Here is a 72089-nt window from a genome sequence, read left to right on the forward strand (position 1 = left end):
ACAAGAAGTGGACATTTGGACAGATGACTAGGGAGGAGTAGAAAAATATTGCTAGAGCATGCAAGGTGAAATCAGGAAAGCCAAGGCACAATTGGAGTTGCAGCTAGTAAGGGATGTGAGGGGTAACAAGAAGGGTTTCTACTGGTATGTTAGCAACAAGGAGGAGGTCAGGGAAAGTGTGGGACCCTTACTGAATGGGGATGGCAACATGGTGATAGATGTGGAAAAAGTTGAAGTACTCAATGCCTTTTTTTTTTTTTTGTGCCTCGGTCTTCACAGACAAGGTCAGCTCCCAGACTGCTGCACTGGGAAACACAGTATGGGGAGGAGGTGAGCAGCCCTCAGTAGTGAAAGAACAGGTTGACTATTTAGAAAAGCTGGACTTACAGATCTAATGCATCTAAGGGTGCTGAGGAAGTTGGCTGATGTGATTGCAGAGCCATCAGCCATTATCTTTGAAAACTTGTGTCGATCGGGGGAGGTCCCGGACGATTGGAAAAAGGCAGATATAGTGCCCATATTTAAAAAAGGAAAGAAAGGGAACCCTGGGAACTCACAGACCAGTGAGCCTCACTTCAGTCCCAGCAAAATCACGGAGCAGGTACTCAGGGAATCCATTTTGAAACACAGGGAGGAGAGGAAGGTGATCAGGAACAGTCAATATGGATTCACCAAGGGCAAGTCATGCCTGACAAACCTGATTGCCTTCTATGATGAGAACTGGCTCTGTGGATATGTGGAAAGCAGTGGATATGATATATTTTGACTTTAGCAAGACCTTTTGATATGGTCTCCTACAGTATTCTTGGTATAACTATAAAATGCATGTATAACTTTCACAGATGCCAATGCATGTTGAACATAAAAGAGCAAAATTTCCCCCAAAGCATGGACAGGAGTGTTAGATGTGTGTGGTTTGGTTTTTTTTAACAGAGAACCAAATTTAAGTAGGGGGAAAAGACAGATGACTGTTGCAAATTATAATACTAAAATGCTATGATGAGTGAATTGAATGAGAGACATTAACAAACATAATGAAGGCTAAAGGTGAAATTCTAATCAACAGATAAAATAGTGAGGAGAAAACACAAACTCCATAACAGAATGGATGGAGTTACAGATATAAATGAGAACATGCTGAAATATACCTTGACTAGAGTGATTATTTATAACTCCCTTTTTAATGAAATGCCAGGTAATTCTCTACTAAAAATGTCATCTATTTAACTAGTGCAACCTTTTTATATTCCTGCAGTAATTCCCCTGAATTTATCAGATATTGATGTTAAATTTTAAAAATTAGAATCAAATGCCTTATGATAGAAGGCTTAGAAAATAAACTAAATTATCGCCAACAAAAATTCTTGCCTTGTGAACATGAAATACAATGAATATGACTATCCATATTCAAATGTAGGGTAGCTTAATGAAATAAGCCTATATTGTATTCTTTCTGTAGGGAAAGTTACTAAAGCACTTATATTGATATTCTAGATACATTGCAATTCTTTATGGTGATCCAACATGGCTGTTATGTCACTGTCATATAATGAACTATATTTTCCACACCTGCTTTGTTTGTATGCTTAATGTTCATACAAACAATGCTGTGTTGCCTAATAAAATTAACTTACTCATTTAGTAGGAGTCTATTGATCTGCCTATTTAGAAAATGCAGTGGAGTTCTACCATCAATCACATGGTGAGAAATCATAGTTCTGAGCTCCGACTGCATAAAGCCCTTAATCTCAATAGACGCTAAGTAAAATAACGTGGTGCATTATTCACAGTAAATGTTCCACAATCCTTCACCATATTGATCTACTCTTACAAAATACTTAGGCCCAAATTTGTAAAGGTATTTTCGGCGTTGCTGTGCTCAGTGTTGCAGTGCCTAACTGATTGAGGAGCCTAAATCTAATTTTCAGAAGAGATTTAGCCCATTGATCTTGGAACAGAGCCTCACCTCATATAAATTGGTGTCACTCCATTGACTTCAGTGGAGTAATGCCAGTTTACACCCGGTAAGAATCTCAACCCACTAAAACTTGTTTTGATCTATTTGTGGTAACATCAAACATAGAAGAAAAGTCCAACATTACTAATCCTGGAAGAAACTGAATTAATGAAACCTCTAGAAACTTTCTAGGACTTCAGATGTTTTTCCAAGGTAGTTTAATGTATCCATATATTTTTATTTGAATTTAAAATTTAATTGATAACTGTTCTTAGGAAACATGGCGTAAATATGTCAAAACAGAGAAGTACATTTTTAAATAAGTTGAAGCCTGTGCTAAAATGATCTGCTACATTTCTGGATATCTGGCACCTAGACAAACCTGCATTGTATTAACGGCCTCAGCAACCTATGAAGACAATTAGTGTTATGAAACCTCGTGTAAGGAAAGTCTTCATCCTCTCCACCCCACCCCCATGTAATGTGTGCGTGAGGCCAATTTCATGGCAGAAAATGGCATTATCAAAAGAAACTAAATCAAAAGGGAAATCCCAGAGATAATTTAATATTCAAATTGAGTAGTAAACAAAGTGCTCCAGGCCCTTCAATAAATGGCATCAACAGTGAAGAAGCATGTGGATGCCTATTTTGCCTGATGTGAAATGCACCAGAAGTATATAATTTGGCATAAATGAGTCCAGGGACAGCTTTTCCTGTGGGGATGACCCTAAGTTTTTATGGTTAAATGTATTTAGTCAATACGTGCAAATGATTGTAATGCAGTATTTGTAACAATCCAGATTTATGGAACAATCCCTTCAATTGAGGTCTTTTATTTGTTAAATTCTTATTAGTTGCAAACTACCATGTAAGGTTAGTAACAGGATCCCAAAGATGCTAGAGCTGGCTTACTAACACTGCTGGTGGTAGAGCTAAATTAATCCTTGCCAGGAAGATCCCAGAAGGCGACTCTTTACAAGCATTATTATGGTGTGTGAAGTGTAATTTATTCAAACATCTCAAATGATCTTAAACATCAAGCGAAGTGCAAGGTGATGTTTCAGTAGGAGTTGACTTTTGTCAAATCACTAGTGAAAAAGAATTTTGAATCCTGTTTATCATTTAATTTACATTTGAAATGCCTGAATACGTTGCACTTTATGTACATCATTTCAGTGTGCAAACTCCCTTCTTCTGGGAATCTGACATGAACAAACCTAGACCAGGGTTTATGAAGTCTCTTAATTTCAGGTACATTGTTTTTTGAAATTAGATTGCCTAAGAAGGAAAAAATCCTTTTCAGTATAAAATACTTTAATTTCATTCTTGTTCATGATTTTTGGTTTTAGTTGCCTTTTTTTTTTAAAGTTGTGACATGAGTGCACTAGATAAAGAAAGACATAGTTCCTTTTCCAAAGAGTTTACAATCTAAGAATTAAGAACCAATTTTTCCTCCTCTCTTCTCATAAACTGATGTCGTCACCTATTGTTCACAGCTGCACAATTAAGAAATACTAGTGCATTTACAGGGAGACTCTTCTTATGCTTAAATATTTTTAATTTAGTGATTTGAATTTTTTTATTCTTAAGACAAAAGTCCATATGTGATGCTTTGGGGATTCACTCAGACCAGTAAGGGGTTTGGTAACCACCTGCTGCTGCCTAGTAACCCTGGATGCCTCAGTTCTGTGTAGCTTTGGCTCAGAGCTCTGACACTAGCAGTATGCTCACAGCACAGTGGTCTCACCCTGGCTTCCACCAGCCCAATTACTCCTTGCAGATGACCCCAACAACCCTTTTCATCCCAAGGCTCCCCAAACCCATCTCCCCGCAGGGTCCTGTCTTTCTGGACACAGAAGTCACACCAAGTTTGCTGCCTCCAAACAGCCAATACACATAACAGCTTGTTAGCAAAGCTGGGGTTATATGCTTCAATACACAGCACTGAGAACTGTTGCAGTAATACCAAGAATAAGTTTATTAACAAAGAAGAGAGGTAAGTGGCAATAGGTAAGAATGAAAGATACAGGTATGGTTACAAGTAAAACAAAGCAAATCTCCCTTTCTAGGGACTAAAACTAAATTTCAGCAAGTTACAAGCTTTGTCTAAGCAGGTTTCTCACCTATAGTCAATCTCCAGTTACTCTTGCCTCCGTGGCCCAGAGGGTCCACTTTTCATGAACTCAAAGGCTGCTGCTCCCCTTGGTCCCCTAAGTGATGGATGACTCAGATATCTCTTTGCCCTCTTTATATTACCCCAAAGTTCACTGTTTCTGTTTCAAGAGCCAGGAAGGCTTCCTGCTGACTCCATCCCCTGTCATGATCGTTAAATAGTAATCTCCCCCATGTGCTAGTTTGATGGCTTTGTTTACTTTATATAAATGCACACTTTTTTCATTGTCCTCTGCAGTCCAGCCAGTCAGACAATAAACATTCCTGTGTACGGCAGGATGGGCTTGATGCGCTGCTGACTAAAGACATTTAAGAACCTAAGAATGGACATACTAAGTCAGAGCAATGGTCTATCTAGTCCATTTCCTGTCTTCCAATAGTGACCAGTGCCAGACGCATCAGTGAGCAGTGAACAGAGGGCAATTTAATGAGTGATCCATCCCCTGACGTCCAGTCCCAGCTTCTAGTAGTCTGAGGTTTAGGGACACCCAGAGAATGGGTTACATTTTGACTAAGAGCCAATAGCCTCCATGAACTTACCTTTGGGTCAAGTTCATAGCTGATATGTAAAATGTTCATAGCTGATATGTAAAAACCTTACAGTATCTTATGCTCAAGACTCATTTTGTCCTACTTACACTTCTGAGATGTATGGGAGTCAAAGTTGGTGTAATGTTGTGTGCAGCTGAACTAGAAGGTTTAAATTGGGGTGCCCTCACCTTACTTTAACTTGCATTTTGCTAACTAAACCAGTTTAGACTCCCTTGAATGTGTGCATATGCACACATTGGTAAATGCGAGTAAGAAAGTCTATGGGAGCCTGAGAGTATAAAAGAGCCTATATTTATAAAAGGAATTCAGACTTGCATCTCCTTACACATCTCTTATGAATTTACACCATTTATTTCCAATCACTCAATGGGAATGAGTAATTTTCCAACAGGGTTGGGGGAAAAAACGCTCAACACTAGAGGAACTGTTGTTTCAAAGTACAATCACATTTATGCTGTTTTATCTATAATCTACATACTATAGTATCTTGTCGTTCCTCTACCTCTCTGGATATCAGATATGTGCACTTATATCAAGGAATATAGAAAATAGGTCTTTTAAAAACCTTTTGGGAATAACATGCAATTAACTTTTTTTATTTAAATAACCAAAAATTCTTATGGTTCAAACAACTGGGATCAAAGTAAATGTAACAATTCCAAAGCAAGGTATAAAAACAATTTGTCTACAGAAGGTATCAGTATATCTTTTGTAGTAAAAAGCCAGAGTTTATTATAATTTAATAACAAAATCTCTACTGATCAAAACAAAATAATCATTAATAGCTTAGTTTTGTATTGGTGCCCTATTGCCTTGTGGCTGTATCTTATAGTAATAAAGTTGTGGCTGAAAATGAAATAGTAATTCACATTTCATCCAAAAATATTTAAAACTTGACATCTTGATGTAACATTTTAAAACTTTCTTTCTAGAGAAACTAATAATGATCCCCTAAAATCTTGGTTTAGGACTTGAAACACCCTCTTCCTGGCTTCATCGAGCCCTATAGTTTAAAAAAAAGTCAATTACATTTTATGGTTTCTTAGCAGCCAGAATTGCTTCAAGAAATGATCAACTGCAACACCAAAATGACAGTTGTATTTTCAGAAGGGTAGGTCTGCTAAATGTCTTTTTGGCTTCTTTTTCTATTTGCATGTCTAATGTACAGATTTCTGACATGTGCCTTTCCATGGTATCTGTACTCAACTTTACTTAGAACAAAGTTTTAAAGTATGATAACAATGCAAAATGTACTCTTGACTTTAATAGAGGCTAGATTCTGATCTCAGTTACAAAAGTGTAAATCTGGAGAAACACTGTTAAAGCCAACTGCATTGATTTGTGGCTTATGTGAACTAAGTTGGTGGTCTTGGCCCATCTACAAATGGGAAAGAATACATACCATTAAAATCATCATTACTGGCACCATTCTAGTCTGTCTCCACAAAGAAACTAAACATTGACTGGGTATTCCCCTCCTAGTATAATCTCCTTTTAAGGACTCAATCCAACACTGATAGAAGTCAATGGAAAGATCACACTGACTTCAATAGATATTGGATTGGGTCCTAAATCAGTAGTAACCCTTTTAACTAACCACACAATCTGATGGAAAGAATCAAAGTCCTTATGTGAAACACAAACCCTATCTGAGTCACAAAGCTGCCAGAAAATTTCAAACTTCTCTTTTATACAGCAGCTACTGAAGCTGCTGAACCCATCTGGCGCAGTTCATGTGATTGCTTCACCCTCATCTCCTTCATATGTATTTTGAGGTGAATTGAGGTTTCACCATCAGAAAGAAAGAAAGGAAAAGAGGAGGGATTAATGAATTCTGAAAGGCCTGCTTAGTCTGCTTTTTTCTTAGAAATGTTATTTTGGATTTATGCAGGGTCGTCCCTAGCTATTTTGGTGCCCTATGCAGCCCCAGGTCTACGTGGGGGCGTGTGGGGGGCCCCGCCCCAGGCCTCCGGGGGGGAAGGGGGCTGGCCACTTCCTGCGGGAAGTGGAGTGACCTGGCCCCAGCCTGCTCTGCTCCCCTGGCTCCCAGGCTTGGGGGGAGGAGGGAACCGCCCCCCAGCACTCACCGGTGGCGCAGCTGGGAGCCAAGGGAGCGGAGCAGGCTGGGGCCTGACCACTTCTGGAGTCCTCAGGGGAGTGGGGGCGGGGCAGGGCTGGGGTGGGGAAGGGGTGGAGCCAGGGCGGGGGCCCTGCAGAAGAGCCGGAGCAGGGGCTGGAGCAGCATGCAACTGTGTTGGGCACCAAATTTCCTGGTGCCCAAGGCAGCTGGGTACTTAGCGAATGGCTAAGGACGGCCCAGGATTTATGTATCTGTGACTTGACTAGTCACATAGGTGAGGGACTGTGCACACAGAACATAGGTAAAACACTACAATTATACAGGGATATATGTGTGTGGTTTTTGTCAGACACTATCAAAAGACACTTGCCAGCTTTGACAGAGTAATTAGCGTGGCTATTTTAATACTTTTGAAATAGAAAGGAATGCTAATTTATATGAAAAATATAAAGCAGACCAAATACTTCTCTGAAGTGTTAAAATATGCTTCTAAAAGTTTTGTGGACGTCATGTGTCAAAGTGCTGTAACATGGTAAAAAAGTGACCCACTTTAAATTTTGCCCTTGCAAAGCTTGAATAACTCAAAGAAAATGTCTTAAAGTATAAAATTTGCTATGTTTATCATTGCATGGGACTTTTGTTCAACTCTGTGTATTCATCTTGCTTTGTCAAACATATTTTTTTTCTTAATAGAATAAACTCTGTTGCCTTAGCAATCCACTCTCTATACAGTGAAAGTCTCTCAACTTCCATTGAATTTCTGCAGAGTCAGCCAAAACATCCTTTCTCCCTCCTGCCACTGAGTCTACTCAGTTTATATAAACACATGCATCATGCACATTCTTATTTATCAGGTCTCAATTATTGTGATAAATATTTACATATAAGAAAAAAGCCTATTTTGCTGTTTTCCTGGGGAAGGGCACATCAATTTTGTGACTTAAAAAAAAGGTAGAAATATGGACAGGAAATAAAATGAAAGGCACTATAAGAAATGCAAACTAAACTTCTGGAGAAAATTAATCCAAAATGCAGATGCTCAACAGAGGAAGGTGGTGGGAAGGCTGTTATACTCAAAAGGTTCTGGGAAAGGAGCACCTAATAAACAGCAGATTAGATATGAACTTGCAATGTGTTATGTTGGCAAAATATGTGGTTGGTTTTCTCTTTTGGGGCAGGGCTTATGCAGAGGCAAAGCATCACAGGCCAAGGAGGCAAATAGTCCTCCTTCACTGGTGAGATTACTGGTGAACCCTGCACACCGTTCTGGGTACCCAGTATCAGAAAGGTGTCAAATTATATAGAGAACTCAGAAAATGTAACAGGGCAGATTTCTGCATTGGCAGGGAATGAATAGACTGGTATCTCCTCACTCTACTTCTTATGGGGTTTGATTTCTTGTTTGTTACTGTCATACAATAATTTGTGAAGGGCCACATTCTCCAGGCTTGCTGAGCTATGGGGCGAGGGTGGGAGAGACACAGTCCAAAGATGTCTTTTAGCTGGACCAGTCCACAGAAGAGATCCATTTCCTGGACACTACAGTGCAAATAAGTGATGGTCACATAACTACCACCCTATACCAGAAACTTACTAACCGCTATACTCACCTACATACCTCCAGCTTCCACCCAGGACACATCACACGATCCATTGTCTACAGCCAAGTGCTAAGATACAACTGAATTTGCTCCAGTCCCTCAGACAGAGACAATCACCTACAAGATATTTATCAAGCATTCTTAAAACTACAATACCCACCTGGGGAAGTGAGAAAACAGATTGACAGAGCAAGACGGGTACCCAGAAGTCACCTACTACAGAACAGGCCCAACAAGGAAAATAACAGAACAACACTGGCTATCACGTACAGCCCCCAGCTAAAACCTCTCCAGCACATCATCAATTATCTACAACCTATCCTGGAAAATGATCTTTTGGAGGCAGGCCAGTCCCCGCTTACAGACAGCCCCCCACCCTGAAGCAAATACTCACCAGCAACTACACACCACACCACAGAAACACTAACCCAGGAACCAATCCCTGTAACAAACCTCATTGCTATTCTGTCTCCATATCTACTCTAGCGACACCATCAGAGGACCCAACAACATTAGCCACACCATCAGGGACTCATTCACCTGCACACCTACTAATGTGATATATGCCATCATGTGCCAGCAATGCCCCTCTGCCATGTACATTGGCCAAACCAGACAGTCTCTATGTAAAAGAATAAATGGACACAAATCAGACATCAGGAATGGTAATATCCAACTATCCAACAAATTCTTGGACTGCATTGGAGACAACTTTTTATTTCAGAAGGTTGAAAAAGCTACTAGGGGGGAAGCTATTCTAGACTTGATTTTAACAAATAGGGAGGAACTCGTTGAGAATGTGAAAGTAGAAGGCAGCCTGGGTGAAAGTGATCATGAAATCATAGAGTTTGCAATTCTAAGGAAGGGTAGAAGGGAGAACAGCAAAATAGAGACAATGGATTTCAGGAAGGCAGATTTTGGTAAGCTCAGAGAGCTGATAGGTAAGGTCCCATGGGAATCAAGACTGAGGGGAAAAACAACTGAGGAGAGTTGGCAGTTTTTCAAAGGGACACTATTAAGGGCCCAAAAGCAAGCTATTCCGCTGGTTAGGAAAGATAGAAAATGTGGCAAAAGACCACCTTGTCTTAACCACGAGATCTTGCACGATCTAAAAAATAAAAAGGAGTCATATAAAAAATGGAAACTAGGACAGATTACAAAGGATGAATATAGGCAAACAACACAGGAATGCAGGGGCAAGATTAGAAAGGCAAAGGCACAAAATGAGCTCAAACTAGCTACGGGAATAAAAGGAAACAAGAAGACTTTTTATCAATACATTAGAAGCAAGAGGAAGACCAAAGACAGGGTAGGCCCACTGCTTAGTGAAGAGGGAGAAACAGTAACAGGAAACTTGGAAATGGCAGAGATGCTTAATGACTTCTTTGTTTCGGTCTTCACCGAGAAGTCTGAAGGAATGCCTAACATAGTGAATACTAATGGGAAGGGGGTAGGTTTAGCGGATAAAATAAAAAAAGAACAAGTTAAAAATCACTTAGAAAAGTTAGATGCCTGCAAGTCACCCGGGCCTGATGAAATGCATCCTAGAATACTCAAGGAGCTAATAGAGGAGGTATCTGAGCCTCTAGCTATTATCTTTGGAAAGTCATGGGAGACGGGAGAGATTCCAGAAGACTGGAAAAGGGCAAATATAGTGCCCATCTATAAAAAGGGAAATAAAAACAACCCAGGTAACTACAGACCAGTTAGTTTAACTTCGGTGCCAGGGAAGATAATGGAGCAAGTAATTAAGGAAATCATCTGCCAACACTTGGAAGGTGGTAAGGTGATAGGGAATAGCCAGCATGGATTTGTGAAGAACAAATCATGTCAAACCAATCTGATAGCTTTCTTTGATAGGATAACGAGCCTTGTGGATAAGGGTGAAGCGGTGGATGTGGTATACCTAGACTTTAGTAAGGCATTTGATACGGTCTCGCATGATATTCTTATCGATAAACTAGGCAAATACAAATTAGATGGGGCTACTATAAGGTGGGTGCATAACTGGCTGGATAACCGTACTCAGAGAGTTGTTATTAATGGTTCCCAATCCTGCTGGAAAGGCGTAACGAGTGGGGTACCGCAGGGGTCTGTTTTGGGACCGGCTCTGTTCAATATCTTCATCAACGACTTAGATATTGACATAGAAAGTACGCTTATTAAGTTTGCGGATGATACCAAACTGGGAGGGATTCCAACTACTTTGGAGGACAGGGTCATAATTCAAAATGATCTGGACAAATTGGAGAAATGGTCTGAGTTAAACAGGATGAAGTTTAACAAAGACAAATGCAAAGTGCACCACTTAGGAAGGAAAAATCAATTTCACACATACAGAATGGGAAAAGACTGTCTAGGAAGGAGTACGGCAGAAAGGGATCTAGGGGTTATAGTGGACCACAAGCTAAATATGAGTCAACAGTGTGATGCTGTTGCAAAAAAAGCAAACATGATTCTGGGATGCATTAACAGGTGTGTTGTGAGCAAGACACGAGAAGTCATTCTTCCGCTCTACTCTGCTCTGGTTAGGCCTCAGCTGGAGTATTGTGTCCAGTTCTGGGCGTCGCATTTTAAAAAAGATGTGGAGAAATTGGAAAGGGTCCAAAGAAGAGCAACAAGAATGATTAAAGGTCTTGAGAACATGACCTATGAAGGAAGGCTGAAAGAACTGGGTTTGTTTAGTTTGGAAAAGAGAAGACTGAGAGGGGACATGATAGCAGTTTTCAGGTATCTAAAAGGGTGTCATAAGGAGGAGGGAGAGAACTTGTTCACCTTAGCCTCTAAGGATAGAACCAGAAACAATGGGTTTAAACTGCAGCAAGGGAGGTCTAGGTTGGACATTAGGAAAAAGTTCCTAACTGTCAGGGTGGTTAAACACTGGAACAAATTGCCTAGGGAGGTTGTGGAATCTCCGTCTCTGGAGATATTTAAGAGTAGGTTAGATAAATGTCTATTAGGGATGGTCTAGGCAGTATTTGGTCCTGCCATGCGGGCAGGGGACTGGACTCGATGACCTCTCGAGGTCCCTTCCAGTCCTATAATCTATGAATCTATGAATCTATGAATATACAAAAGCCAGTAGGAGAACACTTCAGTCTCCCTGGACATTCAATAACAAATTTAAAAGTAGACATCCTTCAACAAAAAAACTTCAAAAACAGACTTCAAAGAGAAACTGCAAAGCTACAATTTATTTGCAAACTTAACACCATTAATTTGTTCTTGAATTGGGACTGGGAGTGGCTGTCTCACTGCAAAAGCAATTTTTCCTCTCTTGGGATTGACACCTCCTCATCAATTATTGGGAGTGGACCACATCCATCCTGAATGAATTGACCTTGTCAACACTGGTTCTCCACTTGTAAGGTAACTCCCTTTTCTTCATGTGCCAATACATATTTATGCCTGTATCTGTAATTTTCACTCCGTGCATCTGAAGAAGTGGGTTTTTTACCCATGAAAGCTTATGTCCAAATAAATCTGTTAGCCTTTAAGGTGCCACCAGATTCCTCACTGTTTGTTTTTAACAACTGTTGCACTCCCCAGTATGGTACCCAGCACAAATTAAAAGGCTGTTTTGCATAGGCTGCCAATTGCTCCGGGGGCCATTCCATCAGCCAGATCAGATGGACATAGAGTTGGCCTGGGCTCCCCTCCTTTACCCCATCATACATTCTCTTCTGGGAGCTGTAGGTGGCCAGAGTTTCCTGTTGGAGCATTGGACTGGGACTGGATTGGGACTCAGGCATTGGACTGGGACTCAGGAGACGTGGGTTCTGTTTCTGGCTCTGCCACACGCACACCCAAGCAGCACAAGTTACAGTGACCTAAGCGCTGTCCACACCGGTGCTATGTCGGTGGGAGATGCTCTCCCACCAACGTAGCTTCCGCCTCTGATAGAGTGGAGTAATTATGCCGATGGGAGAGCTCTCTCCCATCAGCACAGAGTGTCTTCATCAGACGTGCTACAGCGGGCATAGCTGAATCGCTGCATCTGTGCCAATGTGGTGCTTCTAGTGTAGACAAGCCCTTTGTTAACAGACCCAAAACCTCTCTCACTTTTCCAGGATCACACTGTGCTCACCAGCTACTGCTTGGCTTTCTTGCCTTTGCCTCAATCTCTTGTTCTTCTGTTCTCTGAATGCTCTGCGTGTGCTCACGCACACAGCAAAATCCTCCCCCCCACCCCACCCCAGTACAAACTCCTGGATGGGGTCGTGACCGTCATTTGTCTCAGGTGAGGGCTTCTGATTAACTCATCCTGACAGTTGTTAGTTGACACTCAATCTCCAAGAGGTCTGTGATTCATGCAATCACCAGCCAGCATACCAATAACAATATCAAGAAGTGTGAGAGAATAATCAGCTCTTTATCACTTTTGGTTGTCCCTCCAGTAAGCTCTCCAATTCCCATTTTTACAATGGAATTTGCTTCACCTGCATAAAGTTTGAAAATCAGCCTCAGCCCTTCTGTGCCATTTTCTTAAGGTGTTAAGGACACTGCATCTGCAATACAAAGATCTGATTGCAGATCCCATGGCCCATCTTCTGGCCCACCAGACAGCTGCCCTCTGCAGCTACCCCTCTGTACAACCTTCGCAGCAGTTCGTCTGGTGCAGTCTAACAGCAGGATTTAAAAAGTGCAGTGTGCCCTATCCAACAGGGTGAGTTAGATCCTTCAGTTTTCTTACGGATTCCTACATTCTTCTTGAAGAAGTAATCATGCAGAGTATGAATATTGTAATCACTGAGCAAAATCCCTTTGTTTTGGTAGCCATACATCTCAAGCTATTTGCATAATTTAAAAATTTAGTTGATGCCCTATTGACACCACACCAGGGCCATATTGCATAATTAAATTACACTGGAACTTCAAAGTCATGTTCTAAAAGTGTACTGCAGTGTTGATGTAGTTTCCCTTTAAATCATTGTATCAAAACTGCAGTTAAAGGGTTTTGTTTTTTAATTTCTGCTCAGTGAAAAAAGACCAGTCCATATTCATAACTTTTATCTCTGGACAGCAGCTGAAACCTGCAGACTTAATTTCGTAATGATTTAATTTTTTTTTCATCCAGATAAAATGTTTCTGATGTGTTTGGATTAAACCACAGAGGCTATTCCTCTCACACCTTCCCAGAGGAAACACTGCACTCTTTCTTGTTGAAATCATTAGATATAGCTGTGATATAATATTATTTCTGAATATTTTATTTGGAACATTTTATTAAATCTTTGTATATTCAGAAATTATTCAATATTAGGCTCTATATGCTGGATGAGTAACAAATACCATTTGTCAATTTTTTTTGAAAATTATCACAAAATTTGTCCTATACTTATTCGATGGAGATTACTCAGCTAGATAAGGTTATGCTATAAAGCCCTAGAATCCCTCACTGAATTTATTTCTGTGTAAATCACTCTCACCGGTGGAGGGTGGATGATATTCGAAAGCCCATTTTTGATACTAGAGTGTTTCCCTATACATAAACACGGGGGGGCTGGAGGAGTTCCAGGGCACAGTACTGAAGCTTGATTGAATTTAACCACCCAAGAATTACAAATGTTTCCTAAAATGACACTCAGATATTATTACTACTATGAAATAGAAAATATAGCTGAAATGAGGATGAAAGTTGCATTTAATGGGTACTATTGGTACGAGTCTTATATTGACAATTGAAGTCATTAGTAGCCAGAACTCTGAAAATGTATATAATGTTTAGTATGTACAAACACATACAAGAATATTCCAAATGTGAACACGCATTGAAAAATATACGTTTCTACATACTTTTTCTCCACTTAATAGAAGAATACCCCTATACTATTTTTGCTATGCTGTCCTTAGTTTTCAACATTTCTGTGCTTTATTTAAAAGAAAAACCACAATAAAATTTTGGCCTTTTTTGTGTGTGTTGCAACAATGACATTTACTGTATTGGATTACTCCCCTTGCACAGTGTAATTAATTGCCTCAGCACTGCTGTCAAAGATACTCTTCCACAGCTGAGTCTGGCTTTGTGCCAAGCTCCGTAGACAGTTGTGTTAGTGGCTTTTGTAGATCCTTGTTTTATGGTTAAGCTTAAAACAGACAATTTAGGCTGCTTTGTCCTCTTCAATCTAATTTTCTTTGAACTTACCACTGAAACGGTGGAATTTGTTTATGTATTATTGGAGAAGTACCAGTACTTCAGCACCTGCCAGTCTAAATTACTTAGCGACTCTGGGAGTATTCGTGCTATCACAAGTATTTCTAACAACTAATTGCCTGTGAAAATTCACTGTTATTTGCAATTTGAAATGACAGCAAGCGTAACACCAGTAGTAGTAGGAAGCTATTCCCTCCCCACCCACCTCCAATTTCTAGCTTTACTGTTTTGAGGGTTAGAGTATAATACTGTGTGTCAAGGTACAAAAGTGTTAAGATGTATAGTGGGGAAAAATTTACCTAATATATTAATAAAGTGGTGGGCTAGATCCTCAGACTGGTTAAGTTGTCATAGCCTTATTTGATGTAACTATGCTGATTTACATCATTTGAGGATCTGGCCCTATGTTTTATTTCTTTATTTCTTTTGCACCAACCTTAAATTGAATGTGACCTCAGTAAATCTCTGCTAAGCCATCTCTTTTGCTTTAGAGGGTCATGTGACCTCTGAACCTATAACTGAGCTCTAGAGGGTTGGGCTCTATTTAAGCTGCCATCTTGGATCAATGTTAGTGAAAAATGTCCTATGTATTTATATTTTCTTTCCTCACGTTAAGTTTTACACCTTTATTTTCATTTAGAACATTATTCTACAGCTATAGTGGACAATTAACCCTCTTGTTGGGTCTCCTTCCCTGAATGCCTATATGCACCATGTTATGGGATGTCCAGCTCTAAGGAACCCTGCATGTAGGTGCAGAGCTATTTTGCTGACTCAACCTGGCAGCAAGAACAGGTGGATATTATTAATTGCTGCTCAGAAATATGCAAGAGTTTATATCTCTCTGAGGTAGTAATAGAGGAGAAATAGGCTTAAAAAACTTAGGCTATGCTGCACTGTATAAATAGTTGAGAACATAAAAATATTGAGGCTGCTATTGCAGAGCAGAGCCCGAAAAATAGGTTATTTGCAGCAAACCTTTTTTCAGCACAGCAATTGAAAGAAACGCCATTTTGATTTGAGTAGGAGCCACATTTACATCTGTCTTCTCTGTTTGCTGAGCTAAGCTTGTTTACAGGGTTTATAAATTAATGTTGCTTAGTTTTGCACATCTGTAGCTTTTATAGGTCTGTGAAGTTCTTAGTTTGAAAATTCTCCGAGATATTTAGCCCACACTAGTCAAAGACAAGTTGTCTGCATTCCCATTCATGTTTCCCCAGAATTGCAGTTGTGAATCGTGAATGAAATCAGGGATTTTAAATCTTACTCCATATACACTGTGCTATAAATATTAGCTTTATTTTTTGTATCTTGTACCCTCCGCATATTTTTTTAGTTGAGTAGCATATTGATTGCATGCATTTTATAGTGTAATTACACTGGCACTATTCATACCATTATGTTTAAGAGTCAGCTAGCATTTTCATGTTAAATCTGTATTTTCAGGGTGTTAGTTTAGCCATAAAAAATCAGGCCCTGCTCAAAACAGAGACAGAAGGTCTAAGGCAATGTATTTATTTTATAGTTTTAAATTCTGGCCTTTTAAAAAGTGACAATTTTAAAAAATACAAATAACTATTTTATAGTGTCCAGATGAATGATGACTTTTTTTTCCCTACAAATGGAAATTCAGTAGGTAATTTCACCAGAATAAGGACTAATTTCTTTCACTCCTTTTAACAAAACAGTTTTTGTTGTTGTTGTTGTTTAAACATAGCTTTTCCTCTCAGTAATTTTGATTTAGCGCTGGTTGTAGAAAAATTGCAAATGCTCAATGTATTAATGGAACAAAAAGCTTCCTTACGGCTTATAGATTCTGCATAGTGGCCTGATCCTGCAAACACTTAACACCAGGTGTAATACTTACTACTGTGATGTCAATGTGTTACTCATGGTATTAAGCACTATGGACTTGATTCACAAAAGTATCCCTATTCTGGAGGCACGTGCTTAACTTTAAGCACATGTATAAGTGCCTTTGAAGTCAGTGGGACTTGAGCATATGATTAAGTGTTTTCCTCCAAATATGGGGTAAAATTTTCAAAACACCTAAGTGGCGTAGAAGCCGAAGCCCCATTTTCAAAAGTGACTTAGGCTATGTCTACACAGCAACTAGACCCCCGTGGCTGGCCTGCGGGGCTGTTTCATTGCGGTGTAGACTTCTGGGCTTGGGCTGGAGCCTGGGCTCTAGGACCCTGTGAGATGGGAGGATCCACCTCTAGGCCTGCAAGCAGCAGTAGCTAAAGCATCATTGGAATTCATTGGGGCTGGGCTCAGACATGTAAGGATTTGCACACATGGAACAACTTGCAGGATCAGGAGGACCTAAGACAGGAACAGACTGCCCTCAGGCACAAATCAGGGCCTTACACTGTAATATACACAATCAATACAACTACAAGTCTGATGGGTTTAAAAACAAAAAATGGAACTTACTGAACTCCAGAATTGCAGAAAGCTGTTTTCTTTATTGCCTTTCGGCTCAGTTGGGAAATTTTTAAAATTCATTTTTGTTCACCCACTGGCTTGTGGTGGAAAGTCTGCATGGAAGCTCCTGAGAAACAGCACAAAGTCACTGCTGACCTCTGAAACAAAGACCATTTCTGGTCTCATTTTCCATGTGGTTTTGTTGTATTAAAGGAAGTAGGGAGAGAATTGTGGGTTCAGAAAGGTTTAAAATGAAATTTCACAAATTCCTGTGTGTGTGTTCATTTTGAAAACAACAATCATTCTGAGACTTCCCCCCCTCTCCCCCTTAGAGCACTTGTGTTCAAACTCTACTATTAGGATTATATACATAACTTAGGTCTGGTCTATACTACCCGCCTGAATCGGCGGGTAGAAATCGACCTCTCGGGGATCGATTTATCGCGTCCCGTTGGGACGCGACAATCGATCCCCGAATCGACGCTCTAACTCCACCAGCGGAGGTGGTAGTAAGCGCCGCCGACAAAAAGCGGCAAAAGTCGATTTTGCCGCCGTCCTCACAACGGGGTAAGTCGGCTGCAATACATCGAATTCAGCTACGCTATTCACGTAGCTGAATTTGCGTATCTTAAATCGACTCCCCGCTGTAGTGTAGATGTACCCTTATATATGTGTGTCCAGTTAAGTTATATGCAGTGCAGTTGTAGCCGTGTTGGTCCCGTGACCAGTAGATGGGTGAGGTAATACCTTTTATTGGACAAACTTCTGTTTGGTGACAGAGACAAGCTTTCAAGCCACACAGAGTTCTTCTTCAGGTCTGGGAAAGGTATTTCCAGCATCACAGCAAAATGCAAGGTGGAACAGATTGTTTAGCATAAGTTTAGCATATTGTAAGGGACATTTCAAGGTAGAATTGCCCATTAACACCTCTCCCCTCAGGGACTCACCAGAGACTTGGGATTTATGGTTTATTACAACAATCTGTAACTCACTAACCCCCTCTTTTTGTCCTATGACTGCAGAGGTGTTAACAGGCCACAGTCTCTTACAATATGTGCCAACTACTAAAGGAATATTAAGGCCTTGGCTACACTCGCAGCACTGTATGTACTCCACCTCTCCAAGGGGAATAGCTTGCAGCGCTGTGAGCGAGTGTGCAGCGCTGCAGGCTCTGATTACACTGGTGCTCAGGAGGGGGGTGTTTTCACACCCCTGAGCGCAGCAAGTTGCAGCGCTGTACAGAGCCAGTTAGCCAAGGCCAAAGTCATGTTTTTTTCATAATAATAGGTGACTTCTGTCATGTGCCTCATTGTACTTGAAATATACCATCCAATATTGCAGCTTGCCAAAGGAAGGACAGACTTGTAATTAAAGGATGGGATGAAGATCTGGGGTTTTCATTTATGACTGTCTGCACTGAGGTTCATGGTTATCCTGATTTCTTCTGGGCATGACTTCCCATTTTGCAGGCCAGTCTCTGAGAAAGCTGTCTCCTGCACGTGAAACTAAGGCTATGTCTACACTACAGACCTTACAGCGGGACTGCTGCAGCTGTGCCGCTGTAAAGTCTCCCTTGTAGCTGCTCTATGCTGGCGGGAGAGATGGCATAATTAAACCACCCCAACAAGTGGCAGTAGCTATGTTGGCAGGAGAGAACTGTCCACACCGGCACTTTTGTCAGTGAAACTTATGTCTGTCATGGGGGTATGTTTTTTTTCACACCCTTGACTGACATAAGTTTTACTGACAAAATTGCTAGTGTAATCATGGCCTTACTCTTGAGATTGACAGTAGAACATAGCTGTTCTGGTCCTGCTCCTGTCTTCTGCTCTGTCACACAGATTGAGTTTGACAGACTAGAAGACAGGAGCAGGAGTTAGCCCAGTCATGCCTATTAAACTTCCCAGTGCAATTTGTTTACATTTTATCTTCCCACTTACTAATCCATACACCATAATTATTTACAGTTTTAGTTTCTCCTCCTCAGTTTTATGCCAACAGAAGGGAAGAGGTCTTTCTGCCCTGAGATCCTTTCTGATTGTAGCCACCCTGTCTGTCTCTGTGTGTCTCTCTTTCCTTCATATGTTCTTATACCTATTTGCTCATTACTCCTCCCTCTGCCTGTTCTAATTCACTAATTAGGTCCTTTCAGGTCCACTCTGAGGGGAATTAATTGGTGTTCAAGTGACTAGAGTACCCACTCAGCTGTGGGTTCCTAGTACTCTGTCCAGGGGAGGAGGGAGTGTGTCAGGTAACTTGGGCCAGACATAGGTAAGACTTGGAAGATGAGCACTGAAAACTTGAGTTTGACCTAGTTTTCTATGAGGAGCTGGTGAAGAGAGCAGAGCGATGATGTGCTCTTCGTGTCCTATGTTGCTGAACTACTGGATTCTGAACCAGTTCTAGCTTTGTTAAGGTCAGCAATTTCATTCCTAGCTGCAATAATCAAGCCTGGAAAGTAAGAATGTGTGGATCACCATGGCTGAGTTCAAATCCAAGAACAAAGGGCACTCTTCTTCCCAGCCATAGACAGAAAAGTGCATTATTCATGGCCTTATCAGCCTAAGTATCCAGGAGTAGTGAGGAGGCCTGCTAAACATTTAAGTGTACATTTATCAAAAGCAGCTGAGCAATTTATGAACACAAGTCCTATTGATTTTTCCAGGCGTCCTGTGAAAAAAAATAGTACGTGATAATGTAAGTAAAGACTGGATCATAATGGATATGCAAAAAGGGACCAAATTAAAGTTGCACTGGCAGCCTTAATTTTGGCATTTGCTAACTTAGTATTTGACCCTTTTAACATAGTATTTCTAATATACTTTAAATAAGTTCAACCTAGCCCCTCTGCTTGGGCACTTCTCTCCCATTTTTAAAGAAAAGTTGAGCTTTTTTCTGGCTTCTTTTTCCTTTTTGTTATAGGGAACATGTATTTATTTTGAGAGATTTTCAATTTAATAATATTCCCTTATCTTTCTTTTTCTCTTTACCATCTACAGCTCTTTTTGTACAATAACTAAAAACGTTTTCTTTTGATGTTTTTCAGCGTTCAAAGGTCTAATGTTATCATCTGAATAATGTTACTGGATTTTATTATTGATCTGCTATCTTCTTTGTCCTTCTTCCATGTTTAAACTGTAAGAAATTTCTGCCTTTCTTTTACTGGCACAGCCAACAATGAGAGAATTAATCTCCAAAATAGGCACAATTGCTTCCCCTTTTTTGCTGGTGATTGCTTATTTGATCCGTCAGTCATGTCACCAATTTCAAACACAGCTAGAAACAAAAGTAGGACTAAAGGAAACATATTAAAGATGCTCACATTTTACCACTATAAAATCCAGGACAAGCCTATCAATATAAATTAGACTTCTATTTGTCACCTTTATCACAAAAAATATATACTTTTCATTTTGGAAGATTGCATTAAACACGGATGGAAATATCTTTATACATAATTTAACAACTGAAGGAAGCTAAATTGGGAATAGACAAAGTCAAGTGTGAATTCAGAAAAGCAGATATCAGTAAATGGGAGATGCCTACATTTATTTTAGATGGACAGTAGTGCTCAAAGTTTTAGGAGGGCAAGTTTCATACTTTTCTTAAAACAGAGTGGTTTAGCTTGGTTAGGCCCTGCTCCTGCAAAGATTTACACATGTGCCTAATTTTATGCATATGAATAGTGCCTCTGAAGTTAATGGGAATACTAACACACTTAAATATAAGTATGTGAATGAGCCTTATAGGATTAGGGCTAAAATTAGTCTTTTTTTTTTTTGGTATATTTATAGGCAATTTTTGTAACCAATAAGCAATTTTCAAAGATAAGATGTTACTTATGCTAAAAGTGCTCTAGTCCCTATGCTCTTGAGTTCTGGGTGCATACACATTTTTGAGCTCCCTACTTTCATTATTTTCTAACATTTTAATCTGTGGACACATTTAACCACTTTTGTGATCATTACATATATATGATTTGGAGGAGTTTTACTCCTGAGCCCCCTTTAATAGTCTTCTGCTTGATCCCTCTCGAAACCTTGTAGTGAGCCTAATCCAAAGTCCATAGAAGTCAATGGAAGGAATCCTATTAGCGTCAGTGGATTTTGGATTGGCTCAGTATCACATCCCTCCTGATGGAGAGCATTCTCTTGATTAATCTTGGTTCTGTACCAAGGCTAATCTTGGTGTGAATGATGTGTAAAGATACTACTGGTAACTATCAGAATTTCAGAGGGGTGCCATTGTGGTCTCACAAATAAATCTTGCTGCATCCAATGAGATTCCACTTTTACCTAGCAATCGGCATAATATATTAGTCATAATTTGACTTATTATGAATAAATAATTATTATGTACATAATTGTGGGATCACCAGCAGAAAGGAAATCTACAAAATAATTAAAACCAGCAGATGTCTTACCACCTGCTCAATTTAGGGCACCCCGCCTATACCCTAGCAAGGCCTCAAGGCATGACCCAATCAATTTAGGCAACCCCACCCTTTCCCTTCCGCGGGCTCAGGGTGTAAGACACCTATCCTTACCCACAGTGCTCAGGAAGAAATTTAAGTACCCACCCTTTCCCTCTGGACTCAGGGCTTTACGGGTCTGCAGAATCTTTTCACAGTGACAGAGCCTTGCACAGTTGGGCTCTAAACATCTATTTATTAGCAATACACACAGAATACGTATACCAAGCAAATCTCTTATGCTCACGACTCCCAATATACAGACAAATTTCACCCAATGGCCAGTTAGGATTCATTTATCTGAGGATTCCCGGCGGCGATACCTCTGCATGTCTCATTCGTTCAGAGGAGTCAGAGTTCCAGCAGCTTGATCTTGCACTGCAGTCCAGAAATGGTTCCCAAAGAGCATTGTTTTTCATTTACATTATATAGGTAAAACTAGTTACCTCCTTTAAATTTACTAAACCTATCACATTATCCCACACTCCTAAATAACAATTTTAACCAATTACATACTGGCACCTATGTGTCCTTCTTTCTGCCCAAGTTTTTTACCTTTTATCTTTCATGCCCAAATTGTAACTTAGTTGTGACCTCTGTTTATGCAGATGATCAGCATAAAAACACTGGTTAGAGCTTATTTTACCATTTATTGAGTCTCTCTCTCTGTATCCTCCCTAATTTCCCAGAGCCTAGGTGTCTCTACTTTACAACCTTGGTGGTTATAACTCTTGTTAGGGACATTCCTGGGGTGGAGGTGCTTTATCAGCAGCAGAAAATTCTTTTTTTCAATTTTAGTGGTGAACTCCCTGAGTTTCACCCAAGGCTGGTTTAATATGAGGCGGGGGGGAGCTTGATCAGGTCTCACAATTTCCTGCCGTGATGACACTTTCTGGGAAGTCTGGTGATAGTTGTGATGTCTAAACATGGTGCATCCTATGGTGATGGGGAATCTTAGTACAGAAAGAGGTATAGTTGGCTGAAATGAAGCAAAAAGTTTAGTTGTTTGCTGAAAGACCCATTTACCCTTGCTAGCCATTGCATCCAGCAGCCCAAAATACATGTAGTGCCATTTAAAAGGCAACTATTTGATAATAAAAAGGAAAATGAATGTGTCTGTTTCGTTCCAGATTTCAGACACAACCAAAACTTGGGTATGTTCCAATTAGTCAGGTTTGGCCCATCATAGAGAGAGATGCTAATAATCAAGTTTGGACCTGAGTCTAAATTTTTAAACTCTCCCTTCATCTACCTCAAAGTTCAGCTCTGTTCAGACTCAGATCCCAGTATGGATTTATCTCTGTTTTATGGGGGGTTTCATGGGAAAGACAATAATAAACTTTAACTAAATATTGTGCATATAGGCATATTATAGGGTATCAAATAATCATCTGAAAACTCCAGTAAATTCTGCTATTAATTTTCAATATGCAAGTCACACCATATGCCATGATGGCTTTTCACTATATCTGCATACGAACAGTGGTACAACCCAAATATTCTGAATGTAAAGTTGGCTGTTTGTGTACTATTTCAAGTATGTATTTAGAGCACATATCCTGCGATCACTCCAGCAGTTCTGAAATAAAATACAATATGCTGTTAATTCATTTTAACTTTCAGACACATTTGTGGGTTATGGCTCTATGAGTTTTTCTGAAATATAGATCTATCACATGAAATATGCAATAAAAATCTTTATGAAAAATAGTTACTACGCACAAAGTAGCTCTTCTTATACTTCAATATTTCAACTATTTACATTTTTCCTAAATACCAAAGCTGCCAAATCCACATTATAGATTACTAGTTTGTACCTTTTAATTTTACAACACAAAACTGTTTGAAGTGACATGACTGCTAGGAACTTAGACTTGGATGTTAAAATAAAACTTTACAATGTATATTTTAAACACATTTCTGAAAACATCTACTCTTTTGCTGAACCATTGTATGCCAAGTTTCATCCTGGAAAAAATGTTTAGAGCTGAGTTACAAATGCCTGAAATTACCTTTCTGTAATGGGAACTCTGATGGCCCCATTACGGTAGCATCAAATGCTGGTGGCACTATATTGACATCTTTATAGAAAATATAGGCTAAAGTTGTAAAAATAAGCTCTGGATCCAGACATTAAATACTCCAAAGATTTTTGGTGGTGTTTTGCTGCTGAAGTTTTAGTTCTCCTCAAGATAGAGGTTATTTTCAACACTGGGATCCCAACATGGGTTCAGATTTTGAACAGATCCAGGATTTTGATTTGGCTTCATCTCTATCTGCGGTCACAATGGTTTCAGTGTGCTGATGATACCCAGCTTCATATACTCCTCTCCCATGAGAGGTAGTGGAGAAGCAACTTCTCCAATGTCCAGTCATCAGAGCTAGCTGCTTGAGAATCAACCCAGACAAAACTGAGATCCTACTTATTGGATGGGGAAAGTAGCCAGAAGAAATAGTGGAAGATACATCCGCTTGTCTGATTGATGTCTGATTTTGTTTCTAATAGTCATGTCGGATCCCCAGCTATGGCTGGGTATCCAGTAAGGTGTGCTACTTATCTTCTGTATTTTGCAAGAAGGTGGTGTCCTTCTCTTTCAGAGACAGATCTCACTATAGTCATTCATAGTTTTGCCACCTCTAGATTAGACTATTATAATGTGCTGTATATGAAACTACATACTAACACTATTCAGAAATTGCAGAATGCAGCAGCCTGTTTAAGTGGCCTTTCCTACCAGGAGCATATATTACCTTTCTTCTATAAACAACAGGATGTAGCAATTAATTTCCTGGTGAAATTCCAGATGTTGGTTTGTCCTATAAATCCCCAAATAGTTTGGAGCCTGTATATCTGAGACTGTCTCAGATGATACCATGGCAGTTGTGATCATCTGAGGAGGATGAGTAACTGTCTGCTGTAACAAGGAGATGGATGGTGGCAGGGCATTTTCAGTGAGAAGTTAGCAGCTCTGGATTGATGTTTTGCGTACTCTGCAAAACTCATTTGTTTTGCAGACTTTTCCTGGGGAAAGGGTTTTAAGAAGTTGGTTGAGGTTGATGATGGTTGAGACTGGGAAGGTTTTCTTTCACTTTGTATGAAGGCTTATTTATAGATCTGTAAAATATTGTGCCATTTTAAATCCGCGTAATGCATCTAGAGTTCGAGAGAAATACAATAAAAGTCTAAATAAATAAATCTTCATTCTGTAAGAACACAAAACCAGGGAACTCATTAACTGAATATCCATCTTTCATAGTTTAAGACCTTGCTTAGTGGCGTGTTGAACTGAAGTACAACCGTAGTGGCATGGACCATGCCTAAGCCGTTGTCTAAAGCATCGATCTAAAATCCCTCTTCAAAAATTTCATCTAAAAATGTCAGTTTTAATATAAGTACACGTAAAGCATCTCAACTGCTGGCAATTGCTGGAAATCCTTTTTTGGAGATATCCTACCTCTGGGGAAGGGGATAATTGTCTCTTAAAAATAGCTAGCAAAAGCAGACTATAGGAATTACCCCAAGATGATACCATCCTTGTTGGGTGGCAAAGAAGTCAATCTCATTTACAGTGGGCTCCTTTAAATTGTCCCACTGGCTTGAAAGATTCTACCAGGTCTAATAAAATTCTGTATTTTTAAGACAGGTAATATACCTGCAACTTGCAGGCTCTTTCAAATCAGTCGTACTTTTTTAAGGATGTCCACTAGATGTCCAGTGAAATCACTGTGACCTGTTCCTACTGCTAGACTATATTTTTATGTTCCGTTTAAAGGTGATTTCTAATGCTGGTTCCCTATAAATGTAGCCATTTATATATCTAACTTACAAATTCTGTGGGCAAGATGCAAAGGTAGACAGATTGCTATGACTAGAGGTGTACGAAATTCAGCCATTTCTCTTGGCAGAGGTGCAAAACTTTTCCTTGGTTTTGGTTCATATGGGATGGGTTCATAAGCTCAAAGTTTCACTTTGAATTTTGAGTTCAACAGACCTCAAAATATTAAGATTCACATCATAATCATGTGAAAGCAATACAAAATTTTGAATTGGCCCATGTTCCCTTAAGAGGAATATAAATACAATATATATTTTTTTAAAAACTTCAGCAAACTTTGGTCTCATTTTGTAACACATCTGCAACCCAAGCAATCTTTCCTACCTCAGCATCTATTACAAATCTTGCAGACATCTTGTTTTTGTTTGTCTGTTTTGTGCTCCCGTAGATGTGGCTGCAGTTAAAGTTCTGTTACTAGCGTTAGAATTCACAACTGTTTAAAAGAGATAATTACATGATTTTGAAGATGACCCTTTCTTGACATGTATGTGTCTATTTTGTAAGTAGAGATTTTATATTGTATGCAGTAAATTTATTTGCATACAGTATATACTTGATACTAATTGTTAGTTAGTTTGCTTTACAATTTGAATGTTTTGACAATTATTTTGAATCTGAAGTTATGTACTCAATGTCTTTAAAGATTTCATTTATGCATTGCAGCCATATGTTAGCCTTTCCCAGTAGTATTCTTTAGGAAGTATGTTCTGAAGTCAAACTAGTGACTTCATACTTAAACATACAATTCAGTTTCCATTTTGAGACCATTTTGATAATATCGTTCCCCCCCTCACTCCCCCACAACCAAACAGTCACGCACAATCTCTTTTCAGCCTAAAATATTATATGTCTAGTCTTATGCTGGAGAATAATTTTGGGGGGAGAGTACTGAGTTTAATTGGAGAGAAAATCTGCTTTTGTCAACTCGTAATTTTAAAACACTCTATCACCATTATTTTTAAGATAATTATTACAAAAAAACCACAATTACTGTATTATTAAAACACTTTGGCCTGTAACATACATCTGTATCTGAATGAAAACAAGTGCAGTAAGCTTATTGTTTCTTTTCAAGGCCCACAAGCACATCACATATACATGGTGAACTCCAATATATTTAGGGTGACCAGATAGAAAGTGTGAAAAACTGGGACGAGAGTGGGGGGTAATGGCCCATATAAAAAAAAGCCCCAAATATCAGGACTGTCCCTATAAAATCGGGACATCTGGTCACCCTAAATATACTGGCTATTAGAGGGTTTATAGTGCCTGAAGATGATGCCTCAGCCTAGTAATTGAATATCAGGGTTGGAAGGGACCTCAGGGGGTCATGTAGTCCAACCCCCTGCTCAAAGCAGGACCAATCCCCAACTAAATCATCCCAGCCAGGGCTTTGTCAAGCCTGACTTTAAAAACCTCTAAGGAAGGAGATTCCACCACCTCCCTAGGTAACCCATTCCACTACTTTACCACCCTCCTAGTGAAAAAGCTTTTCCTAATACCCAACCTAAACCTCCCCCACTGCAACTTGAGACCATTACTCCTTGTTCTGTCATCTGCTAACACTGAGAACAGTCTAGATCCATCCTCTTTGGAACCCCCTTTCAGGTATTTGAAAGTAGCTATCAAATCCCCCCTCATTCTTCTCTTCTGCAGACTAAATGATCCCAGTTCCCTCAACCTCTCCTCGTAAGTCACGTTCTCCAGCCCCCTAATCATTTTTGTTGCCCTCCGCTGGACTCTTTCCAATTTTTCCACATCACTCTTGTAGTGTGGGGCCCAAAACTGGACACAGTACTCCAGATGAGGCCTCACCAATGTTGAATAGAGGGGAATGATCACATCCCTCGATCTGCTGGCAATGCCCCAACTTGGATAGCCCAAAATGCTGTTAGCCTTCTTGGCAACAAGGGCACACTGTTGACTCATATCCAGCTTCTCGTCCACTGTAACCCCTAAGTCCTTTTCTGCAGAACTGCTGCCTAGCCATTCGGTCCCTAGTCTATAGCAGTGCATGAGATTCTTCCATCCTAAGTGCAGGACTCTGCACTTGTCCTTGCTGAACCTCATCAGGTTTCTTTTGGCCCAATCCTCTAATTTGTCTAGGTCCCTCTGTATCCTGTCCCTACCCTCCAGTGTATCTACCACTCCTCCCAGTGTAGTGTCATCTGCAAACTTGCTGAGGGTGCAGTCCATGCCATCCTGTAGATCATTAATGAAGATATTGAACAAAACCGGCCCCAGGACCGAGCCTTGGGGGACTCCGCTGGATCCCGGCTGCCAACTAGACATGGAGCCATTTATCACTATCCGTTGAGCCCAACAATCTAGCCAGCTTTCTATCCACCTTATAGTCCATTCATCCAGCCCATACTTCTTTAACTTACCGGCAAGAATACTGTGGGAGACTATATTAAAAGCTTTGCTAAAGTCAAGGAATAACACATCCACTGCTTTCCCCTCATCCACAAACCCAGTTATCTCATCATAGAAGGCAATTAGGTTAGTGAGGCATGACTTTCCCTTGGTGAATCCATGCTGACTGTTCCTGATCACTTTCCTCTCCTCTAAGTGCTTCAGAATTGATTCCTTGATGACCTGCTCCATGATTTTTCCAGGGACTGAGGTGAGGCTGACTGGCCTGTAGTTCCCCAGGTCCTCCTCTTTCCCTTTTTTAAAGATGGGCACTACATTAGCCTTTTTCCAGTCATCCGGGACCTCCCCCAATCGCCAGGAGTTTTCAAAGATAATGGCCAATGGCACTGCAATCACATCCGCCAACTCCTTTAGCACCCTCGGATGCAGCGCATCCGGCCCCATGGACTTGTGCTCGTCCAGCTTTTCTAAATAGTCCTGAACCACTTCTTTCTCCACAGAGGGCTGGTCACCTCCTCCCCATGCTGTGCTGCCCAGTGCAGCAGTTTGGGAGCTGACCTTGTTTGTGAAGACAGAGGCAAAAAAAGCACTGAGTACATTAGCTTTTTCCACATCCTCTGTCACTAGGTTGCCTCCCTCATTCAATAAGGGGCCCACACTTTCCTTGACTTTCTTCTTGTTGCTAACATACCTGGAGAAACCCTTCTTGTTACTCCTAACATCTCTTGCTAGCTGCAACTCCAAGTGTGATTTGGCCTTCCTAATTTCACTCCTGCATGCCTGAGCAATATTTTTATACTCCTCCCTGGTCATTTGTCCAAGCTTCCACTTCTTGTAAGCTTCTTTTTTGTGTTTAAGATCAGCAAGGATTTCACTGTTAAGCCAAGCTGGTCACCTGCCATATTTACTATTCTTTCTACACATCGGGATGTTTTATTCCTGCAGTCTCAATAAGGATTCTTTAAAATGCAGCCTGCTCTCCTGGACTCCTTTCCCCCTCATGTTATTTTCCCAGGGGATCCTGCCCATCCTGAGGGAGTCAAAGTCTGCTTTTCTGAAGTCCAGGGTCTGTATTCTGCTGCTCTCCTTTCTTCCTTGTGTCAGGATCCTGAATTCGACCATCAAGAAGAGCTCTGCCCCTAGTTGGTTCCTCCAGCAGTTGCACCAGGAAATTGTCCCCTACACTTTCCAAAAGCTTCCTGGATTGTCTGTGCACCATTGTATTGCTCTCCCAGCAGATATCACGGTGATTGAAGTCAGGGCCGGTGCAAGGAAGTTTCGTACCCTAGGCGAAACTTCCACCTGGAGCCCCCGCCCCAGCCCTGTGGCAGCTCCCCGCCCCCCCCTCACTCTGAGGCCCCCCCCGTGGCAGCTCCCCTCCCTCTGCCCTGAGGCATCTCCCCCGTGGCAGCTCCTCACCCCAGCTCACCTCTGCTCCGCCTCCTCCCCGAGCACGCCATCCCCGCTCTAATTCTCCTCCCCTCCAGGCTTGTGGCGCCAAACAGCTGATTGGCGCCACAAGCCTGGGAGGTTGGAGAATTGGAGCGGTGACCACGCGCTCAGGGAGGAACACTGTAAAAAAAAATTGGGGGCACCACTTTTTGGCGCCCCCAAATCTTGATGCCCTATGCAACCGCCTAGTTTGCCTTAATGGTAGCACCGGCCCTGATTGAAGTCTCCGATGAGAACTGGGCCTGCGATCTAGTAACTTCTGTTAGTTGCCGGTAGAAAGCCTCATCCACCTCATCCCCCTGGTCTGGTGGTCTATAGCAGACTCCCACCACAACATCACCCTTGTTGCTCACACTTCTAAACTTAATCCAGAGACTCTCAGGTTTTTCTGCAGTTTCATACCGGAGTTCTGAGCAGTCATACTGCTCTCTTACATACAATGCAACTCCCCCACCTTTTCTGCCCTGCCTGTCCTTCCTGAACAGTTTATATCCATCCATGACAGTATTCCAGTCATGTGAGCTATCCCACCAAGTCTGTTATTCCAATCATATCATAATTCCTCGACTGTGCCAGGACTTCCAGTTCTCCCTGCTTGTTTCCCAAGCTTCTTCCATTTGTGTATAGGCACTTAAGGTAACTTGCGCTCTCCTGCTCATGCTTCCTCCTGGTATCCCACTTCATCACTTACTTCAGGGCTTTGGTCTCCTTCCCCCAGTGAACCTAGTTTAAAGCCCTCCTCACTATGTTAGCCAGCCTTCTTGCGAAGATGCTGTTCCCTCTCTTCGTTAGGTGGAGCCCATCTCTGCCTAGCATTCCTCCTTCTTGAAACACCATCCCATGGTCAAAGAATCCAAAACGTTCTCTCTGACACCACCTGCATAGCCATTCGTTGACTTTCACGATTCGACAGAATGCTACATAGCTTATGTAAGCTAATGCTGCACAGCTTAAAATCTCCGCATGGACTGCTACAGTGGATTACAAAGGAACTCTGTGGCAAAAGTAGAGTTAGAATCCACTTCTCCAGGACAGCATTCCACTGCTTTAACCCGTTCCAGTATCCAGCCCACCCTGGCAGCTGGCCTGGACCAGCAAATACAGGAAAGGTTCTTCTGAGTCCCAGTTAATCCTGGGCTGGAGCATACTTGGTCATTCTGTGGGGGTGGCACATTTGCAGTCTGGTTAGCACTGGGAGCTGTGACAGTCTGGTAGCATGCTCGATGTGGACAGAATCTTCAGAGATATTAGCCATTAAAATCACAGAAGTCATCACAGAAATCATGTGCAAACTGAGATTTTTTTCAGAAGTAAAAGGCTCATCCCAGACACCAAAAGTCAACCCTACAAAATTTGAAGTCCCTGCCCAAAGCATGAAGGCACTAGAGCTCTTTAAAAAATAAATAAATAAATAAAATCCCGCAGCCTGTCCTGGGAGCCCAGCTGGTACATGCCAGCTGAGGGTTTTTCTTTGTTGTGTGGACATACGCATTGTGGCTGGCAGTGTCCAGGTTCAATACAAGATTTGTAAGAGAATTTTAGCAGCTCTCTCATCAAGGAAGAAAGGTTTTTGGAGTAAATCATGAATGAAGATTTCAGACTAATTGTACACTGTACAAATTAACCAGTGCCAGACACTGGCAGTGCTGCATTGTGTCTTATTGTGCAATCATGATATGACAGCCTAGAAATCTCAGAATTGTGTCACTGTGGGAACCAGTACAAAGAACCACCTAACAAAAGGAGAGAATGAGGGACACTAAAGAAAATCAGTTGTCTAAATCTATATATGTATTGAAAAGAAGCAAAAGGGAACTTTAAAATCATTGGATCACCATATGCCATTAGTTTTCAAGCATAACTCTCAAATGATTTAAATAAGTTCTTAAAACATTGAAGTAGCCCATCTTTTGGGCTGGGGGTAGAAGGGTCTGGGATTCATCTAATTCTTCCCTGCTTCTGACACCCACATCACCCTGACATTACTATTTCATCACCTTCAGGCTAGAGTTTGGTGGAAACTGGGTTTTCTGTTTCATAGCAAAATCTGAAGTTTCAAAGATTTTTCTGTTCTGAAGTTCAACCAAAAATTTTCAACATTTCCTGCAAAACTAAGTTCAGGAAAAAAAATTGTTTTGGGTCAAATTGTTCTGATTTTGATTTTTTTTTAAATGTTACCGTGTATTATACAGCATAAAATAAAAGAATTGAAACTTTCCATTCAGAAAAAAGTTGAAACAGAACATTTTGACCTTATTGAAACGTTCTCCATTTTCTTTCTGAATGAAATGTAAAAAAAAAGAGGTTTCACTGTCAACGAATCAGTATTTTCTGACAGAAAACTGAACATTTCCAAGTTGTTCTACTGTAGGCTGTACATCATCAAGGCCTTCCCTTTGGTTTAGAAAGGCTAATTCTACACTCTCTGGTGTTCTTCAACAGGGCTCTGAGTTCTGGCCAGAAGGTGATGCTTCTTCTTCCAACATCTGATATCATGCTCCCCACACCAATGGGGGAGCAAGCCACACATTTAAGTTTAAAGCATATATATCTAACACATTAATGGCACAGTCTAATTACCCCTGGTCAGCACAGATTACAGTTAGTATAGCTTTAAAAACTCTATTTTGAATAAATCATGAAAACAGGCTTTTTGATTTCAAGCTTTATTAATGTTGTTTGCATTGCAGTAGTTCCCCAAAACCCCACTCAGGATTGGGCCTGGTTTTGCTAGATGCTGTATACAGTCAGTTAGGAAAATATGGTCCCTGCCCTGAAAAGCTTCCAAGCCTAATGGGAGAGACAAGACACCACATCAAGTGTGGGGAACAAGAGAAGAGAGTCTGGAGATAAAAATAAGCTCACACAATATAAGTGATCAAAAAGCATGGTGTGGTGATAGTCTATTTATGTTACAAGCAAGGAGAGGGAAGAAACTGGTAGGAAAAGGCAAGGGAGAAAGACTATGCTTTACATTGCAATTTAAAAGTCAAGTTATTACACACAAGGAAAGATGGTTATTCTTTGAAGAAACTGATTACAATTGTTTAAAAGGGGGCTGATGTGTGAAAAGGATGAAAATATTCCTGGTGCCTCATACTCAGCAGTTACTGCATTCAGAATATTTTGGCTGTTACTTTGTTAGATTGCTATGACTTCCTGCAGCTTATTAGGTGCAGCAGTAGTTTTCCCAGGGTTCTCTACTTTGTCTGGAGCATAGATTTGGACACCTTTGGAAAATTAAATTGAAGTGGGTTGCAATAAGATTGGCAGAAGCAGCTGATGCTGGAGTTTTTGTATAAATCCATCCATCCTAATTTTGAAGGAAGGTGAACAGGACATCAAAAAATAATGAGACAGAAGACAAATGGCTTGCTTGTTTGGTCACGTGGTGTGCGGAACTTCTGTTTCAGATGTATTTGCACACTAACCCACAGTAGTCAAAGAAAAGGAAAAGCGGTAAGAGCTGGAGGAGAAAGAAAATAGTTATATTAAAAATATATAGCATGGCTGTTAAGATATGCCAAATAGTGACCCACAAGCTAACCCTCATCACCCTTTACCCGTTTCTCTTCCTCCTGATTGTATGTTACTCTCACTCATTGTGTCACCTCTAAAATTACATTGTAAATTCTTGTTTGTTTTGGAAAGTGCCAGCAGTGCTAAGGTGCTGTATAACAATAGGCCTGGATCTAATGTTTTTTTAGATGTGATATTTTGATACAGTTAACAGCATGAGTTTGGTTTGTTAATCAGCTTAGTCAAAATTATGTTAACTATTTCCACTAACCCCCTCACACACACACACAGTGCTGCACAGATTTAGCCGCGCTGCTGCAGTGTGTCTGGTGAAGATGCTCTATGCCGATGGGAGACAGCGCTTCCGTCGGCATAATAAAACCACTTATGCTGATGTCAGCTGTAGTGTTACACAAATCCTAAGACACAGGAGCCTGCCCATATAGAGATCAGTGTGGGATCAGGGCCAGAGGACTGGTCTACACTGAAGAGTTACATCAGCATAACTGTTTCTCTCAGAGGTGTGACAAATCCACACTTTTGAGAGACGCACTAAAGCCAGCCTAACTCCTGGTGTCGACAGCGCCTCTTGTGGAGGTAGATTACGATAGTGATGCTCCTGTCACTGTAGTAGGTGTCTATACTGAAGCACTACAGCGGTGCCACTGTAGCATTTCAAGTGTAGACATAGCTTAAGTGGCTATTATCTCCTTTTCACTTGTGAATGAATGAATCTTGGGGAAAGAATTAATAGCATTTTCTATGGGACCAAATCTGAAGTTCATACTTGGGGTCTGGTCTTATAAGGAGCACAGGAAGGTGCAGGTTCTCAATACATCTACGGATGTGCTCAGTAACTCACAGGATCTGACCTTTATCCCTTACTCGAACACTCCAAATGAAATCAATGCAGGAAAAGCCTGAGGAGTGCTACACGCTTGCAACTCTGATGGACTGCAGTGGGAATTGCATATGCTCAGGAGCTCTCAGGATTTGGCTGAATTGGAGGTTTGTCTGAATAAGAATGTGAGGTATTGAGTTCCTTCATCTTCCATTGACTTCAGTGGGAGTTGAAAGGTGCTCAGTGGGAATTCTCAAGAGGCACTTAGCACCTAGAAGGATCAATCCCTGTGGCAGGAGTGACGAGCCTTAAATAAAGGTTAGGTAAAGAACTCCTAAAAATGGTATTTATTTTGTTGCTATTGAATTGCTTAGCTGCATATAGAAAGAGAAAGAATTGATTTATTTTAGTGAAAACTATTAGAATGCATATACCTGTACAATACATCCAAACACTGTCACATTACTGTCCATTCATGGACGGTGTGGGTTTTCATTTTGAGACTTGTGATCGCTGGCACTGCCCTCACAGGACTACTCAGAGATGCTAGATTGTCAGAGTGATTGGCTCTGTGACAGAACTTTGAACTTGTTCTGGAAAAGAAGGCTTTCCAGAAAATATAGTTGAATTTTCAGGCTCTTTCTTTGAATTACAGTTGAGTGACACTTATCTGTCCAGTTTCCACCTTGATCATCATGAAACCTACAAAAGAAAGAAAACAAATATGAGCATAATTAACGTTTGGAACAACTTAGCAAGGGTTGTGGTGGATTCTCCATTACTGATCTTTTTAAAATCAAGATTGGATCTTTTTAAATAAAAATAAATAAATTGGATCTTTTTAAAATCAAGATTTTCTAAATGATATGATCTAAGAATTATTTTGGGGATGTTCTATGGCCTTTGTTATACAGGAGATCAGACTAGATGATCACAATGGTCCCTTCTGTTCCTGGAATCTGCGAATCTGTGAAAATGGACTAGAAGCAAAGAGGGAAGTTGGATATGCCATGGGTATACAACAGGACACATTTGGGACGGTTTCCCTTTCTTCCTAAATTTACTTCAATTCCACAGCTTTCACTCAATTTTCATGATTCCTATATTGAGCCAGGTGAAATAATGGACCTTATGCTGACAATCGCATTCAGTGATTTGGTGCTTTTTTCCCTCCTATGTTGAATCTGAAAACTGTTGTCACCAATAATCAGTAAAGCTATAACAAGACTCCGGCAAATTTCCAGAGATGTTATAGTTCTCATTCATCAACGACTTCAGATAACTGAAAGACTGCAATTGCTCCAGGTTGCGTTGTTAACCCAGTTGCTCTCTATAATGTGCTACTTAATTTGATTTTTTTTACATTCATATTAAGGCCAAAATGAGGAGCAGCTGTAATTACTCTTGCATCAGGATTCTGTATGGAACTTTGTGCTCACGATGAAAACCACAATTTTCTGCAAAACTCATGGTTTGTGACCATGGTAATGTCAACATATAATGTACTCTGCCTTTAAAAAACAGCACATTTCTTATACTGTTAGCTTCCTGCTCTCTGTTTTATTGCAGCTTTAGCATAACTTGGGCTCAGGAGCACGAGGGAAGAAACGGAAAGAGTAGTATTCCATTACAACTCTGCTTGTCCCTTCTTTCTTCCCAAAACAACAATTTTCTATTTGGGTGAGGGGGACTCCAGAGTAATTAGACTTAACTCTTGTACAGGTTCTGAGTAGAGATGGGTCTGGGTTATGAAGTTAGGCTCCCAGTTTGGATTCTAATCCAAATGCCTCCACATTTGGGAGTGGTTTGATTGGATGATCTAGCATGTCCCAATACAGTGTTTTGTATTCTAATGGCTTGATACAGATTCAGATCCAAACTACAGTGGTGTTTGGATACGATGTTCTAGTCTGGGACCAGCCCCGATTCTCCAGTTATAAATTTGTTTGAAGCAGTAAGTCAGTCTGTCTGCCTTATTTTCTCGCTCCCTGAAAGATGTATGCATCATTACAATCCTGAAAAGGATAATTTTTCTTACCTCTAGTTTTGAATGGTCCAAGGTCCAATAGAAATATTTTGCCTACCTCTAATTGTGAGTCTTTGATTCTGGGAAAGTTCTAGAGTACGCAAGCACTAGAGGCTGTTGGAAGCAGAATACACATTGACTCAGGTAAGGAGGATATTTATCCAAACCTCCAAAAAGATTGTGGTTGGGTGTAGAGATGGGGCTGAACATAACACCAAATGAGAGTCCTTCCCCATCAAGACTTTGTAGCAAATCTGGATCTGAATTTCGTCTCTCAGGACTATTTTCAATTCTGTACTTCAGCTGCAGGGCCGGTGCTACCATTAAGGCAAACTAGGCGGTTGCCTAGGGTGCCAAGATTCGGGGGTGCCAAAAAGCAGTGCCCCCAATTTTTTTTTATAGAGTTCCTGGGCTGGGCTGGGCTGCCACGCGGTTGCCACTCCACTTCTCCGGCCTCCCAGGTTTGCAGCGCCAATCAGCTGTTTGGCGCTGCAAGCCTGGGAGGGGAGGAGAATTAGAGTGGGGGCGGCATACTCGGGGAGGAGGTGGAGCAGAGGTGAGCTGGGGTGGGGAGCTGCCGCACAGCTCCCCGGGGGGGGGGGGGGCTGCCGCGGGGGGAGCGCCTCAGGGCGGGGGCGGGGGAGCTGCCACGGGGTGGGGTGCCTCAGGGTACGGGGGGCGGAGAGCTGCTGCAGGGCTGGGGGGGGACACAAGGTGGAAGTTTCACCTAGGGCGCGAGACTTCCTTGCACTGGCCCTGTTCAGCTGTAGTCCAGGTTAGTTCCCATGTTTTTCTGAACCATTTTCCCCATCCAATGCATTTACGAAGGACATTGCACCGCTACGTATGGATATTGTAACACAACATTCTGATATGAAGAGTTCATTTCTCAAAGAAAATTTTGTTCTTCAGGAAGAAAAGTGGCAACCCTGAAATTCCTGTAATCCCATTACATCCGTACTTAGAGAGCATGTATGGCACAAGTCGTTCCTAAAACAACCATCTCATGGAGGCCAAATTTCAGGGGAAATGGGCCACGAGTGTTGGAAAGTAGTTCTGTGTATAGCAAAATCCCTCTGTCAGTATTCCTCCTTTATGTACAGAGGTACCAAATGACAGGTACCCTAGCAAAGATTTATCAAATGCATAGTACTACAGTGATTCTGGAACTAGGGGTGCTGCCACACCCCCTGGCTTGAAGTAGTAATAAACACCAAATACATGGTTACTATCATCAACACCTCCACTATAAGAATTGTTCCAGCACCATGTAGTTCTATGTGTTAATTTGACTACAGCTCCACTTGACTTCAGCTTGCTATTTGCTTTATATTAACTTCTTCCACACAACTCTGACCTCTGAAATTTCAAGTTAATAGGGTTGATTATAGAAACTATTTCTCAGGCAAGTAGTCCTATTGATTTTAATGGGACTGCTCACATAAATAAAGACTACTCAGTAAGGGTTTGCAGGACTGGGCTCATAGGGTTCACGAACTTTTGTACAGATAAGAGGCAAAGGCCTGAACACTAACCTCTTTGGAGCAATAATACTTTCCAGCTCCCATTACCACTCTCCTCTTTGATACTTCTTAACCAATTATTAATCCACCCCCTTGTTTCGCCCAGGATTCTTGTAGTTAATAGAAGTTTGCCATTAGGAATTTCATCAAAGGCTTTCAGAAAATATAAATAAATAATGTCATCTGCCATTACAGAACTTTTTGTAACCTCCCCTAAAATATCAAGGAAGTTAGACTGGCAGAATTCATCACATTCTGTACTATGCTAGTTATCCTTTATTAAATTATTGCTTGTCCTTAGAGACCTGCTAGTTCTGAAATATCTTCTACCTACTTATTATTTCAATACTATTTCTGATTGCTAATTACCTGGAAAAAGTTAGGTGACATCTGACCCAAATCTTATGAATAGCAGAGATGTTTTTCTAGTCTTTAAAAAGTAACTGGTAATTTTCTTTTGGTTGTTGTAGAGTATCATTTTTTTGCATGTGATGCGCTGGCTAAAAGGCTATACATACCATGGGCCAAAGTTGCTTGGGCTATTGTCAGTGTAAGACTCAGAGAGAGCTTCCTGTTCCCCTGGCCCACTGCCTAATCAAGGTCCAAACCAGCTCCCAGCACAACTTAGCACAGCTAAAGGTTCAGTTTGGATGACCATGGATCACCCAAGTACAGTGCAATCTTGCTCCCTTCTCTAAACAAACTAGGGAAATATGCCCTAGATGGAGCTACATGAGGTAGGTGTATAACTGGTTGGTAAATAATTTCCAGAGAGTGGTTATCAGTGGTTCACAGTCAAGCTGGAAGGGCATATCAAGTGGGGGTACTGCAGGGATCAGTTTTGGGTCCAGTTCTATTCAATATCTCCATCAATGATTTGGATAATGACGGAGAGAATACACTTATAAAGCCTGTGAATGATACCAAGCTGGGAGGGGTTGCAAGTGCTTTGGAGGATAGCATTAAAATTCAAAATGATCTGGACAAAGTGGAGAAATGGTTTGAAATAAATAGGATGAAAATCAATAAGGAGAAATGCAAAGTATTCCTACCTAACTGGAGTAATCAGTTGCACTCATACAAAATGGGAAATGACTGCTTAGAAAAGAGTACTGCAGAAAGGGCTCTGGGACATACAGTGGATTCGAGCTAAATATAAATGAATAGTGTAATGCTGTTGGGGGGAAAAGCAAACATCATTCTGGGATGTATTAGCAGGAATGTTGTAAGCAAGACACAAGAAGTAATTCTTCTGCTCTACTTCACACTGATTTGGCCTCAACTGGAGTATTGTGTCCAGTTCTGGGCACCACATTTCAGGGAAGATGTAGACAAATTGGAGAAAGTCCAGAGAGAAACAGCAAAAATTATTAAAGGTCTAGAAAACATGACCTATGAGGAAAGATTGAAAAAATTGGGTTTGTGTACTCTGGAAAGAGAAGACTGAGAGGGACATAACCATTTTCAAGAACATAAAAGGTTGTTACAAGAAAGAGGGAGAAAAATTGTTCTCTCTAACCTCTGAGGATAGGACAAGAAGCAATGGGCTTAAATTGCAGCAAGGGTGGTTTAGGTTGGACATTAGGAAAAACTTCCTAACTGTCAGAGTGGTTAAGCACTGGAATAAATTGCCTATGGAGGTTTTGGAATCCCCATCATTGGAGATTTTTAAGAGCAGGTTAGACAAACACCTGTCAGGGATGGTGTAGATAATATTTAGTCCTGCGTTGAGTGCAGGGGACTGTACCAGAAGGACCTCTCAAGGTCCTTTCCAGTCCTATGATTCTATTATTGCTTGCTCCACCCAGGAATGTTCCCCACACATAGAGGAGGTGAACATATCCCGTAGACCCAGTTACGCCAGCATAATGCCACTCAGAAATCCATCTACTTCAGGGGAATCCCTAGCTGCCCTGTTAGAGCAGCTCTGTCCCTTAGTGCAAAAAGGACAGAGGCAGGGGAATGGGATCTGGCTCTATGTGTAAATGGTGAAAACTGGAAGCTCACTCCTGGGAGTGAAAGTCTCTGCTCTGTCCATACCTACATTAGCAAACACCTTCTTATATTGAAAAATGGGAGTGGTCCATTCCAGATGTTCCTTTCAGAAGGAAGAATTCTCCAGCCACTATGAAAATTAGATCTTTCTATTTGAGCATTTTAATGATTCCAGAAGCCTATTCTTAGATTTCTATAAATATCTTGCTGAGCTGCTCCAGACAATGTTGAACTGTAGTTGTTTGGGGGAAGGAAAGCTCAAACAGTGGCAAGGGTTAGTGATCAGTGTACTGAGAATCTAGGCTCTCTGTTTTCAGTGCCAATGTGGAATAATCATTTTCTAAAATTAAGATTGTAGTAAGAGGAGGCCCGGAGATATAAACCTTGGTATCAGAGGCCTGGTATGAGGCCTAAGGCCTGAACTAAAGTAATGGTCAAGACTTTGCTAACATAAAGCAAAGTTAAGCTGTGAGCCAGATGCAGGCCCTGCTCACAGAAGCTGGCAGGAAAAGGGCTGATGTTGCATAAATATATTTTCACCTAGCAAAGTTAAAGTACAGAACACACTATACTGGAACATTCCACAGATAACATGGAACAGGCCGACCCATCCCAATGACAGGGGCAAAAGGGTAAAATGATGGATAGAGTTGTTTCGATTGAACCAACATGTACAAGGTGAGAGGCGGCACCTTACTACGTAGAGGGGTTGTACCTTGCTACGTAGAGGGGTTGCACCTCAATACGTCAGGAGTGATGTATAACTTGTTTTTACCGGTGTATAAGAATGTATCCCTGGGGTGGTGTCTTTGTCCGGCCGAGGGGGCAGTGGAAAGTCCCGCCACTGACTGAGCCGGGTCCATTGCCAAGAGGCATCTATTAGTAGTATGCCCGGTAGACTAAGTAATCTGCGGGGAACTGCAATTGTGTCCGAGGTCACAATAAACCTAGTCGATGTGACTTTGCATCTTACTAGACTCTGTGGTTATTGGGGGTTCTTGTCGGGTTTGCTGTGTCAGCTATCTGCAGAGCTGGGACAGCACACAGAGGGAACACACGCACGCAGCCGAGTGATATCAACATAGGAGAAAGCAGAGCACCACACTGGTAGCATCTGACAACAAAGATGTTATCTAATGAAGGGAGCAGGGATGTCTAAGTACTCCCTAAAAGTATACTGTATGATTCACTGTAAAAAATTAGAAGAATGAAAGCATTAACACTTATTATGCTTCTCTGTGCTGTTATGAACTTCTATTCTTCAAAAGCAATCTTTAAATAACATTTAATATTTGTAAATTTAAAAAAAAAACAAAAAACACCAGCTCAATAAAACACAAGTTTATATGAATTGTTGATGCAAAATCAATTGTAGTAACAAAACTGGGTAATAGTGCATTTTGGTAGCCATTTAAGAAGAAAGCACTAGTTTTATATTTTAAATTCTTACACAAATTTTGAGAGTAAGCAACTACGTTGTATATTTCAGCTATTTTATCATCACCTACAGTTTTTTGTTCCTTCCGTCTAATCGGAGATATGCATGACTGTTCAGATACATAAGTGGAGCCATTGCAAATATGGGTATCTTCCTACCTTTGCATATTTGGTGTGCAATTGCTTTCCCTCTCATTCTTATGCAAGAAGACTAGTGATAACATTACTTGATTACATTTTCTATGTCTGGTGGAATTGTGGGTTGGCCATGGGAGGATTCCTTCAATGTATGTGGATCCTGCAATGTCATGGGTCTCAAATATCATCTCCTAAACTGCTCTCCTACTTATCAGGTGGCCTTACATGCTGCTGTTCTCTTTTTGTATTGGCTGATATCAGGCAAAGGTTGCTCTAAGTTGCATTGGGGGACCAGGAGACATACCCCCGCTGCCCCATGATCTTGAGGGGTACAAAGTTAAACTTTGCATTCCCCTTCTTGACCAGTGCCATAGCTGTAGATGAAACATTAGGGCCCTTGTATTTACATAGCCTTTTGCCTGAACGGGGCTAGGGGCTGATTGTGGGGCAGGTATATACATTGTAGTTTTGTTTGTAACTTATACGTGCTGGACACAATGTAAACAAATAGCCCCTGAACATCTGAGCCGGCAAAAACAAAATGATGGAAAATTATGCTCTCTGTCCCTCTATTTATTTCCAGACACCATTTAGTTCAATACTTGGGAAGATGGAGAAAGAGGAAAATGTTCTAAATGACAAAAACAAAATGTTAGAGGACTCAGTGAATAAGGGATGGTGGTTTGGGGAGGATGCCTGGGGGGACCTATTCTTTCCAGCTCAATGAGATGTTACTTGGTGCACATTGTATTGGAATTAAAATAATTGAAACAGAAGAGCCTAAAAATACTTTTCACAATCATGTGCAGTGTTAGAGATGGGTACGAATGGGACTCCCTGATTGTATTGCTGTAATACGCAGTACAAGAATGAAATATATTGTTATGTTATGAACATATTTATATCCTCTTCTACGGAAAAATCCAAATGATACTAGTTAAATATATTTAACACAACATTTTATAAAAGGATAACTCTGGATCCATCATTTATTTTTGTGAGTTATAGATGACCTCATAACTTATGAGCGATAGAGCAAAGCAGAGCTGGAAGTGAGTTATAAAAGGTCATCAATAGAAATAAATGGTGTATTCAGAATCAGCCCGCTCTACAAGTTCTGTTTATGCAACGCCAATTTTAGCTGCAGTCTGCACTGATGGACTATAATAGTTTTTATTAAGTGCTGGAGCACCATGTGTGTCTTGGTCGCAATGTGCATGACTGGTTGCATTGCTGATGTTTTGAAAGTAGGAAATGAGAAAGCATGTAAAGTAGTGTACTATATCACAAGAGCAGCCATTGCTACTGATCCTTCCAGTGCTGATACAAGAGACGAGGAGATAGTGACAGGATCACAGGAAGGCAGTTAGCAGATTTAAAAAAAAAAAACTGAGGGTAAATTCAATAGATCGAGTCATGCTCCCAGGATCCACACGTGGGGACCCTCCATACATGAACCTTAACTGCTCTGCTTAGGAGAGGACTTGGGAATTGTCTCCCATTCCAGAACCTGCAACGACCTCTCTGTGTGATCTGGGGCTGTATGATCAAATGGAGGAGATGGCGATGGGGCAAGGCAGGAGGAGTGGTGAGACCTGGGAATGCCTGGCAATTCCTATTTTTGCGCCTCTAGTGGAAATTACCTGGAAAAGGAATAGAGTTTGAGGCACACCAAGGGATTCAGACATGCATTTGTATGTGTCTTTCATATTACAGTTGCAAACCTTTCCTGTGCCTATCATGTTTTTCTGTGCCAAATAGTTTGCTAGGTAAACAGGCAAAATTCCATTGGGGTTCTGAAAAGGATTCAAGGGTTATAGTGGAGAAGCAACTCAACATTATGTAAGCGGGGGAATTGTCCTGCTGTTGTGGGGACTTTCCTGGCTTCTGCAGTACCCCAGTGAAATGGGCTAGTGGAAGGATCTGAGTTCTCACTCCCACTTCCTTTACCAGGGGCCTCCCTGCCCTCGAGGACTCCCCTTCCACTCTCCTGTCTGGCAGAGTCCTTGTAACCCCAACAAGGCTGGGCCCAGGATTCCTGGGGGGCTCAACCCCCAACCCTGCTGTGGTCACCTAGGTCAGGGACTAGCGTGTCCCCACTCCAAAGTACTCTCTCTGCACTAGATGCTTTCCTGACCCACTGATCATTACATACAATTTAAAGCAATACAGTTTATTTAATTAACAATTAGTTTTAAAAGGAATAAGGAAAATGGGAAAAGTTAAAGGAAACACATCACCCTGCTCTGTGGCAGGGAACATCACAAACAGTGTCTCTGGAATGTCAGGGCAGGTCACTGTCTGTTCCTTGTAGATCCCAGGCTCCTTCTCTGGCTATGCTGCAGGGATGCTGTGGGTTGGACTTGCTCTGGTGGTGGTCACACGCTGTCAGGCTCTAGGTGGCAGGACCCTTCTTCCCAGCATCACCCCCGCCCTGTCAGGGTTACGATTCCCCTCCAAGTCTGGCCTGCAGAGCCTCTTGGCTGAGGAATATCCCTGTGCTGGGCCCACTGCCCAGGGTCCCCCTCATTCTCTCCAGCTGCTCACCATACCCAGCTCCGGATGGCTCCACGGTGCCTCAGCATGGCTGCTGCTGCTGCTCTGCCTCGAGCTCCCTGGCTGCTTCTCTGGCCCCTCTGGCTCTGGTTGCTAGAGCTCTGCTCCCAGGACAGGTCTGCTCTGCAGGCAGCTTCTGTGACTCTGCTCCCAGCTCTAACCTGCTTCCTGGGCTGTTTTTCTGGCCCCTCTGGCCAGGGCCGGCTCCAGGCACCAGCTTAACAAGCAGGTGCTTGGGGCAGCCAAGGCAGAGGGGCGGCATGTGCGGCAATTTGGGGGCAGCAGGTCCCTCACTCCCTCTAGGAGCGAAGGACCTGCCGCTGAACTGCCGCCGCCGATCGCGGCTTTTTTTTCCCCCCCAATTGCTGCCGCCGGTCGCGATTGCGATCGCGGCTTGTTTTGTTTTTGTTTTTTTTGCTTGGGGCGGCAGAAATGCTGGAGCTGGCCCTGCCTCTGGCTCTGGTTGCTGCAGCTCTCCTCCCAGGGCAGCTCTGCTCTCTTTGGGCTATGCTCTGGCTTTGGGGCTCAGCTCTGCTACCAGCAGCTTAGCTTGGGCCCCTGCTCTCCCCTTAGCTCGGCCCCACTCTGTCTGATGCAGGCAATTCCAGCTCACATGGAGGACGGGACCCCCCTGGCCTCCTGACTCCTTGATTAGCCTGCCCGTCCTGTCAATCAGGCTGACCTGGAGCATTGGCCTCTCCCCATTGCCCCTGGGGACTGTCAGTCTCAGGGTCCTGATTTCCCATCGACCCTTCCCCTTTTGGCACTGGGAGCTAGCCAACCAAACACCCACACTGAATGTTAGTTAGTAAGGGGATAACAGTCACCTTACAATTAGTTCCCAGTCCTATGCTGTGACAATAAGAGCCAAATTGATCCTTGGATGTATAAACAGGGGAGTAGTGAGTAGGCATAGCAAGGTAATTTTACCTCTGTATGTGGCATTGGTGAGGCTGAAACTGTAATACTACGTACAGTTCTGGTGTCAACATTTTTAAAGGATGTTGAAAAATTGGGGACAGTGCAGAAAAAAGCCATACAATAATTTGAGAACTGGAGAAAATGCCTTGTAGTGAGAGACTGAAAATTTAACTTCACTACTGGGGAGATCTACACTGCTGCAATCAATGCAGCGGGTGTTGATTTAGCAGATCTAGTGAAGACCTGCTAAATCGATGGCAGATGCTCTCTGGTCGACTCCGGTACTCCAGCTCCCCGAGAAGAGTAAGTGAAGTCAACCGGAGAGTGTCTCCCGTCAATGCAGCACAGTGAAGACACTGGGATAAGTTGACTTAAGCTACGTCGACTCCAGCTACATTATGCACATAGCTGGAGTAGCGTAACTTAGGTCGACTTACCCCGGTAGTGAAGACAAGCCCTTAAAGAGCTCAATCTGTTTAACTTATCAGAAAGAAGAGAGCTGACTTGATTACGATACTGGACACTAAAGGGCTTTTTAATCTAGCAAAGAGAGCCTAACAAGAGCCAATGGCTGGAAGCTGAAGCCAGACAAATTCAGATTAGAAAAAGGGTACAAATGTGTTTTTTTTAAACAAGGACAGTGACTAATCACTGGAACAAACTACCAAGGAAACTGGTAGATTTTCCATCTCTTGATGTCTTCACATCAAGTCTGCATACCTTTCAGGAAGATAAGCTTTAACCAAGCACAAGTTATGCTTTAGTCACACACAAATTTAATGGGCTTAATATAGGGGTAATTGGGTTAAAATTAATGATCTGTGATATATCAAGTTTAAACTCTCTATTGCAACTCTCCATTGCCTATTTTTAAAGTTGGTCTATATAAAGTTTTATATATATATATATGGCTTTACTTTCAACTTTTTATCCTATTTAGTAATGCACTGAGGTACATAGGCTTAATTAACACCAGATAATTTGCTTATCTTATAGTATTGTCTCAACTATTTTGAAAGCACTAATGCCCTCCTTGTCATTGGTGTTAATACCAAACCAATATAGAACCTATTAGCACTAGAGGTTTGAGTTTCTAATTAATTCAGATGATGATATTCACTACATCTTCATATCTGTATCTCTTCTTCTCTGTCTCAGAGGTTTTTGGTAATTAGAGGATTGGAATTACCCACTCTTATAGTCTTATTATTTTTTACCTTCCTTCTCTCATCTCATCTTTGAGCAGGATTTTATTCTCACGTCTTTTCTTTGCCCTGGAGGTCTGTACAATGTCCCTAGTGCTATCCTTATTTTTAGCCCTGCCTAGTAGCTTAATCCCAGATTGATTCATTATATTTCTCTGAGGTTCACTATTGCAATTTTTCAGTTCCGATTTTTCTCCTGATACACACAGTTCCACTTCTCCCTCTCTCGTACTTTTGTCTTCCAGAAAATCCTGAAGCCCTATACTCAGAATTAATACCCTTCCTTGGGAATAAAGCATGTTTCTCATGTAACTACTGCAGTAACATGCATTTGATTAACAGATGCTTGATTTTTTAATATTGTACTTCTGTAGGAGCATCCCCAGAAGCAACATCGTAGTTGCAAGCTGGGTGAAGAGGGGTTCCATTAATATTTTATAACTCAGTTCATGGTAGGTCCTCCTAAAGTGTAGATTTCATATCTCCATTCCATGGGGAATCAGTTCTACTATTTTTCAGGAACCTGCAGCACTGTTGCTAGATTCACATGACTGTTATCAATAGTTCCACTAGGTCTGACCCTCAATTTTAATTACAATATCATAGAATTGTAGGACTGGAAGGAACCTCAAGAGGTCATCTAGTCCAGTCCCCTGCACTCAAGGCGGAATTAAGTATTATGTAGACCATCCCTGGCAGATTTTTGTCTAACCTGCTCTTAAAACTCTCTAATGATGGAGATCCCACAACCTCCATATAACATAACATATAAATAGTTATGCGGCATGTCTCTACTGTTGTATATGCGCATCTGCTGGAGAGGGAACTTGGAGGCAAAGTTTGGTACCTCAGTGACTGAGGTGTTTGGATCTGTAGTTTTGGAATGCAAAGACTGCAATACTGGATATAGAGCTCAGCAAAACTTGGGATTTCACGAGAAATTTTGGGATTTCATTGATCCTGGAAGCCCATTCCAGGACTTGTAGACTACCAGCCCCACAGTGCTGAGCCTGCAAGTCCTGATAGCCCCTAGGATTTCCAGGTTAACTGTTGCAGAGCTATACACATAGACTGACAGCCCTGGCCAGAGCTGGGTCTTTAGAGCTTCCATGCTGCCATCTCCACAGGCAACAGACTGGAAGCCCTGAAAGTCTGAGTCAAGACAGGATTCTCAAGGCTTCCAGGCTCCCTGCTGCAGAGCCAGGAGACAAGGTCCTCCAAGGGCTCTAGGGTTGCTTCTGTTGCAGACTCAACCACTTGCCTAAAAGGAGTGGGAATTTTGGGTCAGAGCGATTAATTAAAGAACCATAATACCAATGGAAAAAGTCTCTTAGCAAGTTATGTACTTCTGGTACTTACCAAAAAAAGTAAAAAAAAAAAAAAAAATCCTTTTTATTTTGGTAGTTTTCTGCCATTTCCCACAAGCAACTTTCTACATAATTAAAAATGTTTCTACAAAACCATGCAGTAATTTTATCCTTGGGATAAATGAGTTCAATCACTGTCTGAATTTACAAGCAGAAATGACTTTTGTGGTCTTGTTCCAATCTCCATTTATCCATATCACCAAACTGCTTCATAATTTGGCATCATTCATGACAGGTAATCTCTACTGTGGAAGGGCCTGCAACTGTTGCAAGTCAGGATTGAAGTACATTATATCAAAGAAATTGTCCAAACTTTGCCAGCCTTGTGCTCCCAGCTCAAAGCACTATGTGAGCATGAGCACTAAATTCACTCACAAGTTTAAAGAGAAGTTAGAAAAAGTTCTATGAAGTAATTTTTCCATATTTAAATTTTTTTCACTGCAGATATAAGTTTGTAAAAATAAACAAATGTACTATAAAAAGGTTCAGTGTTTGCTTTGTTCCTTTTATGGAAATGGAAATAAAAATGTTTAGAGATAGAGTATGTTATACTTACATACATGGTTGTAACTCTTCCGAAAACTATATTTGCCTCTAATGTTGAAAGTTGCATCCAAGTCCCCAATACCATCCTACCTTTTTATTACTTTTATTTCCCCATAGCCAGAGACCAGCTATCCTAATCTTGATGTAAGCTATACACCGGAACTGCATTAGCTATCATTTTGATATTATGCGCTCAGTATCGAGTGGGAGGGTGCAAAGTTTATGTATTAAAGTGCGGCTGAATCTTCCCTAATGCAGTTATATATGCTAAAATTTGTGGTTTTGACCATACATTCTTTCCCATTGTTTATAATATACTGGAACATTTATGGCTTTTTTCTGGAATGCTGAGTGAGTGTTAAGAAAATACTCTTGGCTTGAAAAGCATACTAGGAAACTTAGCTAGCTACTCCATTGAGAAATGCTACTAAGCACTGAAATACTGCAAAAGAGCCACTTCTCTGATCATCTCTGTGCATAACTCCTATTGGCTGGGGAATTAGAAGGACACAGCAAGAGCAAGAGCACAGAATTTCCAATATAATATGTACTTAAAGGAAAACTAACATCATTAGTGATAAATAAAATAGGGCCTTATGTTCCCATTCACTTCTTCAAGCAGATGTGTCTGTACCCACAGATCTGATTTGGCAAGTCATGGAAGTGGGGCATGCTGCCTTTGCAGTATGCACTCCTTTCCATGCCTGATTATGCAGAAGCCCCTCTGTGGGAACTCCAACTGATGTATAGAAACATTGTTTGGGAAGGAACAGTTAAGGCTTTGGGGCCAGCTTCTCTGTACAGCAGGTTTCCCTTCCGAGTCCATGGGCCAAGTAGTGCTGAGCAAGATGTGTCCTTTTTTGCACTATCGAACCCTCACTGATGGACGTTTAGTGCATAGTGAATATAGGCTTTTTCCTAATGCTACTTACAGAAATGTAACTACAAAGTCCTATTTTATACCACTTCCTAGTTATGTGGGTGAATGTATAGCAACTTCTCATAGGGATAATTAATACAAAATTACCCATATTGTAGGGTGGTTGTGACGATTAGTTAATGTTTGCAAAGCACTTTGAAGATGAAAAGTGTCATCAAGATGCTAAATATTATTGAATACATAATTATCCAAAGGCTTTATATTCCCTCTTCAGGTTATTTTCATGTAGGGGAGCATAAAACTCTGAGCTTCTCATCTTGAAATTCAAATCTTGAATTTCTGAACCATGGAAGACATTTTAAATACTATTGATTTCAAATATAGTTCCTTCCAAAGGCTTGAATCTGATCCCATTGAAGTCAATGGCAAAAGTCCTATTGATTCCTCTGAAGCAGGATGTACAAACAGGAATAATCCCAGGTCTGGACTTCTTTCATAATTATTATTTACATAGCACAATACATATGCATGATGCTTTGCAGACAAATGGGGCAGACTGCATATTTCTTAAGAATTACTGTCTCTGCACCAGTCTTGCAGATCCACTTTTACTGCCTTAGGCAGACCCTTAGGGAGACCCATTGACCTCACTGGGGTTTTATACAGGCACAATAGATCCCATTTCAGGTTAAGGACCTAAATTTGATTTTATACAATGAGGTAATGGCAGTAGGGAAGAGTAAGAGGGGCAGGAGTAATTGGAGGACAACCATTTAAAATAGTGTTCTTAGGAATTCCGCTTTGCGTATTGAGGTGTCACTTTAAAGACTTTTTAAAGACTTTGTTATTTATAACGATAAAAAGTTTTAAAATGTATGTTTATGGGGTTTGGGAGCATTTTCTAATTTTTCCCACCCAGCCTCTTTTTTTCCCCCTCCCTATCTCTCTCCTCCTTATGTCCCGATTTTTATTGGTTTAGTATTGTCCTGATGTATTAATGATGCCTTTCCCTTGACGATGTCATCCATCTTCATTGATTCCCTTTCCCGCCACACCCCTGAGTTCCCTAGTTAAAGCAGTCATATCATGTAAACAAACTGAGGAAAAGGAAAGGCAGATAGACTGTGAACCCCACCTCAGAAGATAGGTCCCTGCCCACATCAGAAGCACTTGATACAAGTATCTCTCCTGCCCCTGGTATTTCAGCTGCTGCTTCACCATAAGGTGGGGGGGGGGACAAGGTCCTCCACTTGCTAATGGGGGTGGGGTGAGCAGGAGGCCTCCTTCAAACTGAGCTCATTGGGAAGTGCATACAATGATGTTACAGAAGTAGAGTTCATAATTGAGTCCTCACTAAGATAAAAAATGACATCTCAACATTAGCTCATTTAAATTTGACCTTTTTAATGTGTTACAGCAGCATATTATCTTATGCTTTTAGCTGTGTTGGCTCTTAAATCAGGGTCTAGATGTAAAAGGCCATTACTGAGTCCTTGAATTACATATTTCACAAGAGACAATATCTAATTTTTTTCATGGTTAATGCTCAGAGCATACAGGGATATTTAGAGGAGAAGGCAGGAAAGCATGTGACAATTCAGTGTCTTTGCATACCATATTCCACTGGTTGCAAATGTTCAGTAATATGGTAAGAATAAGCAAAGTTAAATAAATAATGGTTAAAATGTAATGCTATGAAATAAAATCCTTTGATTTCCTGTGAAATCAAATGTAAATCTTTTTTCATTCAAGAAAAAAATTTGACCTATGTGTCAGATACTCAGGAATTACAGAAGTTAATTATAAGTTTATGATTTTATGGTTCTAAAAAATTCTTTTCCCATAGGGAAGCATGAGATATTTGTGTGTTTGCAGGAAATTGTAGAAATAGTGACTCATCTTTTCAATAATTTACACAGGATAACTACTTGAAAAGCAAGATCAGCCTGGTCTTTTTTTTTTCTGAATAAAAAGAATTTGGCCAGCTAGTTTTGTATGCTCAGAAAACAGGGGGACTTTTCAAAGCAGAACATGGACAATGCTTGTTCTTTGCTAATATGCTTCTGTATTAGGTGCTGCAGTTCTCTTGGCCATTTCAAGCCTCAGCTTGGTGCCTCATTTTTGAATGATGCTGTTCTCCATGTTTCTAAAGATCATAGTGCCCCCCGACTCAAAGCTCACTCAGACACTTCCCCAGTCTTCTCAAGGGACATTTGTGGCCTTCCAGTGTCAGGACACTTCTCTTACCATCACTTAAACAGATAGATTGAAAATAGACTTGGGGATAAGGAGGGGTTAGTCAATGTTTTTTTAAATGTTATTTCAAAGCAACTTTACACATTCTGTGCTTGAATATTACAAATGTGGAATATGAAGCAAATGAGGGTCAATTTCTATGTACCTTCTTCTGAACTAGGCATTTATTTTTATCTGCTGGAAGGGAAGTCAAGAGAGAGAAAGATCCAGTTTGTGTAACTCTGGGACATCACTCTACCCCACTTTTGTGGACTCCAGCTTCTTGAGAAGCTAAAGATTGTTTAGTCCACATAGTAAATTAGAGGACTGTCACAGGGTGATGCCCCTTTAAGAGGAAATGGGGGTCCAGTGCTCAGTTGGTCTTAGTGGAAGGTACCTGGATCTTAAAAAGGGGGAGTCAGCAGCAGGTGAGGTAGGCTACTCTGACCTCTTGCAACCCAGACAGGTAAGGGTGCTTTTAGACTAGAGGAAGCTGTGGTAGAGACCGAAAAGAGCAGGAGGCTTCTGAAGACCACCCTGAGTAATAGGGGGGAAGACCAGGAGAGGAGCAGAGGGGTTTTGCCTGCTGACCTCTCTGAGACAGAGAGGGTATGTCTACACTGCATCTGGGACGAAGGCTTCCAGCCCGAGTCCCCAGACTTGTGGCTGTGGGGCTTGCACTAGCGTGATTAAAAATAGCTGTGTAGATGTTGCAGGTTGGGCTCTCAAGCTGGGGGTGGGCTTGAGAGCCCAAGCCGCAATATCAAAGCAAAGTCTACTCACCATATTTAGTAAGCTAGTGCAAGCCCCACTAGCACAAGCCTGGGGACTCAAGTTGGGAGGCTTGCTCCAGAAGTGAGGAGAGCTGAAGAAGGCTGAGCTCTCGCTGGGAAAGGCTGGGAATGGCTGCTTGGCAAAGACAGATTGGGTCAGAAGAAGATCATCTCAGACTGGCTGAAGATGGCAGAGCTGAGAATGAGCTTTTGTGTTGTGGTGATGGACTTTATTTTGGGTTGTTGAGGATTGTTTTGAACTGTTTGTTGTTAAACCTGCCCCAGGCCAGGGTACTGGTAGGCACAACAAAACCTGCATGGAGTTTACTACAGAGCCCTAAGAGAAGGGGAAAGCATAACAGTCCTCTGCAGAGCCAACCCGGGTCACGTGGGGGTGCTAGGGAAGTGATGTACCCTGTTACATGGACTCTTTTCGTTTCTCCAATTCATAACCAGGTGACCACAGCCCTGGAAGCCAGAATAGCTGGCGTGTAGTACTTGTGTTGCCACTTTGCTTTGGCCACATCCCTTATGCCAGAAGCTGGGAGAGGGGATGGCACAGAGCCACTTTAGTAGTTTTATAACCCTAGGGCAGTTCCAGGTAAAACACCATCAAGGCTGTTGTTAAACAGTGTCAAATAATATACACATAAAAATATTTCTTACAGATTTGCTGGTGTTGTACACAACAGAATTTGGACTGTGAACAGAATTCAGCAAAAATTTGTTGCTAAAAATTAGAACAGGGTCTTGTGAAAGCCTGAACATGACTTGATGTCCAACATAATGAATATGTAAAATGAATAGCCACAGGACACAGAAAACACATTAAACGTGTTCCATTAAACTTTTAACAGTGGGAATCTGCTATGACATTGCATTTTTCTTTTGGGCAATTCTAATTTAAAATTTATTCTAGTATACATACCACTCTGGAACCTGTAAATGGTAACTAGGATAGAGGGGTATAAAAAAAAATTAGTACCAATCAATAAAAAGTATTACCAATAAACACACATTTGAAAAGTACATATGTAAAAAGTACAATCCCAGACTGCAGAATATTCTAAATGTTTGAGGTGAACTGAATAACCCATGCTTAGCTATGCCATACATGAATAATGCAGTCACCCTGAACTCATGCTATTAGAAGTTGTAATAATAGTATGATATGAACACACTACATTACATTAGGGATTTATTTGGCCCAGAGCATTCCATTACAACACACAGTAGGATTCAATGTGTATGTTAAAATGAAACATCCAGTATCTGCTAAAATGGAAAAGGAAACTATATGTTTCTAGAACAGGCCCTAGATATTACCATACGTTTTTCTCTTTTTAAATGATTTTTGGACCTTTCACAAAATTGGAAGTAGGCTGAAAGTGATATCAGACTATATTTAATATTCAATCAATGCTCATTTTACTATTGCTTATTTTTATTACAAATTCTATTTGTAATATATATGTATATATCTATATATAAGACACTTCAGGCTGTGCACTTTAGAGATATTACAGTGCTACTTGAATACTTGCTGCTATTTAATATCTACCTTATAGTTATACCTGTAGTCCTATTGTGTTAGCCACTGAAGGACGACATGATTCCCGATCTAAAGAGTTCACAGTCTAAGTTTAAATTACCTGATCTTTGGTCCTGTGCCTTAATGTCAGACAAAACCTGTTAGAGTTGTCTGGAAATTGAACTGTTCTTCATGTGTTAATTCTTAATTATAAAACATCCAAGAATGTGCAATTGAGTTCGCTCCATTGGCTTAATATCCTGGTCTCAATTCATGCAGTGGAATAGTTAAGGGATTTTGTCTTTGTTTTTGTTTTTAAATTGCATTCTATTTAGAGAGTCTTCAATGCGCTCCCAGAGCATCTGATGGCTTCACATACATTAATGACTTTATCCTCATGACACCCCGAGAGGTATGATCCTCATTTTACAAATGGGGAACCCAAACACAGCTACAGTAAACCAACGTCCTCCAAAGGTATTACTAGCTTTGGGAGCCGAAATTGAGATACAGGCGTCTCGTGTTGGACAAACAAAAACAGTCACCCAAAATTCTAAATTTTTAACATGTTAGGGCTTATCTACATGGGAATACACAAAAACATTAATCTGAATTATTTTTTTTAATTGATTACTTGTCCTAGATTACATAAGAAGGCTTTGACAGAGTCATGAATAAATCCCAGGTCTACTCTTACAGAACCTTGCTAGTTAAAGGGCCTGGGGGGGTGGAGGGATAGGGGACTTTCCTTTTAATTATGACATTAATATTTTATTTTTAAACCAAAATTAAGTTATACAAAATCCTTGAGCATTCTTCACAATGTATTATTAATATATAGCTGCTGCTGCATGTATTTTTTGCTTCTTGAGTGAGCTTCGGTTTTCAGTTTAATCCAAACTGCTCCTATGAGTAATAGTGTGGGGAGAAATAAACCCCACAGCTGCACTTATTGACACACAAATGCAAAAAAAAAATCATAATAAATATTAAGGCAATGATGCTGCAAAGAGAATGGCATGGCTAGACCCTGCACCCATCTGGTGCTTGCCCATACAGTTCACTTTGCAGGATCAGGACAGAGATTTAAAATTTAAATGCTGAAAAGTCAGGAAATTCAAGGGTAATACAGTGGAGTGGAGTATTTAGCCCTCCTTAAATGCTATGAAAGGAAGAGAGATATTACAATAATGTGTATCTCTATTTCTTTAAGAAGGGCTTGTTTGTGAGTGGGAGAAATAAGATGCAATTGATTCCCTTTATAAAGTTTGTGGAAAATTCTGTACAAGAAGCATGGACATAAGATAAAAAGCAATTATTTCAAAAGTTGCTAAATGACTTAGGAGCCTATGTTCCATTGAAATCAATAGGAGTGAGATTCCTAAATCGGACACTTTTCAAAACTTTACTCCTACTCCCAAAAGTAACATCATCTGAATAACTGAAAAATAAAAAAGAGAATGTCCCTAATTATTTAATAAGATTAACGTCTTTCCTCAGATATTTACCTCCTGTTATTTGCAGCATGAATGAGAATTTATATCTAATCTACTCAGGCCCTCTCAGCAGTCCAGAGAGGCCCGGGCCACTTCCAGCTTTTGAGGCCACTAGCCATAATAAAAATTAAAAATGATGACACATGAAAACAAAATAAGGCATCAAAAAAAGAGTGAGACATAATTTGAATATTTTTTATGTAACAAATGCTTTTCTAGCTTTTTCCTGTGCAAATGCACTAATTATTGAGGAAAAATCTAGCTTTCGTGCAATGTCACAGTTGATATTAAACATGGCGAGCCCATTCAAACGCTCTTGTCCCATAGTTGAACAGTGATAGTTCTTTACCTGCTTCAACACATTGAAGGTGCATTCACCTGAAGCCACTGATGCAGGCAAACTGACAAAAATACACAATGCAATTGTGATATTAGGAAACACCCCCGAGAGTTCAAGTTCGAGTATTTCTTGAAGCAATTTGTTTGGCTTGCAATCCAATTTAAAGTTCGTGGAATACACTCATTTGAGGAAGATCACCTCGTCACTGAGATCTTTTGAGATTTCTTTGTTGTACTGTTGCTGAAATTGTTCAGCTGCAGAAAGTAGATCTTCATTACTCAGTCTGTTGAACTGCCAAAGAAACCAAAAAGGGTACAAATTAGTCGCAGTGACTCAAATAGACGTGTAAAACTGGATTGAATAGAGTCAATGATGACAAGGAAGACATTGACCTTATAATGCTGCTCAGCATCAGATAAATTGTGGTTGGTGGAGAACTCACATGAAATGCCAATATTCTATGTTACTAATTTGTACTCAGTCAAGATCGCATCCAATTGGTCACAAATCTGTTGAATGTCATTGATAAGACTTTCAGTGTTATCCCTCTCAACATCAAGTGTAGAATTGCATGCTTCAATTGCCAGATTCGTTTGGTGGATCATTGTAAGTAGCTTCATCCACAAAGATGACATCAGACTGCATTCAAATTTGGACATGTGCTTCTGAATAGACTGAAGTTGCCCCCATGTGTTGGATTAATTCCGCTGATTGTCTCTTTCTTCTCTCGCTCCTGACTTTATGGGGTACTTTCTTCTTGGCCAAAGCAGAGTAGGTGAGAGTCCTATTGGTGCTTCTCCTTTACTGCTTGAGGGGTCCCAGTGAAATGAACAAAGCACTTGCTCCTCACATCGGAAGCACAAGAATTTTGTAATGATTTCATATATATAAGTTTTGAAAGCATCATGATCCATGTTTTCCAAGCTTGTACCAGAAAACAATACTGACTTCTTTTAGATTGTTTTCTTTGAAGCCAATGTAGTCTACAATGCAAAAATATATTATGCTTTTAAAATCTGTAATGCTAAAGAGGTGTTTATCATCTGCCATGAGGCAGATCGACAGGGCAATTCTCTCTATCTGTCCCCACTCCCAGGGCATTATTTACCAGCAGAATTTAGTAGCACGTAAGTGCCTAACAACTTGCCCATGTCTGTATGAAGCCATTGGGATGTTAGTAGTATAGGAATGTGAATTTAAAAAGATATAAGATAAAATCATTGTACATGTGCTGTAGCCAGTTATATATAGCTTGACAGTTTTATGATCATTCTAAATTCTCTAATTCATTTAATCTGTATATTTTTCAATTAATACAACAAAACAATTTTTAATTTACTTCCTTTCCTCATAAAATTAGAATGCAATAAACTGTTTTCTTAACATTCTTACTGAAAAAATGCAATTTTTTTAAATTGCAAAACTGTTTCTTGCAGGACTAAAGTAATCCAGTGCACACCAAATTTCAGCGTAGAGTGAATTTTGTAACCAAGTGGTAAACAAGGGTTAGAAAAGAAATGCTGACAGTGACAGGTCTGCTACTATGCTGGTGGTAACTTACAATGCTGTAATAGTGCCAACTGTGAGAAGTTTCTAAAAACTGCCCTACTATTTCCATCTTGTGTAATTACAGTACTTACAAAAGCATTTCCCAACATAGAAAAAAGGCTAAACTTAGCTGTAGCAGACCTGTCATTTTGCCTCTTTTTCAGCATTCCTACTTTTCTTGGAGGTCATTTTTAATGAGTGCATAGAGCACCTGAAAAATCAGGTGCATAAATTAACTACCAATTAGAGCAGTAAAAAAAGAAAAAATAATTACTAGTTTCTATATTTAAGTCCACTCATTAGCATGCAGTACGCCTGCATGTTTATCACATGGCAATTACTGAAGCTCCAAAGAAAAGTGATGCTTTCATTGTGTTGCAGTCCTGAAACTGGATACAATATGTACCAAAATCTGCTTTCAAGTTTATATGTCAGTTGACACAGTTGAAAGACTTTTATCACATTTTAATAGAAAAAGTGCTTAATTATTTCTTTATAAGTCCTCTCCCCCCCCCCCTCCAATTTAATATCATCTGTCTGGAGTGGCTTTTGACCTAGTTTTCAATTAATTGCAATGGGAATACAAAATTGACTTTAAGGCAGTGAATTTCTTCACTGGGTTACCTGCGATGGCTCATCTGAAATGAAGAATTCCTAATTGCTAAACTCTATCAACAATGAAGTGGCATCATAACACAAAATCTTACTCCACAGTATCGCATTAGAAAATATACGGAGTGTAGAAAAACAGGACTGTATAGGATACAAAACATTTAGCCACAGGATAGAGGGAAGGAATGAAATATACGTCATCAGGATTCAAGATGCCAATTACCCTACACATTCTGGTCAGCTGTTTGGTATCTATTTTATGTAACTTTGCTGGGGTTCAACTAAGGAGCATCATTCAGTGGCATAGTCATGAAGCTAAAGAGCAAGTGGTTCCCTTCAGCCTCCAAAGAACCGAAGGTGATAAGATAAAGTACGAACCAAGCGAAGAAAAAAAATTGGCCATTTGCTGCAAATCTTCTCACTCTAGTCAATCAGGTGTACAGCCCAGCTTATCTGAAACAGTCAGGCCATGGTTTAAAGTGCAAAAGACAGAGTCAATAAGCTGTATGTGGCAAACTATACATCTTTGGTGAAATTTTTGTCAGTATCAGCCAGATTTGGGGGAGATTCTCACATGTGTTATAAGGAAAGGTGACCATATTTCATTAATTCTCTTATAAAGTCCAGTTCTTAAACGAAGAGCCTCCTGCTCCTTCTATATGTCTGGATATCACTGATTTCTATTCCAGATAAGATCTTCCAAACAGAGGCCTTGACTATGTTAGAAAATGTGCACTGCCACTGCTGTAACTAAACGGATTTTAAATCAGTGTTACAGTGGTACATACTCCTGTAACACTGCACTTATGCAAAGTGGGGTTTAAACAATTTTAGTTCAACTTGGTAATTAAAGCCATTAGAGATTTTCACTGGTGTAACTGCATCAGTTTTAAATCAATTTGGTTGCATCCAAGCAAGTCCTTTAATATAGACCAGGTCTATAGAAGTAGTATAAAGTCAGCAGGTGGCAAATACACAGTGGTATAGTGGTGGGTATCTAAGCACACCTCTACTTAAAGGCCATTTTTCTGAACCATCTCTCAAAGCAAACATCAGGGAGCAAATGGATTGTAAATTGGTTGTTGTTGGCATCTCAGATTCCAAACTAAGTGAATACAATTTAGGTAATGTGCAAAATGCAGCACACTGCATTACGGACATTTTACTGTTTGAGTGCATTCAGCCCCATAATTGCTATGGATTGTGTTCAGAACTTGCTGTCCAAATTAGTGTCAGGGAACACACAGCTAACACCGAGTTACCATTTCATTATTCTCCATCATACTTTGTTGTAGCACATAAGCCTACAATAAAATACAAAATGAATCGCCTTAAAGTAATTTTATCAGCCAAATTCTCCTCTTTTACATTGGTCAACTGGGGCTGCAGTGTTGTAATGAGAGAGCATAATTTAGCCCAATAACTGAAAGTTAAAAGAGATGATGCTTCTGTATAGATTGCAGTCTTACTTACAATTTGGACTTCAAGTTGGTTGCATTTTAGTAGATCCTGTATGCTTAATATGAATTATACACAGTACAGTAATGACAGGGGTTAATGGTGGCATTATTAGCTATTAACACAGCGCTCCTCATATGTGCTAGTGATTGCTTACTCTCATGCCAGTTATTATTCCCCATAAAATTACTATTAAGCATGCAATTCAGGCATGTCAACACTTTCATCCTCAGCCATAGAGAGTTCATTATCTATAAACACACACAAATTATTCAGGGCCTAATTTATTTAGAAATTATTGGCGAGCTGTATGTGGTTTTTAGTTCAGTCATTTTCCATATGACCTTATATGTTTACAAGTGTGCTGATATCAGCAATTCAGAAAAGAAAGGCGGTAGATGGACCTGGGGTGAGAAGCCCAGGTAAGAGCATGTTAACTAAATGTGGGACCCAAAATAGAGGTATGTACAGACAGAGGAACTGATTACAAAATCATAGCTGAAACAAGTCTGTAGGGTTTCATTCATTAATATGAGCTGCAAAGCCTGTATTTTGCTGCTGGATAAAACAACTGTACAGAAGGGTATGGACTTCACACATCCACAATGCTGATGTCCAGTTCACCTACACATGCTGATACAAATCCATGTACAGAACTAAATAATACGAAAGCACAGTAGCCCTCTATAATCATCAGTGCACATGAACATGGTGCATCTAGTCTGAGTACATTTGTTGTATAGGACAAAAGTGGAGATACGTTGGATGTGAGTATGGGATAGGAGGTAACTGAGGATGAGGAGGGGAAGTGATATGTGGAGATGCCGAATGACTTAACTGCTTATTTCCTTGCTTTGTGTAGCTGTGATGTTGGGATAGACAGCCCAGCAACCTTAAATCAAAAAAGCAAGAGCTAGACAAGAGCAAGTTTCACACTAAGTGGGAAATTTAACCTGAAGGAGACTGTTCCTGCTTCTCATGCAGATGATATCCCTCAGGTATTTAGATTTGGGAAATGAGCAAATACTGTTGTTTGAAACTTTGTGGGTAATTACCAAACAAGCTAACCTATGAGAAGTTGGTATCTCACCACTGCTAGTCACCATGCATATACATAAACTGTCTTTTATTAGTTTTAACATCCTGGCCAGAGGCGGATTGTGGTTTTGTGGGGCCCTGGGTCAGAACAAGTGGAGGCCCCTCCCCACCCCTTCAACCTGCAGTCCCCTGGATCCCTGGTGCTCCTGCCAGGGAAATGGGTCAGAGCCTGGGGGCTTGTCCCTCTCTGCCCACCTGGCACTCCTGCCAGGGAGCGGTGTTGGGGTGGGGGCTTCCCCTGCTCCCTGGAAGGAGCATTGGGTGAGCTGAACAGGACAAGCCCCCCAACCCCTGTCCCCAGCAGGAGCGCTGGGCAGGTGGAGCAGATTGGGCAATGAGGGCGCCCATTTTGACCCTGAGCCACCTAATTGGCCCAATGAGGGCACAGGCCCTGTTGGCCCAGTGGCTAATCCACCACTGATCCTGGCAGACAATGTCATAAGGAAGGGTCTCAAACTAAGGGACTCAAACACATGGCACCACAGATCATCAAATTACAGCCCAAAGATGTGTAGCAGTTTTATACCCGTGTCTGTAGTACTTCTTATCAGATCCATATAATTGACTGTAGATTATTACATGATGAACAACAACAAATCTGATGTCCTCACAGGGTAAGTTATTGACCAGTCAGCAGTTATATGTTACTGTTATGACAGACAGAGAAGTTAATGGTATTTAGAAGTTTAATCTGGGTTTAGAGTGGGACAATTCAATTTGCCATGCAAATGGTGACACCATGAGTTTGTGTTCATTTAGGCCAACTTAATGGATTATTGAGTAGGACTGATTTAATTTAAAAAAAGGAGTCAAATCATAATTCGTTTTCTGTTTGTCCCATACAGAATGCCTATTTCTGAATATTTAAGCTGGTTGAAAATTTTCTATCAAAGTGGTTGTAGATGGAAATTGTCTTGTCAACAAAATGGAAATTTTCACAAAAAAGTCTCCATTAATGTCAAAAATGTTCTGGTTTTTGACAAAAAAAGAAAATGTTTTGGTTCTCAGCATACAAAAAAATGTTCTTTTCAGGTTTTCGATTGCAAACTCAAAAAAAAAAAAAATGTCAAAGAGGAAAAAAAAGGGGTTTTATCTAAATTTTTGGCAGGGGAAAAAATGTTCTGAATGGCTTTACTGGGTATTCATTTGGATTTTCTGAAACCAGAAACAAATACTTGTTGTTCTCTGTTATACATGGTACCTATTCGTGGTACACAGTTGGTACCTAAAAATGACTACTTGCTCGTTACATGGAGCCTGATCTTACCCTTACCTCTGATTATTCACCGTAGGTTTTTGAAGTTTGGATATTTGGATAAATATATATATCAGATATTCAGCATCCTAATGTGCTTCATGGTAGTCTTTTACACAATAAAACATTGTACTCTGGGATCCCATCCCTTCATGTGCAGATCCATGGATCCATCCTTAAACCTCTATTGTGTACCATATGCTAATTTACATGTGCCTTTTTTATAGTTTTGTATCTCTCTGCACTTTAGAAGCTCACTAAGGAGAATGCTTAGAAAAGTATCTCCTAATTAGGTGATCATTCCACGATAATAGTGCCATGAGACACTTTAGGAAACTTTTCACTTCCTTTTCAATTGAAATTACATAATTTCTGAAAGCACCCAGTTAAGATGCATTCCCAGTTCAGACTGGTGGCTTTTTGAATTCTTCAAGGGATGAGTGCAAATACAATATCCGTTCATTTCATAGCTCTTGTCTTTCATTTATCTAGCAGAATATAGGAAAATGGCAAAGACATATTTCTGAAAGGCTTTGTGAAGGTGTGTAGCTACAGTATTGTGCATTGTGTTTGGGTTAAACAAAGGGAGTGGGGCACTGCAGAAACAGGAGGCAGTGAGGGTGACAGAGAGGGTGTAGAGAGAGCCTGCTGGGGTGGGGTAGAGTGTCTTAGTGTTTCAGAATGATTTTAATTAATAAAAATGATGTCACTATCAGTGTAGTTTTATTAGTAAACAGTAGAGAAAATGTCTCTTCAATACATAACCATATTCAGGACCTACTTTTCAACTCCGTTTTTCAGAATTAAAAGTGCCTTAATTTGTTCCTCCATCTCAATCTCTTCCTGCCCCACGTAAAAAGCAAACACTTCCAATTAATTTCAAGCCTTATGTTTATTTTCTTAATAGGATTTACAGAATTCTCTGTTTGAGGATGACTGAGTTTTATCTGCACATCTGTCTAGGCAGTGGCTAAGAATATCTTATAAGGATGTGAAAAAGGAAAGGGACACAGAGGAAGACTGGGAAAGACCTTATGTACAAACAGGACTACATTATTCCCTTCATCTCTGCAGGTGGAGATTACATGAACCTGATGAATTCAGGTAACATGAAGTGGAGAACCTTCAACTCAGGGTTTTGCATTTTCTCAGCTTTGCAATTTTTGGAAATTTGAATCTATTTTGTAAAATCTGGCAATTTTTCCTCAGTAACAGGGCTATTTTATTATTATTATTACTATTATTATTTATTTATTAATAAATTTTCATTCAAACATACATCCCATTTTGAGTCCAAACCTTTACAATTTAAATGTTGAGTTCTTGGTTCAACAGAACAGTTTTGCATCAAAACTTTTGACATTTCATATAGTTCAATGTGAAATTGACTTAAAAAAAAAAACTTGTAAAAAAATGCTGGGGCAAGAACAAAAAGGCAAACATATTTTCAACAAATTTCTTAAAGTCAGTGGGAAAAGGCTCTTGTAATTTCTGCACAATGGTATCTTGTCATTAGTTTACATTAAATTCTCAACGCTGAAGCTCATGATTGCTATAATGAACCGTAAAGATGTTAAAATGTAGAGAAAAATAACTTTTTGGGTGTAAAAGTTGAACCACATGTTTCAATACTGTGTTGTGTTTTCAAGGCCCTGATCATGGAAAGACTTCCACACATGCTCAACTTTAATACATGAGTAGTCACATTGCGGTCCAAGGGCCCAATCCTGCAAACTGTTACTCATGCAAGTATCTCTATTGCCATCAACCCAGCACAATGATGATAGGGATGAGCAAAGATTTGCTGGATCTGGCCCCAGTACAAAAACCAGTCAGAGAGCAGGTTCTCCTTAACATTCCATTGGCTTTAGAATATTTTAAAAACATCAGTAGCTATAATAGGTATTTATAGGATAGTTATCTGTATAATTTTCTTCACTTTTTACAGTTTTTGTTATAAGCCATAATTTGTGAGGGGAAGAATGGGTTGAATCCATAATACAGTGCTCTATAATACTAAAAGCGACCCATTTTTGAATCAGAAGTATATAACTCTTTCTTAGAACTGTGGTAATTACAAAAATTATTCAAGCTTCAGTCTCATGAATGGTCAGCACCAAAACCATTCAATGGAATTATCATCCCTCTGATTGGCAATTATTTGGTCCTTTACAGGTTAACGACTCACAATGAGCGGTGAAGTACCTCTTGTATGAAAGAGCCTCCATTTCTTTTAAGAAAAGTCATTTCAAGAAGGAATTATCCAGTTGTTTAAATTGTGCCCATTGTTAAAGTAATTAAGACTGGAAATGGGAGAGAAGTATAAAACGTGTAGCTTGAGCAGCTGTACCATAGTAAATCTATAGCTGGGTAGGTTATTTCACTGGGAATTTGAACATCATTTTAGAGGCTTGTCTACACTGGCAAGATTTGTCAATGAAACTAATGTCAACAAGGAAAAATCGACAAAAGCAAAGTCGCCAAAGCGTGTCTACATTTGCTCCCTCAGTCGACACATCATGTCCAAATTCGGGGCACCTTTGGGGAACCACTTTGACAATAAGGGGCAGTAACACATGTCTGCTTTGGAGTTGCTTCCCTGTTGCATCTATGTAGAATTTTGGAGCCCAAGATCCATGCAACACAATGCTTTCGAAGCCTGTACCCGAGAGTGAATTGATTGCTATACGCTTCTGTAGAACACAGAATAAAAACGCTGTACCATTAAATACCTTAGCCTTTATTTATTGTTTAAAAGGGTAAAACCTCACAACTGTGTGTAGCTCCAGCTATCATTGTGCAACCTGTGAGAGGGGGTGGAGTGATGGAGAAACTCAGGAGTGCTGGGGAGTGAAAAGGAATGTGTGGGCATAGAGGGGGGTGGGGTTGGCAAAGAATTGTGCATCTGCTGCAGAGGCGCTCGAACTCGGATCTGCTCAGTCTGCAACTGTATCAAGGACTTGAGCATATCTGTTTGATCCTCCATAACTTTTATTATCTGCTCTGTTGCTTGCCTAGCAAAAGCAGCATTTTCTTTTCTGTCCTGCCTTTTGGCTTCCCAGCACTCTTTCCGTGCCCTGGTCTGTCTCTCATCGCGCTGTAGCACCAGCCAGAACATGTCTTCTTTGCTGCGCCTAGGGTTTTTTCTTATCTGTCGCAGCTGAGCTGCGGGGGTGCGTGATGTGTTCCTCAAGGTCTGTGCTGAACAGAAGAGGGACTGTTACATTCCAGCAAACGACTGAAACATTTTAGTAAAAAGGGCATTTTGCGCGTAGAAATCACTTTCTCTCTGCGACTGTAGGCTGGCATACAGCTCCTCGAACACCCCAATTATGGTGAGTTTCAGGAGTGGGGGAAAAGTCGGCTGATCACACAGACAAAAAGGTTTCAGCTTGCAGAGGAGCTTTGCAGGGAACTCATTATAAAATTATCCCACAATTTTTCACAGGTGGCCAACCTGCTGGCTGACATCTCGCTGATGAGGGTGACTAGGGAAACCAGGGCTCAGCTTCGGAATGCTTGCGGCTTTCACCCCGGTCTATATGCAGCTCAGCCATGTGCGGCTTTGGTCCCAGCTCCAGTGATTGCTAAAAGGCATGGTACCGTTTCCTACAATGGGGAAACTAACAAGACTGCAATCCTTTGGAATCTGCGGCAGAGGATTAACAAGTACCTCTTGGAAACTTTCCAGAGCCTCTCTCTGGAGGGTTCCCTGCAGGTCTCGATGTCCATTGACACCCTGCATGACCATGCAGATTAGCTACACACTACCTGCCTGTCACTTTTCGATTCCCTACACAAGCCATAGCAACTTACCTGGAGTCTCGTCTGCTTCCTGCTCCCCGTTGAGCACTTCTGGAGTTGAGAAAAGTTCCTGGCTGCATGTCCCACCAAGCGACTCCACTGGGAGAACCACAGCTTCTTCTAGCTCAACTTCTTCATCCACAATTTCAGTCTCAGGGCTACCCCCTCTTTCAGCAGCCTTTGAAGTATCCATGGGGCAATCGGCGATGGAGGTGGGGTCACCACCGAGGATAGCATTCAGCTCCTTATAGAAGCAGCAGGTCTTTGGTGCATCACCGGAGCAATGGTTCGCCTCCCGCGCCTTATGGTACGCCTGCCTCAGCTCCTTTATCTTCACTGTGCACTGTTGCATGTCCCAATCATAGCCCTTTTCACATAAGCCTTGAGAAATTTGCCCATATGTGTCCTGATTCCTGCAGGTCACTCACAGCTGCGACTGAACTGACCCCTCTCCCCATATCTTGATCAGATCCAACAACTCAGGGGTAGTCCAAGTGGGAGTGCATTTGGGGTGATAGCCAGCCATGTTCACCTGAGAAGCTCCTCTGGGAAGCCAGCAAACAGAAAATGAGATTTAAAAGTCCCGGGGCTTGCAAGGGGGAGGGGTGGGTTGGCTGCAGGGCAGTGTAGTTCAAACCGCTGACCAGAGCGGCAGCAGGGGAATTGTGGGATACTTTCTGGAGGCCAATAAAATCGGGGGCGGGGGGAACTGTGGTGTCTACACTGGCTGTTTGTCGTCAATAAAGGGAGGGGAAAAGACAAAAGTCTCTCACAGGGGTGGAAGTATTTTTTCCGCCAAAACTTGGCGCTTTTTTTTTCGAAAAAAGTGACCTTGCAGTATGTACGCTATTGCTGTTTTGTCGCCAAAAGCCAGTTTTTGGTGACAAAACTTTCAAGTGTAGACAAACCCTTAGAATACTGAAAACAACTGAGAAGAGTTTCATAGAGTTTAAGGCCAGAAGGACCATTAGATTCATCTAGTCAGATCTCCTGTACATCACAGTCTAGTACATTTCATGCAGCTGCCTCTATATTGAGCCCAGTAACTTGTATATGTGACTAAAGCATAACTTATGCGTGGCTAAAGCACATCCTCCAGAGATCCAGTCTTGGTATGAAGACATTGAGGATGGAGTCTCCATCACTTCCATTAAAAGTCTGTTCCAGTGGTTAATTACTCTCACTGTGAGAATTTCCAATTCCCCCTACTTGATATCCAGACTCCTAGCATTGCTATGTAAGTAATTGAAAATGTTCTTCTTTACATTCTTTGTCACATTGGTTCAATTTTTTCATGATGTACTGAGTTTGAGTTTGTAATGCATTTGCCTTCTTAGCACTCTCCCCTTGCACTAATGCTCTCTTGGCTGCTCCAGCTAGCCTTTAAGAGAGAAGATTAGCTCCCCTTCCTGTGAAATACAGGCTGCCCCATTCATACAAGCCTCTTTCCCACTGAAACATGGCCCAGTACTCCACAAACCAAAGCCTACAGTCACACAGCCAAGGCCTTCAGCTACACACCAGTCACACAGCCACTGGTGAAGCTCATGTACTTCCAGTGGCAGGCAGACCCCTATAGACCTACTGCTAGTATTTTCATTTCCTCTCATAATGTGAAACACAAATCTGTTCACTTCATAACAATTCCTTCAAAACCATTTCAATTACAGATAGGCCAGCCTGGTTTGGAAATCTTTGAATGTGGAGGTACCCAGCACTGATAGGTCACTGAGACACAGAGAGAGACCAGAGCTTAAAAATAATGCACTGATGCACAGATGTGCAGTGATATTTGAAAAACATGCACTGACCTTTTAAAAATGTACACATTGTTTAAAACAAAAAATCTAAAGTCCTTCACTCTTTGACTCTGTCGTATAATGTATCACAACTTTTCTTATTACAACATTCAGTTCCAGAGCTCTACCTTTTTTAACTGCTTCATGTTCCTTCCAAACATACCAGCTATGACTGACTGGTATATACCTCCTTTCTGGCCAAACATACCTAGCATGTCCTGACATTCCATTATGCATTTTAAGATCTCCAGCAGAGAAGAGGTTAATCCATTGTTCATGACTGCCCAGCTCCCATGGCTATACCATGTTCTTTCCGGCACTTGTATTTTATTGAATACTGCCTTGAGTAGACACATGATCAATGTGTCCATCTCATCACACTCCTTTTCTCTTCACAGTAATTTCAGACTTCATTTGGAGTTTGGGGAAAGCAGTGAATTTCATTACTGCAAATAGTTCTCAGTCTGTTTTGATGCCAAGAATTAGTGAAATTGTATAAAAAAGGCACCATCATTCTTAAAACAACATTGCATTAATTTTAAAAATCATATTTTTCAACTTATTTAACTGTGTGATTAATAAGACAATAGAATCTGGTAAATGAAATCTGATTTCAGACTGAACTAGATGTTTTCCATTTACAGCATGTAATTTTTTTTTTAAACAGTTCTTAAAATTCATATTTTCTCTTTTCAGCCTCCCAGTCTTCACAACAAGTCCAACACCTTATCCACCATGCCCAGTTCAGATTTCTCTCCAAGCTCCAGTTGCCCCTTCTTACCCCCATATGTCCCATTTCTGAGACATCCCAGGCTTGCCAGCGTAGGATGTCTGCAGTGAATTTCACTACGCTTCTTCATCTCTAGGGATCTGATCTAAAGCCCATGAAGTCAATGGAAAGACACCCATTGGTTTCAATGTATCAAATATCAAGCCCTAGAGGAGCAGGATGTTCAGTGAGAAGCTTTGACCTCAGGCCCAGGATACCTGATCAGATACCAAGAATACTTTAGGGATAGCCTGTCAGTAGCAAGAAATTCCTTAGTAGGCAGACAATTTCCTTGATAGAAACATCTGGGGGGAAAGAGCATGATAAAACTCTGACAAAACCTCATTCTGCTATTCTTTGGTGTCAGCAATGAAGATACAGTCCCTGCCCTGAGAAACTTCCTCTCTACAAGACAGGCAAGTCAAGACAAGTTAACTTAGCACGTGTGTGTGTGTGTGTGTGTGTGTGTGTATAAGCGTAATTTAGAGCCACATTATCCATGACCCTTGCTCATGGACAGAACGCATGGTAGGGATGTGCTAAGTGTCAAGTGGACCATGTTTAAACAGTCTTTAGGTTCCAACAGTCCTATTTGAATTGTGCTATTCAAATAGGACTGAATCCTGCAAGGTGCTGTGCACTCCGGTCCTGATCCATCAAAGTTTTTGAGCATGGGAACTGTTCGACTAAATGCAATGGGACTACTCATATGCTTAAAGTTAAGCATTGGGCTTAAATGGGTTGCTGAAGTGGGGTCAGTGTCTTCAGCACCTGGCAAAACTGAGCCCACAGAGGATAAGTGGGTTAGGTCCTAATTTTGCCTTGAATACTCATTTGTTATTCTAACAGTATTTCTTATATTGGAAAATATTTAGGCCTTTTTGTAATAATTGGGAATATGTGATTTTTAACTGTGCTTGTATCTTTACAACCTTAAAAGATCACATGCATTCTGTTCTGCAGTCAAGGCAGCTCTGTGGGGAATCTTATCTCTGACATATGCCAAATTATACAGAATCTCCTCCATCTAATTGCGTATCATGTACAGTGACTTTTTTAAAGTATTTTTAGGCCCTGTGAGTCTTACTAACCTTTAAAAAGTGCTCAATCCACTTGCTGTGCCATCACCTCTTTAATTTTTGTCTTCTGGCCTTTAAGGAGAAAAAAGCTTGGCTGCTTACTATGTATGGTAAGTGTATAAACAGATGCACAAGTCCATCTTAAGGTATGGACTTACGGGCCGAACAATCACGTTGGCAGTGGATGGTGCAATGCACACCTGTGGCTTGATGAGAGTGCGCTGGACTCAGACACCGACTCCATGGTTGCTCCAGGGCTGGAGCACCCATGGAAAAAATATAGTGGGTGCTCAGCACCCACTGGCAGTCCTGCCGATCAGCTCCTCCCTCTCCTCCCCCACCCCTCGCCAGCACCTCCTGCCCACTGGTGATCAGCTTAGGTGGGTAGGGGAAGGGACAGAGTGGGGGTGGGGCCTGGGGCAGAGTGGAGGATCAAGCACCCCCCAGGAACTCAGGAAGATGGTGCATCTGGCTGGACTACAGTTTGGGAAACATCTATCGTCAAAACCAGCCATTTTGTTCTTTCATGTGAGACTTTCTTTTCAGTTTTTCTTCTAACCAGTACATAGCTTCACTGGATCGGTGGACTCTTACACTCACAGAAATCAACTTGCAGGATTGGGGCTTATATAAATATTCAGCATTGTCCACATATCTATTTTGCCACCATTTAAAAATGTGCTAAATATAAGTGCATCTATGGAAATAAATGCACTGAGATTTAAGGAAGTATGTAGTGGAAATAAAAACTCTTTAATAAGCATAAAATCATTGAATGGGGTTTTCTAAGTGACCCAACTGATGTTAAGTTTCAATGGAAATTGAGTTTGTAACTATGAATCCTGTCCATTGCCCCTACCTTGTTTTTGTATTGGGATAAGAGTGTTGTCCCAACTTTTTATTTTTAAATCTAGAAATTAAAATTATTTTGCCACACTCTGAAACCTCAACAATTGACTTTATTTTATTGAAATGTGAAACATATTTGTAGAAATAAAATGTCCAGGGTCAGCTGAAAAGTAATTTATTTTTCCAACTAATTTAATTTGACCTGCTGCTGTTTCATTTCATTATTCTGTCAAACTTTGATTTGTTCCTCTTCAGCTGGGTAGTGTGCAGTGCCCAGATCAGATTCAGTAATGCTGTAGCTATGTATTGTTAACGATGGAATCCTGAAAAACTCTCACAGGCAAACCTATCAATTCACATGGGGCACAATTGCAAGAATTCCCCTTCCAAACTCCAATGCACACAAGAAACTATTTTTGAATATATAACTTGGTATTTGGTCCCTGGAAAATCTGCAGAATGCTGTGAGAATTGGAAGCTACAAGGTTTGACAGCTCAAACCATAATCCCTAAAAATGCTTCATCTACAATAATTCTCCCTTACTCTTGTGCATTAGGATCAATAGAACTTAATGCTGTTTCTTTTTACTGCATGGGTGGCATAGATTCTTAAATTCAGTTTTAACAGGAACATAAATACTTAAGAGAAGCTGTAATGTATTTTTGTGGATTTTAACCCTAAAATACTTTCCCTGTTTATACCTAAACCAAATAGACAACCATGAAACTATCCCACTGCCTGGGGGAAAAGGATCAGATGTGAGGGGTATTGAAGATTCAGGTAAGGGTGGTTTTGTTGTTATTTGTTTTTTAATATTATGAAGGAGCAAAATAAATGTGTTTCAGTAACTCAGACACACTGGGGATAACCGGGTAAACTTTTCCTCCTAAAATGCAACGTTATCTAGTGTTAGCACAAAGGCTGTAATTAAAAAACACATTTGAACATTAGTTAGGCCAGGACCTGTGGGAAGTTCTTTTTTGTTTTTTAAATATTTTTACAGTTATAAAAAGAAACTCGGCCAGGTACAGCAATTCTAGTTTTGGCACTTTGAATTATGCAGGTGCGCCCCAGAAGTCCAGATGAAATAACTGTCCTTTTGAGGAGGGTGGGGATGGGAAGAGTTTTATACATGTGTTTCATACTCATCCCAAGGAGCACTTGTTCTGTATGCTATTATTTAGATATATACCAGTATTTTGAAAATGTAAAACAAATACCTTTCCCCTTTAAAGACCATGTAAGGGGCAAATAAAACTGGCGTGACAAGGGCAATGTATCTCACTATGTGCATGATTGGGGAACATAATAGAAGATATATAGGAGGGTCCATGATAAACTTCAGGATCCCTGACCCATAGTTTCCCCAGTTGCTGTATGAGGTAATTTGGGATGTCTTGGGCTCCAGTCCATAGCAAAGAATAGTGAGCAGTGGTGCCTTTCCTTTCCACCTCTCCAGAAGCTTCCTCTGCTGTTCTCCACTCCACAGTATTCCAGAAGATCTAGGGAAAGTCTGCCCATACCTTACCAATGTTCCTAACGATATAAGATTAAGAACCAGGCTAGCTGACCACCCTCAAAGATCCCAGGATGGGGTAGTGTGCCTGTCAGTTCCACCAGAAGAACCTTGGAGGGAAGAAAATAGTATCAAAAGGCCCTGCTCATCCCAAAGATGGCTTTCAGAAGTGGAGGGAGGCTGGCAATCTGGGAGAGATCCATAATCCGCTTACCTAAAGGGATCCAGGATGGAGAGAGCTGGATGGATGTGAACGAATATTTCTTAAGCCCTCCCCTGGAGTCTACGGATGAGTATCTGGCCATGGGCACAAATGTGTATTATTTGGAAGACATATTATCTGATCCATTCCTGTTCATTTTAATGTGGCTTGTTTATTGTTGCCAAAGACATTTGGATACCAGTTTGGTTACCTTTCTACATGTAGAGTAATGTAGCAGTATTTATGGATAGTTGATATCCTATTTTAACTTTTTTTTTTTTTAGATTATTAACCTAGTCCCTAAAATTCCAAAGTGAATAAAAGTAAAAACATTGTGTAAGGCAGGTATACAAAGGGTAAGTTAGTGGCAGGTCTCAGAAAGCAGCTTAGGGCTCTCCTGTACACTTTCACTTCTCCTGGGTCTGCTGTGTGTATGGCTGTTCCACTTGTCCTGTCTTAGAGTTCTCTTGTTTTGCACTAGCCTTTTATGGTCAAAAGGGGCCAAAAATGCAGTCCAGGATCAGTGTGGCATAAGGGCATCCCATTCATGCCTACTTTCCTCCATTACACTAGCAGCAAGGAATCCTGAAGTCAGCTCTGTACCATTGCAGGAGCACTTCTGCAGTGGGGTGATCTTTCCTGGGCCAGATGCAGTGAAGTTCCTTCTGCAGCTTAAAGATTTGTAAGACTCTTGGAAAGGATTTTCTCTCCATATTCTCCTCAGGGAAGTCCTAGTCCATGCACTCTAGGTTCTGAAGTCCTGATAATCTTTTCAGAATGGTTCTTACTCTAAATTCTCTCTTCATTCCTCTGTCAGTCCAGCTACAGAGGACTAAATGCCAGTTGTTTCAAAACTTGTCAATGAGACTCCTTAATTGACAAAAGCAAGCTACTCCTTTTCTTTGGGGTAAAGTCACCTCTGCCAAAACCTGCCTGCTCATAGACAAAGAAAGGACATTCAGCATTCTTTTGAAAAACCAAAGCCATACTCATGCAAGTTTTGTTGGGGGAAAGAAATGTATATAATATACAGAAGCATAATTTCCTTTAACTCTTAACCTCTTTTCTTGAACAGTCTTTTCTCATAAAGGTAATCCCCTTAAGGGATTTCATTCTCTTTCATTAGCATCGTAGTGAATTCGGGTATCACAAACAATGAATTGTTACATCTCTAGAAATCAGATTCTAATGCTCTTAAACTGAGTAGTGCTTCATTCTCTGAGCAGCTCTTTGATTTCAGTGGGGTAGTGAGCAAGAGCACTAGAATCTGGCCTACAATGGAGACTTATTAGAAACATATTCTATGTCCACAGGAATATCTTAGTTCTTAACAGCATTAGGAAGGGAACTATAGAAAACATATCTGCTAGCATAGGGCCTGATCCTGAGATATGTTGCTTCTACAACTCCCATTGACTTCAGTAACTTTCAGGACATTTTGGAAAAATGTGATATTTTTGTTCATTTTTGAAGTAGTGGCTGTATATTTGGAGAAATCAAATGTCAGTCTCCAGATTTAGTCCAAGGTGCTGAAATTTTCTATTTTAGGTCCCAAAATATTATTTTGCTTGAAATAAAGTGGTTTGTTTTGTGAGAAGCATCTATAATTCTATGTGTAAACTGCTCAGCTCTTCAGAACAGCGTAGAGATTCTGAAGCTGCTGTGTTGCAGAGGCATCACTGCATTTTGTCT

The sequence above is a fragment of the Trachemys scripta genome, chromosome 7 (genome assembly GCF_013100865.1).
Source record: "Trachemys scripta elegans isolate TJP31775 chromosome 7, CAS_Tse_1.0, whole genome shotgun sequence".
In the NCBI taxonomy this organism is placed as follows: Eukaryota; Metazoa; Chordata; order Testudines; family Emydidae; genus Trachemys; species Trachemys scripta.